Source organism: Dermochelys coriacea, chromosome 1 (genome assembly GCF_009764565.3).
Source record: "Dermochelys coriacea isolate rDerCor1 chromosome 1, rDerCor1.pri.v4, whole genome shotgun sequence".
Lineage (NCBI taxonomy): Eukaryota > Metazoa > Chordata > Testudines > Dermochelyidae > Dermochelys > Dermochelys coriacea.
In genome coordinates, this window is record NC_050068.2 from 103,941,004 (window position 1) to 104,013,092 (window position 72,089).

Consider the following 72,089-nt stretch of genomic DNA (forward strand, 5'->3'; position numbering starts at 1 on the left):
ACCCAAAAACCATCAAACAAGAAAACACCTTTGATAGTGAGTAAAAAGAAAACAACACTGATTCTTTTGTCACACTTTAAATTGATTGTATTCGACCACACTTAATTTGCATAGTTAAAATAAATTTTGTATATTACATTAATGAACAACAAAAAGCTCTATAAAAGACTTTAATTATAACACATACATGTAATTAAATCTGCTCTGATCATTTTAATTCAGGTGAAAGCTACTTGCTTTCCAAAGTAAGTATTATCTAATCTAATCTGTCTGTCTGTCTGTCTGTCTAATATTTGGCTTCGTAAAATGATTATATAAATTTCAAGCAATGCTTTCTGAGTTGTGTTTGAGATACATAATTTTCAGATGACTCATTTTTGTTTGTATCTAGTATCTGCTCAAATTATCTGGAGGTCAATAAATAAATGTGTGTATCTGTATCTTTTAGACATTAGACATGACCTACTGTTCTATATTCTCAGTGCCTGTTCAAATACAAGCCTCATGCATAGTATATAGGTATATTAAAAAAAACTTAATTCAGGTGCTTTGCAGAGTCTGGGTACTTTGCATGATATGCTAATTATTATTTTACCAGCAAATGTATGTCAAAGTCTAATTTCTGGAGATGTTACAGGAGACAGGGCCACTATCCCTTCCCCCTACATCCCTTTTGATTATAAAATATATATTTACTTTTCTTTGTGCATTGGATCTTATATTCAAATATAGAAATTCCCATGGCCTTCTTGCTCTTGGATGCTGCATTACCGAGGCAGGAAGAGGCAGAATTTTGATGTTATTTTACTGCAATTCTAATGTCAAATATTTTAATATCTACAAGCAATTGATAAATTAACTATTGTATGTGTCTACCAATGAGTGACTCCAATTTGGACATCAGTTTGCCAACCTGAAATGTCTTTTCTAAAAAATAAATAAATTGATCTTCTGGAAATGTTTGGTCATAAAGGTGAAGGGTATTGTATTTTCTAGGCATGCATGGTCAAATGAAGTTTGATGGTGTCTTCACAGTACAGAGCACAATAAAAGTGCATAGGCTGGTCAGGCTTTGTGACCACAGAAGCCAGAAATAGTCCTGTAATGGGTATCTTCAGGCTGTCCCTGTAACACGCATCCCTTCCCAGCTGTCCGGCACAGAGTCCATGCCTTCACCACACCTGTGCACTGGTATTGGAAATTGAGCATCTAGAATACTTTTCTCAGGGGAACTCTTGCAGACTGGTTGGCAGAGTAGATAAGTGAAAAGGGTGTGGCTAAAGAGTGAGCTCCTAAGTGTAGGGATTCTAATGGAACTATCAAATTAGAGAGAAGGCCCATTCTTTTCTCAGGCTTACAGCCCACTGGATACAAGAATTTCAAAAGCAGATTAGAGATTTTTCATTGTGAGGATTTTAACCATTACGCATATGGGGGCAATGATATATGCCTTTCTGAGCACATGTAACACATTACCAGAGTGTGTCATGTCCCCCTCTAGAGGCTGGCTCATGTATAGCATAAGAGCCTACAAAAGTTATGTGCTTTGTTCTAATGGTAGTTTTGTGAGAGAGGTCCTGTGTTCAGTCCTACAGGAGCATTGTGATGAAGGTTGTTGGACCTGATAAATAGAAGGCAGATTACAAAATATAGTATCACTTCTGTGCTCTGAAGTAATAGCATCAACATGGAGAATGCTTTCATTGACTGTATATTGTGTACAGTTTAAGGTATGTTGCCCACCTCCTATGATTTCTTATTAATAATCCTTGGTAAAAACAACCCTCCATTGACAGCCTACTTATGACTAGCCAGAAGCTGCTTGACTATTTCAAAAACTACTTTTCTGCTGTTGCCAAATTGCACAGCTCACAAATAGAACTGTATATTACTCTGAACTAGCTATAATCCAAGTTACTGTGACCTGTTGGAATTCAACCTCCTACATGTTACAGTGCCTGCTGAAGAACTAACAGGTTCTGATAGGAATCTGCTCTGAGGACTTAAATACCATTTTTTTCACTAAGTGCCAGTGGAACCTGGCACACACTGTCATTCAAATCCTTGACCTCTTTGAAGAGTTAACTCAGGAGTTAAAAACCAGAGATGCCACTATCCCTATCATCCTGCCAGCTGTAAGAGCACTGAGAGTTCATTTCAGGTCTGAAATTCTGCACAAAGGTATCCAATAGGTCAAAAAGAGAAAAGTATTAAATCTATCTCTTAGTAGTTTAGCTATAATACTTAGTAATTATATAGTACTTTAGATCATCAGGTATGCTGAGTCTCTGAGCACTGAATATCATGGCTGGCATACTTGATAGCCCTTTCTAACTATACTCTTTCAGATCCAACAATTATGCCCAAATTGCAACACCTACCAGTAGATTTTTCAAAAGAATGCTTGCCAAAATGAAACTGGAAAACAGAGACACTCTTAACGAATGCATCTAATTTTTTTGCTTCCATACTTAGAGCTAGAAGGTGAGGGATCCAGCCTAGATGCTCATGCGTGTCTGCAAAGACCTTCCTTAGATTACAGACTCACAGAAGACAAATAGAATACTGGTCTCTGCACTTCTTGAGCACCAAAACAGGGAGGGACACCATTAGAGACATTTAATAAAGCTGATTGGAAAATAGGACTTTGTTTCTGTGGGAAATTTTGACAAAAATGATTTTTTTAAAATTTTCATCTACATGTTCTGCATATGAAGTAGGTGAGGTAATATGTCCTATTAACCAAGTTCTGTTAGTGAGAGAGACAAGCTTTCAAGTTTACACAGAATTCTTCTTGTTTTACTATTAATATAAACTAACTCAGTGCTGTACTTACATGGAAAGGTGTATTTATCCCAGCTAATAAACTGTATCTTTAGTGGAACAAACTACCCTTATTATTTCTCTGAACTGTCCAGCAGAAGGCTCAACATTATAGAGCACATGGTTTTGGGAAGATTCAGGGCTGGGAGTGCGTTGGGGTTACCTTGCAAGTGGTAACCAAGGGTGGTGGAAGCCAGAGTGAGGCAGTGGGACTGTAGACAGGCAGCTAGGGTCAAAGCAGCTGAATTGGGGCTGTCTTAACAGATGGACACTCAGTGTAACTTGCATGCTTGTAGGCTGATTGTGAGCATCCAAGATTGGTAGCTACAGCAGCAAAGCATCCTGGATTGCGGAGCAGGTGGTGATACAATCCCTTACTTGTCTGGATAGAACCTCAAACCATGACCTGAAGAAGAGCTTGGTATGAGCTCAGGGGAAGTTTCTACTCCATTCCTTTCCTCACTGGTGGATCTCAATGCTTGCCAAGTTCTCACAGAGTAGCCTCTGTGACGTTGAGAGAGAGAGAGAGGGAGAGAGAGAGAGAGAGAGGAGTTGACTGTAGAACTATCATTTCCCTTTTCTAACTCAGATCTGCTCCAATGTGCTGCAGTCCATTTGGAGAAGCCATGGGAGCACCTATGTCTACATTGGTAGGTTTGGGGGGAATTTTGGTGTAAGAAGAATATTACCCCAAGGCACCACAAATATATATTTTTGCCACTTTTTATCTTAAAGAATGACATTACCAGTGTAAGCCAAAGTCAAGACCAAATCTTCCCAGCTCCCAGAAAATCCTGTAGAAGGGCCAGGATATTCCTTAAATTTGAACTCTGGGTTCCTGTGTAATTATTTGCTTAAGGCTCATGTGATTTCAGTCCCCTTCAAAGAGCAGGCAAGGAGCCTGATACTGCAAAGCAACAAATCACAAGACATCTGGAGCACGTTCATGGAGACTCTGGATTATTCCTCTGCTGCTTCCACAATCTACATGGCGATATGACCTCCCTCAAGGACACCCCCTCAACCTGCCCTGTGGAAGAGACAATTCAATATGCAAACATTAAAGGTGGATATAATTATGATGATTGAGTCACCATAGTTAGCTGTTCTGTGTTTGTACAGCACCAGCACAATGGATTCCTGCTCCTAAGCTCTACTACAATACAACTAATCCATCATCATCATTACCTTTCTCTTCAAAATCCATGCAAGTTTCAAGGAGTGTGATCCCCCAGAAAGTAGTTCTATGCCAGGTCTGATCCGGCATGATTTATTCCCTGGCCTTCCATGACTCCAGAACTGCAGAGATACAAATGCAGAGAAGTGGGGGTATGCTAGCACTTAGGCTCAACCTCCCTGTCCCTAACAAAATTTGGTCCATTTTCTGTGAAAATTACACAGCATTCCCACCCTCCACGGGCTTCTCTAGAGTACATAAACTGGCCCTTAGAAACTAAACTAACTCCATCTGGGCTGGAGTTGTGTGCCAATTAAAACAGCCTCATGACAAACCCATTGAGAGTGGAGCTTATAATAGAAATGCTGATAAGGCCCTTTTTCCATACTAAACGCATACTAAAATGTAGGCTTAAATAGATATGGCTGAAATTGAGGAAAGCCAGGGAGCCCAAAAGAAAAGTGAACTGTCTATTCTTGACTCATTCTCTTGTGGAGTTTTTTGTTTGTTTGTTTGTTTGTTTGTTTGTTTGTTTGTTTGTTTGTTTAAGTCTTTTATTTGGTCAGTGTAAATCAGACCTTAGAAAATAGATTTTTGTATTTCCATTCCTTTGAGGATTCTGCTAAATGGGCCTATCTAAAGGCCACTGAAGAATGGGAGTCTTTCCATTGGCTTTAATAGGGTGTGGATCAGACCCTACATGAATAAATGTAGCTGATTGAAGATACTCCCATTCCTCACCTTCTCAGTTTTAACAAGAGTGGAAACTTAGTTATGTCATTTTTCTTATTAAATCTAGTTCTATGAATTTAACAAAGGGTTTAGATAGAACTGCTTGGTAATTTAGTAACAGGATACAAATTAAGAGACTGAACCTCATGTGACCATGCTAGGAAGAGAGACATTACTCTGGTATAAAATAGCATACAAAAAATTCTATAAATACATACTCTTTACAACATATGCTTAAAATAGAGTTTGACCCTGGATACAAAAAAATATAAAGAAAAAACATCAAGGATATTGTTTCTATTTTCACACAAAAACACACACAAAAATCATCTTATAAGTAGAGGTAGGCAAATAATTCACATCAAATAACATATTTAACAAACTTAACCTCTTTTTCTGCTCACAAATTGTTAGTAAGTAGTGTACAATTTTTGCAGTCACGTTCATAATTATCTGCTGGATAATGTTGGGAAATAATTTTTGGCCTGTAAATCACTCATGAGTAGTTCACTGCAAGCAGTTGACATTCAAAACTCTAGCTCATTCAACACTCAAGCTGTGCAGGTTAGTTTTGATTGGACAGATAGATCTCTTGATGCTTCTTGTGCTTGGGAAGTATCTCTATATGCACATATCTGTATCTCCACAGGGTAGTGAAAGGATACCCAGACATCTTCCTTTAGAAATGGCATGAAGGCTCTCAGAAAAGTCCCAACCAGTGCTGCTTATAAGCTGCCTAAATGCTCTTTTAATCCTTTTTGTTTTTAGTGCTTGCTATCAGCAGCCTTTGGCTTCTGGTGATGTGGAGTTGTGTGGGGAGGAGTTTTTCTCCCTATTAGTCAATGACTGAAGAGAAAACAGAGATTCAAAGTAGAGCCTCTCTCATCCCTATGTTGAATTAGAGACCTAAGGGTTGTGACACAGTTCTTTGCCTTATGCAAAGATGCCTTCTCTTGCTCCAATAAAATGATTTTTCCAGATATTATTATCTGATCTCTTAGTGGATTCTGGATGCCTGCAGCCAAGGGAATACATATAGGGCATACACTCCTGAGGTAGCATCCCTTACCATAATCTCAGTTGCATGGAGCAAGCATCATGATGTTGGGACTGCCCTAGATCCTTATAGGTAGTTTTTTTAAGCACCTACATTTTCTTAAGGGGAAGAGAATTGTGGGTGGGGAGTGGCTTTCATCCACAGTTACTTGATCTTTGGCAATGTAGGCTTAGTAGGCCTTGTAAACACAAACTAGAAAAAGCTTCTTCTAAATGAATCCCAGCACTGCAGCTTAGCACAGTAAGGGCTGCATTCTCTTCAGCCATTGCCTTCTGTTGTAAGCCCAACTGTAAAATGTGAGTGTAAGTTTATGACATTCTATAACATGCTGATGGGAAAAGATGCAAAAATGAGACAGACTGACTGACTCACTAACTGAATTAGTCCAAACAAAAAAGGCCTACGGATATAACTCAAGAACTGTATTGAGATCATACTTGGTAAACAAAAGAAATTGAAACTGGAAATCAACTAAAAAAAATTGGTGCATTGGAAATTAGACTTAATTGGTGGATAAAATAATGAGGGTATCAACTATTGCACCCATCGCTCCCTTTTTGGGTCCTTAATGAAAGACACTTTGGAGGGAGGGGAATTACCTATAGGAGTGAACTTCACCATAATGGCTGCCACCCAGATCATCTCCTGGGACCCCAAGACTTTTTTGTCCTAATGCTGAGATTTAGACTGAGTCAGAAAGAAGGAATCAGATGACATCACCACTCTCACCAGCTCCAGCTAAATCTTGAACACCACTTCTGATATGAAACTTTGTCTCTCTCTCCTCCTCTGTCCCTGACATTTGTGTATTCTTTTGCTTCCCTGCTTTACTTCTTCTTTTTCCTACCTTTCTCCTTTTGCCCTCCGTCTAAAGTCTGGCTTAGCTGGCCGAGACTTCATATTTTTCAACACTACTGTAAATCTGTGACCAGAGAGGCAGCTAAAAACCATGTGCTATACCTGTGTTTGTCCAGCAGTGAGGTTGCAAGTGAAAGTCAGCACCAGAGACAAAAGCTGCATTTTGTCTCTTTGCTGTTCTTTTCTCTCTCCTTTTATATGTGTTTGCTTTGTTTTCTCTTTTGGGAAATGGGATCAAACTTTTACAAGAATAGAAATAACAAAAACTCCAGTTCATCTCAGCTAACTTCCTCCCCCCCCCCCCGCCCAAAAGGATGGTTATTAGCAACTTTAATATCATCTAAGAGATTGTCAGACAGAGTCCCCCCCCCACATGCCTTCTAAAATCTCTCTCCAGCTAAAGGGAAAGGGAACAAAGGATGTTATTAAAATGAAAGCTTTACTTAATACTTTACATTTCAAATGCTTTAACCATCTTTCTCTTTTCTGTATCTTTAATAATAAGTTTAAAAGAATTATTAATGGTTTGTTTGCCATGGTACTAAGCAGGCAGATATTTCTGTATATCAAACACTGAACCTTGTATGAACTGTTTAGTGCTGGACAGGGATTAGTTTATGTTATCATCTTTGACTCTTTGGGCCCATATATTCCATCTAAATTAATACAACTCTCCTCTACCATCAAACCCTAGTATGGAGAGTGGGAGATGTTGCTGGCAGCATTGACTGGGAGGATATAAATTTCTTTGACCACCTTGGAGACTTGGACAGTTGTTTGAGTGGTCAGCCACACATTCTTCATCAGTTAGTCCAATATAGGGTGTAATTTATGGCAACCCAATTGCATAAGAGTTCCTGGAAAAGGTGCCTCTCTATTCAGTTGTGAATCTAGTGGATTCCTTGGCCAGTTTCAGTTCAGAATCAGTGGTCTTGGGCACCATCTACAGAAAACTAGGCTAAAGTAGTGTTTTTCCTGTGGAGTCACTATATTAGTGCTCCTCCAAGTGGAAAAAATACCTGGTGTCAGAAAAGTCCTCTAGTTCATCTGAAACCAAATAAAAGCCTTTATCATTCTGATCCTTATTCTGCCCCAAATCCAGCAGCTGAGAGAGGCCAAAGCATCATAAATGATCCAAAAAAGCATCTATACTGTCTGTGTGTATGGGAACTGCAGTTGACTCTCAGACATTAAGGTACTCTGGTGCCCAAATCACACCCCACTATGAAGAGCCCAATGGCCCCCACATATGACATGGCCGTACACCTTTGGCACAGCAGCAAATTTCAGAGTTTAAATGGATGGCACAATCACACCTCTTAGAGTTACTGTTTTAAGTTCTCTGTATGCTCAGCCAGGCTTTGGGTACACTTAGTTTAGGTCTTCAAGCTTTACTTTGCATCCATAAGTGATAGCAACATAAAACCTAGGCCACCAAGTATGCACAAGCAGCATAAAGAGAACTTAAACTGGTAGCAAAATCCCACAGAAGAATTACTTTTGGTTAGGGGAAATCTCTGCCAGCAGAAAATGCTGTGGGGGAATGGCTTATACTAGCTGCCCAATTACCCCTAAAATAAGGGTAAGGAACATGTTAGGCTGTAAAAAGAAAAGGAGGACTTGTGGCACCTTAGAGACTAACAAATTTATTAAAGCATAAGCTTTTGTGAGCTACAGCTCAATTCATTGGATGCATAGAAGTGAGCTATAGCTCACAAAAGCTTATGCTCTCATAAATTTGTTAGTCCCTAAGGTGCCACAAGTATTCCTGTTTTTTTTGTGGATACAGACTAACATGGCTGCTACTCCGAAACATGTTGGGCTGTGTGTGGCAGAGAAGGAGTGTATTAGAGCCAAACTCCAATATATTTGACCCTCCATCTGTGGCAGACATTCGAGGAGGCTTCCTGCTGCCTGCAGGGTTGGGCAGCTCAGGATCAGGTTGCCTCAGCTGGCTCCCTAAGGCTGCTGCTCTCCACTCAGGGCCATCCTTAGGCATATGCAGCATATGTGGCTGCATAGGGCACCTGAAAATTTGGGGCACCACTGCTGGGACAGCAAGCAGGTAAGACCGCGTGCTGCGCAGTCTCCTTAGGGGTCGGAGAGAGCCAAATGAGCCGGCATAGCACATTTTGCATTGGGCGGTACGGCTGGGATCTCTGCGGGGAAGGGTTACTCACTTGTGACTCTCTCCACAACCAGGAGGGGAGGCAGGCCAGGAAGCACTGGCTCAATAGTATCCTTTTTCAGAGTAGCAGCCGTGTTTGTCTGTATTCGCAAAAAGAAAAGGAGTACTTTTGGCACCTTAGAGACTAACAAATTTATTTGAGCATAAGCTTTCATGAGCTACAGCTCACTTCATCGGGTGCATTTGGTCCACCAAATGCATCCGATGAAGTGAGCTGTAGCTCACGAAAGCTTATGCTCAAATAAATTTGTTAGTCTCTAAGGTGCCACAAGTACTCCTTTTCTTTTTGCAAATAGTATCCTTTGAGTTCTCCCCCTCCCCACTGCAAAGTGGAGCCCCCCACTGAACAATGGAATCTCCCTCCCCAGCTCTGAGGGCAGCCCCCCTTGCAGAGCATCCGGCCCAGCGGGGAAGTGACCGCACGGGGCTGGAATGCACAGCTGGCTGGGGTGTGCGTCTTGCCCGGCTGGCAGTGATCCAGCGGGAGCTGTGCGGGGTAGGAGCTGCTGCGGGTCCCCAAGATGCCGCACTTCGCTGTGGTGCTGGCAGCGGTGGTGGAGAAGCAGGCAAGAGACTACGACAGCTTGGAAGGACTGAGCAGAGGTAGAATACAGTGAGCCAGGAGGGGCGTTGGGCCCTGCAGACCCCTACGACATGGGCAGCTCCAGGGATGAGTCAGGCAAAGTTCACCCAACTTCTCCAGCTGGCCTCTCTCCTCCCACAAGGACGAGAATAACCACTTGGCTTCCGGGACCTCAGCAATGGGGGCAGAGGTTTCTTTTGGGGGTCCATAGGCGGGGGTGGTGGCTGTAACCCCTCGACTGGAATCAGTGGGGCACCAGTTTAATAATACTGTGTAGGTCCCCATAAATCATAAGAGTGGCCCTGTCTCCACTATGCTTAAGCACAGCTCAGATATTGTGGGAAATTGGGGCTATTTTTTTAAATGACCTCGTCATGCAATTCCAGTGGCTCAAGCTGTATGCACTGGCATACAGTGCCTATGTTTTAACCCATTCCTCCTTCAAGACCAGAGTTGTTTGCTCTGGATGTGCTCACTCCTGAGGGTGTGAGTATCAGTCTCAGCACAAGAAAGCCTCCAGCAGCACCAAGAGACCCTCTTCCTCCTGAAACAGGGTAAGAAGAATGCTTCAAAGTCAGTACAGAAGGCCATTTGTAGAGGATGAGAAATGATTGGCACAGATTGCTGAGCTTATACTGAGCATTCCTGCATCAGAATTCCCTCCTAATTTTCGTACATGAATGCAGGAAGGGAAATCTTGAGGCCTCAGTGTATCTTCTGATGACGCAGAGCTAAATACCACTGACTCCAAGCAAATAAGGCCTTCCTGAGTGGTTCCAAACTAGTTATTCTGTAAGCCCCATTCCCATTTATGTTTGACTTCAGTTCTACAGTGTGTTTGGAAGAAAAAGTGGCTCCCTGCCAGCACTAATATACATTTGAACAAAGCTCACAATAAAAGAGGGGTTTGGTCAAATCACTTGGGAGACATGAAGAGAAGAGTGGAATGTCGGCTTACTTGTACTTAGCAGAAAGGATAAAGCCTTGCATACATTTGCAGAGAAAGGATTTTCAGATGGAACTGTCACATTTTCTCCAGATTATTTATCTTTATTACAATATTTATTAGAGTTACAGCAGTGTTTTGAGGCTAAAGGGAGGTTCTGATGGATAATTCTTGAGGAAATGGATAATGCACATGAAAGAAAACATGTAGAGTCAGCCTTCACAACTAACTTTATTTTTATATTTATTACATTTTCTATGTGTATTTGCTATTCAAATTAAGTTACTGTACAATTCTGGCGCAAACTTGCAAAAACCAAGAAATCTGAAATGAAGGATTATAATCTATCCTTCACTTACGCTATTTAGCAAGACACAGAAAACAATTAATTATTTAGCATTTATTCAGCGTGTGCCATCAGAAAATAGATGTTTTCTATATTGCGTCATTTACATTATTTTTTCCACTTAAAATGAAAAATTCCACACATATAGCGCAAAATGTAACTACGAGTGGGTAAATCCACAGATTACATTGGCTCCCACTACATAACATTCTTTGTGTGCATAATGAGTGACAGGCATAAAATTAGTAAGAGTACAAAGGGGTTGAACAGTTGACTGGCTTAATTTGAAATGCATTTATTTTTTAAAAATAAAGAGACTGGTAATGAGTATATGCATGTATATAATATATACAATTGTACATGGATCATTTTGATTGTTTTCCTTTCTCCTGCATGCTCATCATTCTTTGGGGGGTAGGAGAAGGTAGAAATAACCAGACTTGTGCTTATCATCATCTAGTCCACTTTGCTTTTATACTGTATTCTGCTCCCCATGCCTCTGTCAGTTCCTTGTCTTTCTAGTTTGTCAGCTCTTCAAGGTAAAAAGAAAAGGAGTACTTGTGGCACCTTAGACATTTGTGTAGCTCACGAAAGCTTATGCTCAAATAAATTTGTTAGTCTCTAAGGTGCCACAAGTACTCCTTTTCTTTTTGCGAATACAGATTAACACGGCTGCTACTCTGAAACCTCTTCAAGGTAGGGATTGTTTGTGGCAACTAGCATATTGGACTCCCAAGTCCTGAATGGAGTGTCTGGATGCTACTGCAACATAAATATTAAATAACAGTGGACAATACTTACTAACTGACATACATTTAAAATACTCATAGAAAAGCATGGTACTGAAAGGAAACAGACCTATCTGTGTGTTGAGTCTTAATGCTTTAATTAGATGTTCTTCAGTTCTTTCACTACTTGCTAACATTTTCTTTTGGGAAGTACACTCATCTTGGTCAATAGCCATTGCTTTTTGCAGAGTGAAGTCTATTACTCACATTAACCTCGCTCTGACTGGTTGCCCAGGTGTATAAAAAATAATAAGGGGCCCCATCTGCTAAGTGTTCAAATTCACATGATTTAGCTTTAAAATGTAGGTCTGTAACATAATTGTCAATGGTCTCTTGGTTTCTTGTTAACTGAAAAACACATTCTTCTATGAATCTATTCTTGAAACTTCCTAATTACTTTGTTTAGCAGTTTGTAGTGCTCTTCATGCTTTCCAGTGTCTCTGAGCCTGCTCTCTTGAATTTCTCTTTAATGCCACCTGCTTCCAGGAAAATCTGGAAGCTCTGCAACTGCCTCTTCCTGTTGTCTGCCAGTTTCCATTCTAGAGGAAGGAATTCAGGTGGCTTCACTTGCTACATTTTTGCTAAAAAATTCATTTACTGCCAATGCTGTGTAATAAAACTGGGACAGAGCAGAGTGCTAGTCGTGGCCCCAGTCACTATGGTTACAAAAGGTTATTTCCCTGTTGCATGACAAGGTCAGTTTATATGGCCTCCTGGGGTTATTGTTACATTTTCAAGCAAATCTGAGCTAGTGTGTAGTATCCCTCTGAAACAATGGGAAACTCGAGCATTTGTTTGATTTTGAGTCCATGCAAAAGAAGGAATTTGGGGTTCATTTAAACCTGAAGCTCAAAGTAAAACTCAGGGGATGCAAAGCCACACAAATTGAAACCGAAATAAAAATGTTGTTTATGAAGCCCTGTGGAGCTGCATGAAACGCTGCTGGGTGTCACACCCCAGTATCATAGCTCTCGTTTTGACTCACAACTTTGAAAACGGCCAAGGAGATTGCCTCCTCCCCTAATTTTATGGAAAAAGAAATTCACTCCCCAGCTGTTGTCTATTACCTCAGAAAGAATGTTAACAGTTGGGTTATAACCAACCCCTGATGATAAAGGGTATAAGTGTTATCACAACTAACTATGATAGCATAAATGGTCCAGCGATTGTACAGCATATGACCTGGCAGCTTCTGGTCACTGAGCACCACTGTCCATCACCACTTCACTAGCCGTAGAACAAGGGACAGAAAATGCTAGTTCTGCATATAATGCCCCTTGGGAAAAGCACAGTTCTGTTAATTTATTGGTGGCAGTCAGAGAACAGTTGTCAAAGTGCCTGGAAGCAGACCAGCAGCCTGTTGACTTAATTACCAGACAACAGAGCCAACATTTTAAAGCTGTGAAAGATGGCAATTTTTCACACTCCTCCCTCCCCCATCTCCTCCCAATGCCAGAATCCACTCATATAAGTCATTCAAAACATTAAATATAGCAATCAGCATTACACCCTGTCTCAAAAACAAAACAAAAAACCCACAAAACAACCCCCCCTCCAAAAAAAAACAAAAACTCATCTTTATAATTACTTCACCAAATAGTATCTTTTCTGGTAGAATTTAGGGCTAAAAACCAAAATCCTACCAGGTCAGCAGCTAATTCACAGCCAATTAAAAAACAGACATGCTTCACTGTGCTACCTTTTGGAGCTCACATCCTGGCCATTTCAGTAATACAGGGGTGGGGTGGTAAACACCATCTACCAAATAAAATAGAAAACATAGCACACATATTCCTGTCCAGTCCTAAAATGTTGTTTAAGATTCTTTTTATCTAGCCAAATCTGTATAATAAAATTCCAGGATTGTCATTTTGTCTATGTGTCACTCTGAAGCCCAGAATGTCTGTTGAGTCTGTGTGAAGCAATGGAAACAGCCACAAGTATGACTGAGAGCTCTTTTTGTTCAGAATGTCAACAGGTTGAATCCTCATTGGGATTCAGAGCATGTTACCATCCAATTTTTAAGTTCTCAGACATGTTGACTTTATGAATTACATCCAGCTACTGCACAGACTTTCAGCTACAGCTGAAAAGGATCTGGGGATTACAGTGGATGAGAAGCTGGATGTGAGTCAGCAGTATGCCCTTGTTGCCAAGAAGGCTAACAGCATATTGGGCTGCATTAGTAGGAGCATTGCCAGCAGATCGAGGGAGGTGATTATTCCCTTCTATTCAGCACTGGTGAGGCCACATCTGGAGTATTGCGTCCAGTTTTGGGGCCCCCACGACAGAAAGGATGTGGAAAAATTGGAGAGAGTCCAGCGGAGGGCAATGAAAATGATATGGGGGCTGGGGCACATGACTTACCAGGAGAGGCTGAGGTAACTGGGCTTGTTTAGTCTGCAGAAGAGAAGAGTGAGGGGAGATTTGATAGCAGCCTTCAGCTACCTGAAGGGGGATTCCAAAGAGGATGGAGCTCAGCTGTTCTCAGTGGTGGCAGATGACAGAACAAGGAGCAATGATCTCAAGTTGCAGTGGAAGAGGTCTAGGCTGGATATTAGGGAACACTATTTCACTAGGAGGGTGGTGAAGGTGGGTTACCTAGAGAGGTGGTGGAATCTCCATCCTAAGAGGTTTTTTAAGGCCCAGCTTGACAAATCCCATGCTGGGATGATTTAGTTGGTGTTCGTCCTGCTTTGAGCAGGGGGTTGGACTAGATGACCTCCTGAGGTCTCTTCCAACCCTAATCTTCTCTAATTCTATGATTCTAAGACATGTATCTATTCCATGCCAAGAGTCCTAGCCCATTGTGATATCACAGGTAACTCAATCAATCATCACCTTTACTCTACAGCTGTATGTAACAATTCCATTACTTGTATAAGGGAAACTTCACAGATGGAGCTAGACTCACAAATGGACTTAGGCACCTAACTGCTACTTTATTCATCTATATCCCAGAATTAAGCCCTACTGGGATTCACAAAACCCACACCAACGTCCTTGAGCCCTGTAGGTGCCTAAAATTGCAAGGTGCTTAAATTCTTGCAGAGAAAATTCCCTAGCTGTCTATCTTCTGCCTCTGAGCATGCACACTCTAACCCAAGGAGAGGTGTATGGATGTCTAATCCCCAGAGAGATTGGTGAGCTAGGGAAGATAGGCATTCCTGTGCCTAACTCACCTGTGGAACCCAAACTGATAAGCATGTTCGGACATTGTCTACCAGATTACCAGATCGGTCCCCTATAGGTCAGCTTACACTAAATGGCCAGATGTGATGGGAGGAGGCCATCCCTCATAACTTTTTGCTCAATTGTTAGATTGTGGGAAACCACCAGTTTAAGTCCCCCCTCCACCAGAGTCGGAGAAGGGTTTTAAATGGGGCATTGCTACCTCACAGGTGAGTGACCTAACCACTGAGCTATGGGATATTGCAATGTGGGACTCATACAGTTTCATCTGTTGAAGCTGTTGCTCCCTCAGCATCGCCATACCTAAATTTCCCCACATTGGATTACTTGGCCCAATGGCAACAGTTCTCCAAGGTCAGTCATCACTTGGATTTGCAGTCTGTTACTATCCATTTTTTAAAAGTTCTCATCCGTTTTGGCTTTTTTTTCTGCACAACTTCATGACAGCATGGCATTTCAGCTACTAGTTTTTAATAATGGCTTCTAAATATTTATCCACAAGTTTGCATGGACAACCCTTTGCACATGGAAAAGACAAAGGTCCTGATCCTGGAGCCTTTATGTGAGTGGACTCACAGAGTTAATAAGAATGCTGATGTGTATATAGCTGCAGGATCAAGTGGATAAGGCTTAAGTGGAATTAAGTTGTGTGTAAACCTGTACAGGTCTTCTCTGAAGAGCGCTGTTTCCCCTTAACTGATTTGCAGATGCAAATATCATTTGTATGCATATTATATTTTTCAGGATAACTGACAAAATATAGAGAATCGTGTGTACAAAATGAAACACCATTTTCTGAAAATGTGGCCCTTAGAATCTGATCTTGCATTCTTTGGTTCACTGGCTTCAAGATCGTTTTATTTGTTTTTATTGTTGATTCTTTCAATGATATGGGTGTATGTTAGAATCCTATTCTTCTTAGAAATTCCAGAATTTTCTACACATCTTTAAGGTATTATTCTTCAGACACTATATATAAAATGGATACTCTGAACATGGCTTCTAGAAAGAGTATTCTACTTCATGTATTTTAACATGGAATTTAAATATAGTTAAGTGAAAAATCCAAATATAAAAGTAAATTTACTATTTGATCAAAAATAATAATTTTATTATATTTCTAAATATGGCTCCATCAAGTTACTCATGGTTCTGTTCTGAGCTAAATACATAAAACATTAATAAAACTATATAAAATAAGCAATAATATGCTCTTATATAGTGCTTTTCATCTGTACATCACAAAGCACTTTACAAAGATAGGTATAAGAACCTAATGACTACTTAAAAGGCTAATCCCATTTTAGGATGTATCAGGCAAGGTATTTCCAGTAGAGACAGGTAAGTGTTAATAACATTATACAAGGGACTGGTGAGGCTTCATGTGGAATATTGTGTGCAGTTCTGATTTCCCATGTTTAAGAAAGATGAATTCAAATGGGAAAAGGCGAAGAGAAGGGCAACTAGGATGATTCAAGGAATTAAGAGTTTGGCTTGTTTAGCCTAACTAAAAGAAGGCTGAGGGAAGATATGATTGCTCTCTATAAATGTGTCAGATAGATAAATATCAGAGAGGAAGAGAAGTTATTTAAGCTAAGCGCCAATGTGGACACAAGAACAAATGGATGTTAACTGGCCATCAACAAATAAGGTTTAATATTAGGGAAAGATTTCTAAGCATCAGAAGAGTGAAGTTCTGGAACAACCTTCCAAGGGGAGCGGTGGGGACAAAAAACCTAAGTGGGTTCAAGGTTGAGCTTGATAAGTTTATGGAGGGGATGGTTTCATGAGACTGCCTACATGGAATGTGGCCCATCTGCAACTGCTAGCAGCAAATATCGCCAATGGCTGGAGATGGAATAGTAGATGGGGATGGCTCTGAGTTACTACAGATAATTCTTTCCCAGATGTCTGGCTGTGGGATCTTGTCCACATGCTCAGGATCTAAGTGATCACCATATTTGCGGTTACAAAGGAATTTTCCTCCAGGTCAGATTGGCACACACCCCGTAAGGGTTTCACCTTCCTCTGCAGCATGGGATATGGGTCACTTTCAGGTTTAAACTAGTGTAAATGGTGGAGTCTCTGTAACTTGAAATTTTTAAATCATGATTTGAGGACTTCAGTAACTCAGCCAGAGGTTATGGATCTATTACAGGAATGGGTGGATGAGATTTGATGGCCTGCAATGTGCAGGATGTCAGACTAGATAATCATGATGGTCCCTTCTGACCTTAAAGTCTATATGAATGGCCATACTGAATCTGACCAATGGTCCATCTAGCCCAGTATGCTTCATAGGAAATGAAGAGAACAGGCAATCATTGAGTGATCTAGCCGCTGTCATCCACTCTCAGCTTCTGGCAAATAGAGGCTGGGGACAGGAGGAGGATGATGTGCCATTGATGGACCTATCCTCCATTAACTTATCTAGTTCTTTTTTTTTTGAACACTAGCAATAAGCTTTACAGGTATCACTATCTCCATTTTGCAGATGGGAAAATTTGACACAGAGAGGTTAAATAGCTTACCCAGTATTTATGGTATGTATATGGCCCCCATTGTAGTTGTATCTCGGCACTCCAACATCTTTAATGTATTTATCTTCTCAATACCCCTTCAAGGTAGGGAGTAGTAGTATCCTGATTTTACAGATGGGTAACTGAGGCAATGAGAAATAAAAGCTCCAAATTTTAAAAGGTATCTAGGCATTGCTCTGTTCAGCGTTACAAGGCTTGTGATTTAGGTAGCTAAGTCCCATTTACAAAAGTGACTTAAGTGCCTATGGGCATGTCTACACTGCAATTAAATACCCATGGCTGGCCTGTGTCAGCTTACTTGGTTTGGGCTATGGGAGTGTTTAATTGATGTGTCGATGTTTAGGCTTGGGGAGGAATCCAGGCACTGAGATTCTTTCCTTTTATGGGGCACTAGAGCTCAGGCTCCAGCCCAAGCCTGAATGTCTACACTGCAATTAAACAGCCCAGCAGCCTGAGCCCTGCGAGCCCAAGTCAGCTGACACAGGTCAGCCATGGGTGTTTAACTGTAGTGTAGACATATCCTGAGTCACTTTTGGAAATGGGACTCCGACATCTAAGTCACTGAGGCTGTGCAGTGCTGAGCAAAAACTCTGGACCTAAGTCACTAGCTCTCATGCAGAAAGTTTGTTTTGGAACAATGAATTTAACTCAGGTCTCCCATGTCCCAGGCTAATACCCGAACCATTGTATGACAGGATCTCCAGGGTACAGCCTGGGACTGTGGGACCGCTGTGTCATCTTAACTTTCTGAAGCCTGGGATGTCCCTACAATGCCTTGCTAGTGACAAGCAGTAAGCCCCTCCAGGTGCTATCACTCAGCACAACCTCATGTGGAGCCCCAAATCCAGCTAGATTGCATGAATGCTCCCAGAGCCACTTATACAAACTCACTGTAAAGATAAACAGTAAAACAAATTTATTGACTACAAAAGATAGATTTTAAGTGATTATAAGTGATAGGCAAAAAGTCAGAGTTTGTTACCAAAATAAAATAAAATATAAGCATGCAGTCTAAACTCTCAACCCTATTAGACCGGGAAACATTTAAATGAAGCAGTTTTTCTCACCCCACTGGATATTGCAGTCCTAATATAAAGGTTTGTCCCTTCAACCTGGGCCAGTTTCCTCTGGAGTCTTCAGTCTTCTTCTGACTGTCTTTGTTATTTGCAGCATAGGTAGGGGCAGGAGAAAGGCCAAGCATGGGGCCCCGTGTTCTGTTTTATATCCTCAGTCCCATGTGCTTTGAGAACACAAGTCCAGGCATGTCTGTTGGGCATTGTTGAGTCCCCAGGAAAGGTTAAGCAATTTCCCTGGTGTGGCCTTATGCAGGTGAGTCATTGAATTGTAGCTCACATGCTGGAAATGGATTAACCACCCAGGAGTTGGTTACTTTCCTTGGCATTGTCTCTGGAGAGCTAGTATCTGGGCGCTTCCAAAACCCACAACATGTTTTAGTGACAATCATACAACACAAGTCTCATAATTTCATATGCATTAATGATATACATATTTTGTTAGGACAGTGACTTTCAGCAGATCATAACCTTTCCCCTGATACCTCACATGTTCTGCTTTGTGTGCAATATCACAATTATATATAAATAAGGAATATGGGGGTTACAGGATGCTCCACCGAGGTATAGAGTGTCATTCATTGGACCACCCTTCCTTTTCAGCTTGCCCAAGATCATACAGTAGGTTAGTAGTAGAGCCAAAAATGCAACTCAGGTCTCCTGATTTCCAGTCCTATGCAGTATTTTAAATAAGAACAATGTTAGTTTGAAAATACAGCCAGAAAAGATGTTGATGGAATGAAGTGGATGCTAGGAGGAGCAACCTTGACACTATCATAACAAAACCTCAGGCACTGGGTCAGCCTAAGGTTCAACCAGGGACGGATTTAGGTGATTTCATATTTTTCTTTTCTTCTCTTTCTTTTTTATTTTTAAATTATGAAATGTAAGCATTATGAGTGGTTTTCCTAAATTAATTATTTATGGAATATTTCTACAAACAATTCTGGACCTGCATATCTTGTTGCATTGCAAGTGCTCAATATGCAACATTTCAAATGTTTTGATTTTACATTTATAATATACAATATTTGAGCTGTTTTGATTTGTTTTGAGGTATATTACCTCATACCTTCCTGTTCTCTGATAGGCTGAACATCTCTCTTCAAATCCGGCTTTGGTGCAAAAACTCAGATTTATTAATCTGATTAATTTCTATGCTAATAGTCACCAATATTTGTATAAAAGTCCTGTTTCTAAAAACATTTATCTCAGTAAACTCATTGCTAGAATTCAGCGAAAGGGAAAAGTTGATGAAAACTTGTTAAAAAATTCAAACAAATATTTGTATTGTTATTTGCAGGATTCGCTCAGCTCTAGTTAACATTCTACCATGCTTGGATCTACCAAAATGTTGGCCACCTGTCCCCCTTTGTAAATACAAAGGCACCTCTGGACAGCTGGCCTCATGTGCTGTGAATATGAACTGGATCAGAATGATGGGGCTCCATGCTGCTATTTCTCTTTTTCTCTCCTTTATTGCACTATTTTGTGACACCATTTGGGGGGTAGCATGAGATACCATGGATGCAGGTATTCTCTCTTCCTCTCTGGATCCTGCACAGGCAACAAGGGGCTGATCAGCAGCACTCAGATTTTCACGACACTGTCTGCAGTCCATTGACTCAGTGCTGTATTCGTGCATCCTGTTACTTTATTTTCTTTATTGCTTTAATCATCCCTTGGGTTCAGTAGTGAACCCCTTAACAAGGGAAAGTGTTTAAGCACAGATTCTATTGGTAGAATGCTCACTGAATTGGTGATCTATATAGACAAGCCCCTTTTGGCATTGGTGTTACGGTGGTGTGGTCTGGAGAGGTGAATGGGGCTTAAGGCAAATTACCAGACCTAATTCCTTATTTTCATAGCTGCAATTAGAGAGGGAAAAGTACAAACTTCTCATTCGGAAAAGTTATACTGGACTTCCCATGGATCCCTAACTTTTGTTGTAATCACATTTCCTTTTGGAATGTGTGGGAATCTGATTTAAACATACTTTAAATACTGAAATGTGCAGGGCATAAATGAAAAAAGACAAGGGGAAAACTAAAAATGAGTGGAACACTCTTACTGGTCAGTACTTTTTATGAGTTCTCTTTGCTGATGAAGATGTTTGAATAGGTAGTTTTGATTCCTCTCAGCCCAGTGTCATCTTCTTCTTGAGCCTGTAGTGAAATCTACATCATGTGTGCATGACACCAGTGTCTGTTGCCATGCACATTACTCCACTGAAGGATCAAATAGGAGAAAAAGCCTAATTATACAATTAGTTCTGATAACTAGAAAAATAAGCAGCGTTTATGGAAAACACATGATACATGAATGAATTTATGGTTTGTCTGCTCTATAGAGAACATTTTCTCCAGTACAAAACAAAAAAAAACAATCTTCCAAAGCCTGATTCCACAAACCCCTGAACACATCCTGGGAAAGCGCTCAATGCTCTCCATTTCAATTGACTTCACTGGGAGTTGAGAGAGCTCAGTTATTTGCCGGATTGGGCCTTGAGTGTTGACAAGACCTTAATCTAGATGTAAAGTTTCCATCGCCTCCCTCCAGATGATAAAAGGGGAAAGGCTGTGATTAACATTAACATGTCATTCTTTTAATGAAAGCCAAATCAAAAAAGGCTTATGTCATAAGTAATACAACAAAATGCACTACATAATTTACTCCCACTGATGTCCTGAAAACAGATGACTAACTGTAACTGGTAGCAGTCAAAGGCATTTGCAAATATTTCCATTTAAAAAAAATCTTGGATTTGAAAATATGAACAAGAATTTTTCTATATGTCCATTTTTCTAAATCTACTCATGTATGAAAAACCTATACAGGGCAATCCCTGGATATTAAACTCTTTAAAAATAAAAATGGTTTCAATCTAGACAATTCAGATCTTCATCAGAATTTTGAAGCTTCTGAAGTTACAGGGACTTCAAACAAAACACCTAGTTCTGCTACATCTGTGAGACTGAGATAGGCCAGTAGAGAAATAGCATGTCACTAAAGAAAAGGGTTGAGTTGCAGTGAATAGGCAAAACAAAGGAGGACAGAATTCAACAAAACCCACAAATACCATGTCATAGAGGTGAGGAAGCTGCTAGGATTTCTCTCCTAGACTAGGTTCTGGTGGGTACAGGCTGGAGGAAAAGTTACTAATGGATTTGTAGAATTGAGGCTAAGGGGTAATGTAAAGTATTAGTGTGATTTGGGGACAGTGGTAGTGACTTTGAAGGCTAGCTGCTGCTGGCAGCTGGGGGCTTTTGTAATCTACAAGAAACAGCAGCAGACACTGGATAAAACAAAGGTAAAACTCCAAGAAAAAAAAAAAGGTGGAAAAGTTTATAATCACCCTCCTTGACTGAGAGGGTTTGCCTGCCATTTATTACTTGGGTTCACAATCTGGAGGTCATTGGGGATACTCTTTTGCTTCTGGAGGCCAGGTAGAAGGAGACCAAGAACACACTCCCTCCCTCCACCGCCCCATCTGCACTTGTCAAGGAGGCGTTTTTTTGTCTTCAGTATCTATAGCTTTGTTACCTCAAGACTAGATTATTACAATGCCCTTATACTGGAGCTACACTTGAAGATCACTCACATTCTAGTAGACACATCCTGCAACAGCTGATTACTTAATGCTTTTCACATGTTTTGAAATTCGGTCCTGTGCAGAGGACCACCACAGACTATGAAATACTTAAGCTTTACACTGAGGAATTAAATGGGACTTAAGTATCGCATAGGACTTGTGCAGTCCTCTGCCCAGAGATGAGTATCACCTAGGAACAATATTATATTTGTGCTGCAAAGATTATGCTAGCATTATTCAGAGCATTAAAAGCATGCTATGGTTTGAGTACTGCACATCTGATTCTGCATCTGTCCTTGTGTCTTACCTCAATAGCTGAGAACTAGGACATTTAAGATGACAGTCCTTAATATATCCCTTAGTTCTGGGCATTGCTAGTAGGTGGACATCAACTGTGGAATTTGTTTCTCCCTTTGGTCTTATTGAAGCTGAGGGGGTTTGGTTGTTGCTTTTACCTTCAGGGGACTCCCGAAGACCTATCTATTTTCCTAGGCTGTCTCTAAGGGAAGGAGTGATTGGAGGTGAAATGATGTGCCACTCCATCCATATTTCATTACTTGAAACCTTATTCAGTTCACTTCTTGGTGCCTCTGGCAGTCTTTGAAAATACTATATCTTTATCACTTGTAATTTCGTGTCTCTTTTCCTCCATGTTTGGTTTACTATACTATATAATGTGGCTGAGATGCTTAAAAGAAGAAAATGGGCAAGGGAGCTTCCCCCCCGCCCAAACCGCTACATAATTTAAAAAGCTCAGACAGTGGACTTTTTTCTCTAGATGTGCTACACTATAGCTACAGTTCACGCTCTATTGAGGTATCTCTGATGTGTCATATGACGCTATCTCAGCCAATGGCCAGCTAGACAATAGTTCTCTACTATAGGTGGGCCAGAGTACTAAACTATTTTATATTACTTGATTATCTCTTACAATTAGATTATATTTGTTCTGAACAGTTGATTCAAACTGGACAATAATATTGATTTGGTTTGAACTTGAACTCACACAAACTAGTTTGAAATATAAACTGATGAGTGATATTAGTGGTATAAAATGGTTATAGAATTATTTCAGTATGATCCATAAAGTTTTCTAAGTTGTGACGACAAATGCATTCAAACCTGCCAACTTCCTGATGCCTCAATTTATCCGACTAAGTAATTTCTCTAACATGCCAGTAAAGCCTTCAAATCACAGCTTATTGGTACTTCACTTGATAAGATACAGGAATGAATTACAGCAATATTTGACTGAACATCACTGGTTAAATTCATCCCTGATTTCAGAGCTCTACTAGGGATGGATTTGGAACCACGTGATTTAAATTTACCTACGCCATTAGGAATTTAGATTTTTTTTAAAAAAACATGACTAATGTTTCATTGCCAGTGTCCCCTTTGATAATATAATTTGTATAGCGGTAGTACCCAAGGATCCCACTCATGGGTCAGGCCCTCAGTGTGGTAGACACTATACAAACACCTAACTCCAGAAAACGTACCTACCCCAAAGGGCTTACAATTTAAGCAAGCATAATATCAGCAAGCCACAAAAAAGAAGCATACAAACATCTTTAAAGCAATGGGCTGAGCACACTAGAATATACGTCTCCCTCAGGTGACTGGAGTGATAGGAAGACAGGTGATGAGGGCTCAGAGAATGGCAGAAGATGTAAGAGAAAGAGAGAGAAGGACCATGATGGAAAGATGGAAAACCACTTGAAAATGTGTATTGAGCATTGATACCTGCTTCTTTATAAACACTGAGAACATACTATAAGAACATTCAGAAAATAAGTCATACATTTAATCCCATGCATTCTGGATCCAGGATACATAGAGTGAGTAATCATATGGTAATCACAAACGTGATTTTCATAAACCTCCATTTAATTATGCAAAACCACATTTTAATAGATCTTGTTGTGTTATATTCCTTTCACTAAACTGCAGTACAGAAGTTCTTGTTAATTTTCAATAAAATAGCAAAAAGGTTTACTAATTTGTTGCTGTAATATTCTTTTTTTTCCCCCAGATACAGCCCAAAATTATTGCTTCAGTGTGTAGATGAAATGCTCATTCTCATCACTTGTGGATAGCTGATCTGAAACAAATATAATGAGCTTTCGTCTCATTAAATCTCTAGCTGTCTATCCTGCAATGTCCCTGAGGCTTCACAATGTGAACCTAGTGTTTGAAGTAGCAAGTGGATGCACAACAAGCTATACTAATAATTCCAGGTTTTTTGAGACCCAGTGATAACAGATGGGTGTGCCAGATGTGTAGTGAGCAAAGGTTAATTGTGTTTAACAAAAAGTAGATGACTATATGAAAGGGTCAGCAAGCACCAAACACACCACAGTACTGATGCTGAAGTCTGATGTTGGGATCCAGATAAAGTTTCAGTTACAAGAGAGTCTTTTCTCAGAGGGTTCTTTGAACTGAAGTTCAAATGTCTTTCCATGGACATCCCTTGGGGCCTAATAAGAGCACAGAGATAGATTTTCATTTGATCTTATTAAGAGTAATTTTTATTGATGTTTTTAGTAATAACGCCCCCCCCACATAGCAATGCTGCTAACTCATTCTTTTTCACAAGTGTCTCAATATGTGGTAAAAAGAAAGAGTACTTGTGGCACCTTAGAGACTAATAAATGTATTTAAGCACAAGCTTTTGTGAGCTACAGCTGTGTTGTTCTTAAAGCCCTAGTTCCCGGAATCATTTGTTTATGTAGGAACCTCAAGTTCTCATTTTTAACAAGGACATTTCTGTCCTTTAAGGTTGAAAAGAAAAGCCTAAAATAAGACTCTTAAAGGCTCCAAAACCAGAAGACAAATGAAAAGAAACCCAATTTTTTTATTTTAAACATTCCATGTTTTGTGGGGCTTAATTCATTATTTTTTAACACTTGGGGCTGGCAGTACAGCACTAGTAAAAACAAAGGGATCTAAGGAATGAGTTTAGGGAATTGGTAAGGGGGATGGAGAGGAGCATGGAACTTGCTAGCCTAACTGGGCATTGGGTCCAGGACTGTGCAATAGGGACAAGTAAGTCCCACTTCCAAGCCCTGCTCACAGTTAAACTATACCTCAGCCATGTAATTCTCCATATCCTCTTCTCTTCATGTCCACCTATAGGTCTTACTGTGTTCAGTTTGGAGTCTGGTTCTGTGGTCAGGTGGGGGTCTGCAGCTGCATAATTGCAAAATATACTGACCCCTTTGTATAGATACATGCTTACTAGTAAAGCACTAAGTGGGAAACTATGAGGCCAGAGCTAAAGCTGAATGTGAGGAATTGGATGTGTGCCATGTAATCAATTACATGTTAGAAGCTGTGCTGTGATGCCAGGGGGTCCATGGGTATGTCTATACAGCAGCTGGTAGGTGTAATTCTCAGCTTGGGTAGATATACATGCACTAGCTCTTGCCTAAAATAGCAGTGTGGCCATGGAAGTACAGGTGGCAGCTTGGGTGAGCCACTGAACCAAGTATCCTGGGATGAGGAGGTATTGTATTTAGGCAGCTAGTCCATGCCATCATCTTGTAGATGCCACTAATTTTATCACTGTTAATTTTAGCACAAGAGCTCAAGCAGAGTTAGTAAGTATAGGTCTAGGCAAGTTGGGAATTAAATGTTCTAGCTGCTGTGTAGATGTACCTTTAGAGTATTTGGCTCTTAGGATGTTTGGCTAGTAAGGGATATGAGCTGAGGTTGCTTTGACTATGACTGCTTGCTTAACTGGTGATTTCCTGGATTTTTAGTGATTATTAATATGAAATGCATTTGAGCAACCTAATTCTAAGGGCATGTCTTGATGGCCCTGCAGTTCAGACTACCGGGATATAAATTTGCAGACTTCAACTGTGTGTTGCACTGTAACTGCCCTGTGCAAACCCTGCGAGTGTAAACTAAAAAGGTACCTAATTCCTATTAGACTACATTAGCATGAGTTAGGTACTTTGTTTGTGCTTGCAGGGTTTACCTGAGAGCAGTTACAGAGCAGCACACTAGTGTCTGCTGCAATTTACATCCCCATACACTTTGGAGACAAGCTGTAACTTAACAGTTTTAAAGCAGAAACATATTGAAAATTTAATCTCATATGCTGTCATTCTAGTAATATAGATGATTATTTAATTCCTTTATTTTAAAAAGAAAAAAGATTTCCTACTTCTGTGGTGATCAGTTTCATGAGTTTAAGATACATTTTTTACATTTTTTCGTGTATTTATTTGTATTAAGATAGTGCCTAGAGCAAAGTTTGATTAGCTAAATTATCTGTCTTCTCTACCAATGAGAAGATGTTTGAATATCATAGCTTACTCCAATTAATTGATGGTGGGAACACATATGAAATTAGCAAACAAACAATGATAAAGTCATAACTAAGGACAGTTATTCTCATTAACAGAAATAGAACCAAATCAAATAGAAACATCTTTAATTCCTCACTCCTAAACTTTATTTGGAATCTAAATACATACCTGTGAGGTGTGAATTGATGACAGCATGGAAGGAGCATTTCCTGTGATGGAATAAGCCTGGCAAATATAGAAAATTCCATTGCCTGCATTTATCTTTGTAGTCATTGCTTCCCAGATAGCATAAAGGAAATAGCCTGCTGTAAGAAATACACAGAATAGTTAAAATATAAGTAAGGTCATTGAAGTGACTAGCAACTGCTGAACAAATATCACTTTAAAAAAATCCCACAAGACACAGTCCAAGAATTCTTTGTTGTGTATCTGACTACACTGTAAATACCACCATCACATTCTTTGGATAGGTGCAAATTTCTCAGTTACATGGATAAACTGAATGGCTGGCCTTACTCTGTGGTTAGTGCACTATACGACCCCAACAAACAACTGGGTTCTCTTTTCTGGTTGCACAGGCAGGAGCACAACAGAAGCTGGGAGCACAACAGTCCTGTTCTGAGCAACATAAACCCCTGGGCAAACTATTCACAACTGTCCATTTAAAAAAAAAAAGCCCAATTTTCTCTTAAATATCCACATTTATGAATGTGCTCATTATTTCAAATGATTTGATGGCTGATTTGTGTGAGCATATTTTAGCTGATGGGTGGCTTATAACTTCAAGGTTAAAAAATGATGAGAACAGGGACCATACATAGGGCAAGCTGATCCTGAATTAATGAAATTGCTGTTGTGATGCCAGTTATTTTTGACTAGTAGCAGGAGGGAGAACAGAGAGGGGAGCAGTCAGATAAGCACCTTATTTGCATGTTGAAGATCCCACTTGAACCCTTGTCTCCCGAGATGTGCCCTCTGCTCTCATGCCCCCCACCTTTTTATTTTCCTTGCACTAAATAATGGACTAGGAATGCTGGTCCTTGAGACTTGATTTCACTCAGAGGATTATGCCTAGTGATGAAATGTGCATTAGCACTGTGCTTCGTGCTGTACAGCATGTAAGGAAGAGCAGGATCAAGAGCTTAATGTTAGCTACAATGTCCATTTATAATAGAAAGCTAGTCCTAATAAAAGATACTGAAATACTGAAAAAACCAACCAAAACATAACATTGGCATCTCTGGGTAATATACACTGAGCTCACTTGCTGCTTCCTCTCAAACACAGCTACACACCCACTGATTCTGGGAAGCTTTCCAGCTATGGTGATCTCAGAGTATGGTGTATTCACTGTTGGGCTGTTACTACAATGGGTTGATAAAGATTAGGAAAGAAGGAAAGAAGATTGAAGGTGGGGACAGCAATGAGTGAGGTTTGCAAGGAGAGAGACAATACTAATGGGGAGGGAGCAGGGAGAGGAGAATGAAGGAATCTGGTACAGAGCGATATAGGATCTCCTTTTCCTCTCACTTATACCAATGTAACACAACTGGTTTATTTGGAGATACTCTGTTTAAATGCTGATTTGACTCACAGGAAGACTCACCCAAAACCAATAGACATATTCAGTCACTGTTCAGCATCCTTCCTTTCTGGCTGCCACTTCCTGCTCCTAGATCATCCTTTCAGCTTTCCATCTAGAATATTCTTCTTCCCAAATGCGTATCTTTCCTTACCCGATCTCCAAGCCATTTCTGCTCAATACGTCTTCCAACTCAATATGTACCAAAGTTCCCTCCCCAAACATAAGTTTCCTTTCCTTTCTCCCTCCTTCTTCCCAGCTGTCTTTGCTTCATCCAGAATTCACTGCCCGAGAGGCAGATAGTCCCAGGATGCCCACCAAATGGCCTGGCCCCTTCTAAAGTAGTCTCTGTTAAACTTGAGAGAGAGAGGTCTTTTTGTTGTTCTCTGGAGCTCCCTTTCTCCTAGGCTTTTCCAGCAGGCTGACAGTCTCATTTAAGTGCTGGCAAAAAAAACCCAGAACTCACAATGATCATCAACACTTCAAAGGAAGATACCCCAGCCTGTTCCTGGGGCGTGTCAAGATTTAACCCAGGGTTTCCATCAGTCCTCCCTTTCCTTCCCACTCTCCTTCCCCTCCTTGTTTCCACCCCATTTTTATTCCCATTGCAATGGCAGACCCAACCCCTTTCACTTGCTCTCCTTCCCTGCACAAGTATCTATGTGAGACTCAAACAAGGACATGGGGATGCCGACACACTGCCATTAATTTTATTTATTGTATTGTGGTAGCACCTAGAAGCCCCAGAGGTCAGGTTGTCCTTGTACTAGGCACTGTACACCCAGAGATAAAAAAGATGGTTCCTACCCCAAAGAGTCTAATGCTATATCTACACTACTTATGTCAGCAAAACTTATTCCAACCCCCTGGGCGACAAATTACGCCAGCATAAGTGATATTGTGCACAGCACTATGTCAGCAGGAGAGCTCTCCTGTTGGAAGAGAGCAGATATATGAGTGATCTTACAGAGGTGCAGCTGCATTGGTACAGCTGCACCACTGTAAGCTCTCTAGTGAGCACATGGCCATATGCAGTGACTTAGGCTAATATATGCCTGGTCTGAGAACCACCCAATCCATCATTATCTTTAAACAAAAGTTCCCTTATCTAATACCTCTCCTCCCTTCACACCCATTTGTGCCTTTATCCACACCTCCACTTAATAGAGATTGATTGTTTTAATTAACCTTCCACTAAGGTGTGTTCCAGCATGCACCAAGAGTGCTGTTTGAGGCTTGCTTCCATTCTGTGTGGAGGACTAGACCTAGCTCTTAACTTATACACAGACTCTGCTCACACTGGAACTGCTTGCAATAGTATCGAGCTCCCTGCTGTACTCCATGCAGGGATGGGAATTCTACACTTTTCTAAGTGCCTATGGATTTATGGCATCACCCTCCAGAAGAGAAGTGTTGCTCTATGAATACTTATGGTGACCTGGTTATTGGGATGTTTACTGTATGAACATATTGGTTTAGTTTAACAGTGTGGGGCAAACACTTGAGGGTTGTTAAGAGACTATGCCAGGACAGGAAAAGGCATGGGAACACAGGAGATAAAACCCTGGTAAACTGAAAAAAAAAAAAAAAAAAAAAAACACTCACAAGTGTGGACAGGGGGAAGCCACACTGAGACACAGGTATGGAGGTGTCTGAAGTTAGGCATGCCTAGGTTACCTTCAGGGGAAGGTGAGCCTTTAGATAAGACAGACATGTTGGTTTACAATCCTTTTTCCCTAAAAGCTTTGCTTCTACTGCTAAAACCACCACTTTGACTTTAAATATTCTGGACACCAATGGTCAGACTCCTGAAGGGAAGAACCCCAAGTGTCCAAACTCAGTCAGACCTGGAGATTAAGTACAACAGATACTCATGGCATTGTAGCCCAGAGCCTAGTCTAGTAAAGGGATCACTGTGAAATTCCACCCTGGGATAGGTAAAGTCATGAGGCCTAACATCTGTTGAGTGCACTCAGAGACCAGAAAGGGCTCAGAGGGCCCCTAGCTCTGGAGTCATGACAGCTTCCATTCCTATCTTCCACCCCAGCAGTCCTGCCCTCTCAGAGAACCACCACCCCACTCCTTTCAGTCTGTACAGACTGCTACAGTTGTTAGGTGCTTTACAGCTGCTGCAACTATTATGACCACATGGTCCCTTTTTCAGCATCCTGTTGCTTTTTCTCCTTAATTCAGCCAAAACGTTGTATTATTTTTTTTTCCTTTCTTTTTCTTGGGCCTGAGATCCAGTGGGATTGCAAAATCATTTCTTCTTTTGTCTTTTCTGCTCAGAGTGTGCTGCTTTCTAAATTGTTAATGACTGCACAACTGTAGTAATTACAGGCACTCTTGCAAATACTTCACAACTCTTCACATGCCTTGCTGAACTTCCACGGGAAAAAAGTTTAGTCCCCACTGCACTCCCATATTACACAAGTTAGAACAGCGACATAGCAAAAGGAGTCTTCTACCTGGTTAACATGCCAATGTGAGGAGAGGACAGACTTGATTTTTTTGCAGCAGCAGGGACTCACTGTAGAAACAGGTTGCTTTTAAAACACAAGGGCTGACCTAGGTCGATAAAGAATCTTTTCAGGTCACTTGCTTTGGCAATAGACTAGCATGGGAGAGGAAACTTGTTCAGAGAAATGAGCATTGCATGGTCACACTCAAGTGAATGCACAGATTAAGATTTTGTCCAGCTCTGGACAAAGCACCTTGTGGACCTGGACAAATGCAGAGCACAATCTATCCTCAAGGAATGGCACTGTGGCCACACTTCCCCTTTGGCCAGGGAGCTCCAAGAGGCATGGTGTCTTCATTAGGAAAAATACATCCTGAAACTCTGCACATGAGGTGAAACTCTAAAATAAACTCCAACCCATTATAAAATTCATCTGGCATTTTACAATTGTCTTTCAAACTCTGTGGGCTTTCCTGACTCCACAAATTGCTATGAATTTATTGGACCCCCAAGAAAGAGGAGCAGCAATGTCTTGCAGGGCACGGCAACCAAAGGTCAATGTGAGCTACCTCCATGTCTGGAGAAATTTGATTACAATTCAGTTAAACTCTTTAGAGTATTTGACGTTCGTCTGTTTGAGATTTGTGGATCAAAGTTCAGTCTCAGATGAGCAGTCTGGACTGCCATGGTGGTCAGTATGATGTGCTAGTATATTTGCATATGCATATGTACTAGCAGATTTATTGAGGTATGCTGGTTTTCAAGTGCATCTTAGATAGAATTCAATATCTCACTTTCACCATATTGGATGCTATGATTCTCATTCTTCAGGAATTATATTTTCCAAGGTATTTAGACTCTTTAGGATACAGGCAGGTGCCTAGTGGGATTTTGATATGTGTCTAGGCAGGATGGGCATCTAACTTAGTTGCTTTTGAAAATCCCATACACACTTATCTGCATCTTTAGATGCCAAAATAGCTTTTAACATCTGGCCTCTTACCCTTAGATTTTCTCTATGTCTAGAAGTTAACATCATTAATACAGTAATTTTCTTCTATGCTGGATGCATAGTTGACAAGTGGGGTGAAATATGCTATTTATATGCTCTATAACCTACCTGTACATCTTAAATCTGGACCCTAAAAGGGTCAAAAACTCAGACTGCTAGAAGGTGGGGAGGGGAAGAGAGGATGGATCACTCCAATTCCTCTGTGCTGAACACTCCCCGTGAAGCTCTGGTACAGGCCACTGTCAGAAGCAGACTATTGGTCTAAATGGATCATTGGTCTGATCCAGTATGTCAGCTATCTTCTTATGTTAAAGAAAGACTTGTTTGCTTTTTTAAAATGTATTTTGTATATGTATGTTATTCTTCAGACATGCTGTATTGCATGAAATATATAGTAGGTTGTAATACATAGAGATAACAACAAAACATGTTTAGATTGTATTCTCTTATTAGTTTCCCCCCCCCACACACACACACTTTTCCCTGCAGAAATTGTCCATATCAGTTTTAATTTCTACTGCCCAAAAGGGATAAAGTGACAAGTGAGAACTAACCAGATGGCTGTCACAAATATACCACAACTGAGAATTAATGTACAGTTTGGCAGTGCATCTTAGAAAATTTAACAGCCCTGAGTGAAAGCTATAAAATGCGATTCAGGAATTTAAGAAATACAATTCAATTCATTTAGGGATAAATACTGTTATGGACCAAGCAATTGTAGCACTCATTGGCTTTATGGGGAGTTACAGAAGCTCAGCACTCAGCAGAATTTGACCCTTGTCTTTTCTTGCAGGAAGACAAATTATCTACAGTAGGAAAAGAAAAAAGTACCAAGAGACAGACATCAAGTACCTTAAAATCTTCGTTCAGATGCTTAGACAATACAGAAGTAAATTTAATAAAAGAATACTGGATAGAACCTTTATTTGGAATGGTTATTTCCTTCTCACCATTTCCGATAGCCTTCACTACTTCTGCTCTGGTGACTAAATTGCAATTGGCTTTTTGCAAGTTGAGAATTAGAATGGATTGCAAGTCCTGGTACCTGTGCAACTCCAGCTGGTTTTCAGTGTGAGTGTAAAACAGAAGGGTACATGTCTATTTGGAAAAGAGACTATTAAAGAGCTGAAGATTGGGAGGTGGATCTATTACTTGTTTTCCCCCCCCAAAAAATACTAAAGGCCTTGCTTTCAAAGGCATATACAATACAGTACATGCCAAAAAGAATTCAGTACAATTTGACTTGTCTGAAAGAACTGATTTTTTAACCCACCATGATAACAGAGGTGCCTTACCATTGAGTGACATTCACAAAGGGCTAGATTCTAGCTTACACATGCATGTGTGTGCATAGGTATGCACACAAAGCATTAGGGATACAAAAAACTCCTCCTCCAACTTTGCACCACTTCAGTTCAGGTGTCTCAGTGACAGGCATATTCACTGCTCCCTTCTAAGGTCCCATGCCAGTGGTAGCTGCCAGAGAGGTCATGGGAGGCTAAGATTAAATCAGGTGCCAGGCTCTGCCCCACCCTGACTTGCTTTTGCATGCTGAGCATGGAAAATGGAGAGTAGTTGTATTGCACTCATTTTCAAATGTGGTACCCTGGGACAACTATGTGGACTATATGGGAGATCCCAGCAGGATTCTCATGGACTCACCCTTCCGATATGCCTTATAGCATAAGGAAGAGGGCTAGCCCTAAGACAGGCAGTTTCATCCTCTCTCTCTCCACATCTATAAAGGAGTTACTACTGATGATAAATACCAAAGGCAAAATTCTACTTTTGCTCAAACCTCATGGTATCCCTATAGCACCTTGCTGGTTCTCAGGAGATGGCTATGGAAAAGTTCTGCATGAGTTTTATATACACATTACAAGGAAATAGCTCACTCACTATCACACAAGTGTATTTATTGAACTTTACTAAAATGGGGCCAGATTCTGGTACCCTTGCTCACAATGAGCTCTCTCTCAAAGAGTCATCTCACTGAAATCAATTGGATTGCTTGCTTTCAGAGAAAATAGCTTCTAAATAAAAATATTTTAAATTAAATTCTGGAATTTACTGACAAAATGTATTTACTAAGGACTGATGAATTTAACTATGAGCCAAGTAAGGACTAGCAAGGAATGAGAAATTTAGAATATGTAAGGCAAAATCTGTTTCATAGCAACTTTTAAAACTGCCTGGCCATGATAGGATTTAATGACCTCAATGACGAGCCACAGCACTTCACCCAGAGGGGAGACTGTGGAATGTCATGGGAAATGTAGTTTGGTCAGTGAATACAGCCCAGAGGGGAGAATGGGGGCAAGAGGCACCTGAACTACAACTCTAGTTAGGCACCATGGCAGCTCAAAGACAAAGTTATGTCTACCTGGCCAGAAACAAAATGTGTCAGTTCAGTTACACAAAATGAAATATTTTGATCTAGATTACCCAATCCAAATAAAAATATTTCATTTAGAGTTTCCTTACTGAAAATTGATTTTTTTCTGCAAAATCAAATTTTTCTGCCCAAAAGTCAATATTGCAGAAACTACATTTTCCATCTAAACCCTTCCAAATATTTGAGGTGAAATTCCCAACCAGCTGTATTTGTGGCACATTTGCACTTTTCTGGAAACAGCTTGGTATCAATGAAAGGTGCTTTGCAAATTACTATATGAAATGCTAGTCTTATCAGTCCCTATCAGAACTAGGGAGTGTAATTAAGATTTTAGGCCAAGATTGTGTAATGAACCACAGTGATAGATATTTTGAAATTTGCATAGTGAGTGAAAAGGGAGGAACTGTGGGCAGAGAATTCTGTGAAGCTTCAGTTCTATCAGGCTTATCCTGCCAATGAAATTTCTGGAAAGATAGAGAGTTTCACAATGTGTGCATGTCTATGTGTGTGGGAGGGGAGGAGTTGGGGGCAGGAGGGAACGAGAACTTGTTTACACTGGGTAAAAAAAACCCTGCTAATACAGCCTCGATCTTCCAGTGAACTCTGAGTAGGCATGTGCCCAACAGAAAGATCATTTCAGGATCAGTGAGTAACATTGTATATTGAAGTCTGGATTCTCAATTTTTAGGTTAAGCGTTCCTCACAATATGAGAAATGGAATATCTGTTACACTGTAGAACTGTCTGAAGGAACATGGTGCAAGACTGATCATGTGGAAGAGCTTAAAGATTACACAAAATATCAGGAGAAATACCGCAAGGAATGGACTTGGTTAGGCAGCAGGATAGACTAGGTAACCTAAGATTCTGCCCCCCCCCCATCTTTTATATTTCTGTTCTTATGTAAATATTAAGAGGTCTCTGGGAAACAGCAAAATAGGAAGTTGGCTGCCAAAATCTGATTGAGTGACCAATACAATTATTCTATCATGAATAAAACTGAACACCTATAAAAAGGGATGGTATTTACATAAGAGTTGAGGGGCTTTGAAAGCTTTCAGGAAGTGCTAGGATGACCATAAAATACACAATCAGCACAGTCATTTGCACAACTTCATGGTGAGCAGGAGCCAAATACCAACCAACCATCTCTTACTTATGTAAATACCACACATTCTCAAAGAAGCAGTGATTTTTCAAACTTTTATAAGTCTCCTTTAACCACTTCATTACACAAATTTTAGCACTTTACTTAAAAGCAAATGTTCTGGGTGCTGAAGTTTGTGGATGACCAATGTATATAAACATACATGCCCCCACAAAAAAAGCAAATATCAGTGGGTTTGAATTAGCACATATTTATATAATTTGATAATTGGAATTAGGCGGTAAAGTGTCAAATTCAGCTGTCCACAAACTCATACATGAAAACAAGCTCTTCAGCTAAAAAAATAAAGCAGTGAAAGACAAGCAGCATAGAAAGGTTTCCATGTACAGAAGAGAAAGAGGTGAGGAATTGTTCCAACCAATTCAACTGTTTATCAGTGTAAAGAATGACATGAATTTCTGTGATTGTTAACTTTGTTCCACTCCATTCAGGTACATAAATTACAACACAATTTGTAGGATTTGATGATCTGTAACAAATGTCATGTGCTATTGAAACATTTATTGGTAATGGTTTATTACTATGATGCTCATCTTACTCATTTGTCATCTTTTCAATCTTTCCTGCCAGTTTCTGTCACAAAACAGGTATTTATGAGTCAATAAAATTAGGCATCTCTTATCCTATTATACTGAGAAATGTTTAGACAGTGGAATATATGCTGAGGCAAAATGTTTATGTCTTCAGTTTTCATGGTTATCTGAGCCACTCATTATCTATATAAAAATACCTCAGTTGTGATTTCCATTTTATAAATAATTGTAATCGCCACCTAAAACTGCTTTGGTAGTTATTTTCTGCAGGGGCATAGGAAATGAGTACAAAAAATATTACCAACAGACATTATTAAATCAATCATTTGAGTGTTTGAAATTCAAATAAAGTGTAATATTTTTCCTATCTATCATATCTATTCTACATGACTGATGCTGCAGGTAGAGAAAAATTCTAGGTAACAAAAGACAGACATTAAAATATTGTCTGAGGTTTTAACTTGCAAATAGCAAGTCCTCCACAGGGTACAGCTCAGCAGCAACACATCTGGTTTTCAAATCCATGCTATTTCCTTGGTATAATTATATTTAATTCAGGTTCTTATACTACCCTCATCACTATGGTATCTGAGAGACTTCCAGGTGGGCACTGAGTGATGAGGCTAACATCTATAGGTGGTTCATTTTCTCTCTCAATGAAAAGATATGAGAGAATTTCACATTTTTAGCCTTGTATAGCAATTCATAAAATCATGAAAATTTACTACTATTTTTGTAATTTTGCAACCATTTAGCCAAATTGAATGAAAAAATTAATGGTAAAAGGTCTATAATAAAGGAATTGTTGTATTGTTTCATAATAAGAAATGATTATCTTCATTGTTCCAATACTGCAGAGCCCTAGGCAATAATTCTTATAAGGGTGCACCCTAGCAATTAGACAGGAGAACTCAGCATTTGTCCATTACCTTTCTCCATAATAGACTGTTCATACACAAGTTTTAGGCAGCTGAAGTGGTGGTCAACTTACTGATGAAAAGTGTTGTATACTATGGCCAAGATATTGCTAAGATTTGGGTACACACTTAACTTCTTGTACTGTGTGGTGTCCCATTAAAGCCAATGAAACTTCTTGCAGTGCGTAAAGTAAAGCACCAGCCTATGCAGGACTGGTTGCCTAGAATTTTTTTTACTTAAAAGGGAAAATCAGAAGTCTTTCTGAAGGCTACCAAAGCAACATCATTTATGATGATGAACCATAGGCCAAGGAGATCAGCTACAGACAATTCTGATGTCCAAATTTTAAAAAGTGTCAAAAAATTGGAGGGGCTGCAGACAAGAGCCAGAAAAATGATCTGAAAAGCTGGAGAAAATGCCCTATGAGAGACAAAGAGGTTGATCTGTATAGCTTATCAAAAAGAAGGTGGAGAGGTGACTTGATTGCAGTTTATAATTACCTTCAAGAAGAGAAAATACTGGATATGTGACAAGATAGCCAATGTTCATATGGTGGGTTCTGCGCTTTTCTTGCAAGGGGGCTAAGATAACATCTTTTGCCCCTGCTCTTGGGGGCCAAAGAGCCCACTAGTAGGCCAGGGAGGTGGTAGAGAAGGGAAGCAGGGGAAGGGTCTGGGTTTGCTCCTCACTCTGAATCTCAACCCCTGTGGGTTCCTTACCCTCTTCAGTAGGGGGTCCTTAGATGCTGGGGGAGGGAGTCTCCCTGCTCTGCCAGGACAGGGTCTTCCTTACTTCAGTTCTCTGGTCTTTCACCTCTAACAACACATCTCCAAACTCCAATCCTTCCTCCTCTCTCCCTTACTGCCTGAATCAGTATTGAATCAGATGTCTTTCTGGAAGACATGTGTTATCCATGCACAAGTTATTGGATTAAACTAAGGGGCAACTGGGTGAAATTTAAGGGCCTGTGGTATAAAGGTGAAAGTAGATGATCTGATGGTCTTTTCTGGCCTTGAATTGGGTTACTCTTCCCTTGATCTTAATATTGGACATTTTTGCACACAAGAGTGGAATGACTCTTTTTATACTACAGTTCAACCTTTGTTAACCAGACCATTCTTTAAATGGCATGCAGGGGTGAGGGAGGGAGGACAAATCAATGGCAGCTGAGAGGCAGGCAAGGAAGGATTGGTGGGGGTGAGAAGTAGCAGTCAAGGTTAGAAGAAAGAGGGACATTGTGATAATTACATAAGAATAGTGACAGGTTTCAGAATAGCAGCCGTGTTAGTCTGTATTCGCAAAAAGAAAAGGAGTACTTGTGGCATCTTAGAGACTAACAAATTTATTAGAGCATAAGCTTTCGTGAGCTACGGCTCACTAGTGGTAAGAACTGAGAAGTGGTGCTGTGATAATTTGTGGAGAGGATCAATAGCTGCTATAAAGACAACTGGTGGGTAGTTTTCAGAGTAGCAGCCGTGTTAGTCTGTATTCGCAAAAAAAGAAAAGGAGTACTTGTGGCACCTTAGAGACTAACAAATTTATTAGAGCATAAGCTTTCGTGAGCTGTAGCTCACGAAAGCTTATGCTCTAATAAATTTGTTAGTCTCTAAGGTGCCACAAGTACTCCTTTTCTTTTTTTGGAGGGTAGTTCTTTCCTTGCTGACCTTAGGAACTCTATAGGAGAGCAACACTTCTCTAGACAGAATGTGCTCTTGTAGCTAAGCTGAGGACCACAGGAACATAGAAGGGAAGCTTAGCTAATGTGGGGGATTGTGCTGTCTGAACCAACACAGCTTTGTATGCCTGGGTTCCTCCTGTGGCCAACTGCTTTGGGGATTTCACTGGAACAAGGAAGGAATCCAAGTGGGTTTCAAGGAGCCTCAGATTGCTTTACCCCAAAACATATTTCACTGGGGAGGCAGTAGTAGAAGGATTGGGGGTAATGAGGCTTTCTCTCATTCCACTCTTCCTTTGCACTACTCTGTTCCCTATCACGACAGCTACCACCTGCTCCCTCACTGTATGACATGCCTGTTCTGCAGTCTGGTGGGGTGCTGCTGGGGTCATGCCCACAGTGCCTCTTTATCCCTTTGGGCAACAGAGCTGTCTTTGTGCTCTCTAACTGAAATTGTGCCTGGGCTTTATGGGTATGTCCACGTGGCAAAGAAAAACCTGTGGCTAGCCTGTGCTAGCCAACTTGGGCTTGAGGGGCTCATGCGGTGGGGCTGTTTTATTGCTGTGTAGACTTCTAGGCTTGGGTTGGAGACCAGGATTTAGGGCTCTGAGAGATGGGAGGGGCACGGAGCTCAAGCTCTAGCCCAGAAGGCTCTAGCCCCCTTTCCACATAAGGGCTAGATATACTTTGGCCTTAATTTAAGACATGGGTGTAAAAAAAATGGAAGGAATGGGGGAAGGGAAAATCTGACAGATTAAACAATTGCAATAGCTATTGTTATGCTGTAGAACAGTAAATCACACAAAACAAAGATGTGGATATGACAAAACAATTGTACTACATATCTGTTAAGAGCACATGGCAATAAATATCTGTGCACAGTCATTTTCTTATTACCTTTTGCTGTATTGTTATCGGCATAACAATAAAAAAATCAATAAGTAAAGCATGAAAAAAAAACAATTTTGCATTGTACCTTTTCAATTATGTCAACAGGTGCCTTGTGGCCAGGATAGGCACTGCCCGCCTTTTAGTTATAAATCTAAATAAAAATAATATAATAAAACATTTCGTTGCTAGTGTCTGGCTGTTTTGTTGTTGTTGTTTTTTTACCCACCCTGAATAATGGGGAAGGCTTCTGTTAAACTTAGACTTGCCTTTGGATATTTTATGAGAATATCTTTCAAATATTTAGGAGCTCTTTTCTTTTCTGCAAAAGCTACATACAGGGGTGTATTTCATCTGGACACAAGGAGATTTACACAGAGTACTCTCATTAACACTAATGGAAACATAAATCGCTGTGCACCAGGACTCCCATAACATGTTTTAAACAGGTGCAGAATAAACACCATGCCAAATACACTCCAGGCCTTGCATCTAAATTCAGTAAAGAGGAAAGTAAATGTTTCCCAGGGCCATATTTTGATTTAGTAGGACAGTGAGTGCTAAGAGTAAGCCGTGCTGCATAAGCTTAAGCAGGAACTATGTCAAAGGGCAAAATACCTTGATGCTAGCAACACGTATGTTCCCAAGTCAGACATACAACAGATCATATATAATGCCTTCCTAGGTTTTATATTTTTATCACATTAGCTGAAACATTTACTATATCACTCTTTTTACTTAGAATCAGTCCTGACCTCTAAATTCATCCAGGCAGCTATTCTCTGCTTTATCTACTGAAGGAACAGTTAAAAGAGTAAAATATAGTAAAGGTGGATCTATTTTTAGTAAGTAGAAGAGTTCAACCTTTTCCTCAATGGAAAAGAGTGTCATTTCCAATAAGACAAAATGATTGATATTGAGCAAAGAAGGAACAGTGATTGCAATATTGTCCAAAGCTAGCTTCTCTGATAATGAGAATCCTTTCCTTCCACTTAACACTTCCCATCCTGTATGTATTGTTTCACTAACAGAGAAAAAGATTAAATCCCAGCTGCTGTCAGTGTTCTTACTGTGTTCTGTGGAAGGATCTTGCTTTTGAAAAGTTCTATCAATACTTTTTTTTCATTATTACCAAAAGAAGGCTTAGCAGTCTTTGATGTCTTCTTATTGGTATCATTACAGATTTCTAAAACCAGTTAACAGTTCTGTAAGTTTTATTTAGGATCATATTGAAATGTTGAGTTTGAAGTGAGATGTGTCAGGGATAGGTTTGTTCAGGCCAGAAATGATATGGTCCTCATTACTTTATTTATAATACCTCCTTTCTGTGGTCAGTGTCTAAAGCAAGTGAAAGAATGGCTTACATTTTATTTTCCAAATGTAGGCCAAGTTTTTAACCTGGATATAAGATTCCACAGGGTAAAACTCAACACATCTATCTTGTGCTTTTCTATAGACTCAGTTCTGTTTGGAGAAAAAAGTAATTCTTGTAAACATAAATCACTTATTACTGGTGATGCTTTGGCAAATGGTTGACTCACAGCATTTTATCAAGGAATTTTCTTCTCATCAACAATGAGCAAGAGGCCACAGATTTCAGATTCTATTTATAACCTAATGTTAACAATGGAAGGCAACACAAAATCAATCTAAAGAACATGTGTGCAAGGGCATGTGGGTTTGCATGCGTGCTTGTGCATACGCATGGGGGAAATCTGTCTAACACAAAGTATATACTTAATCATTCGTTTCTGATACAATGTTCCCACGCTGCTATAAATCAAGCACATTGCTTCTGCTGCTCTAGGAACATTTTTTAAAATATCCTTTAGGACAGGCTGTTCCAGGTGTTCAAATCTTGGTTATCTTGCTGTGACACTTTGGGGAATCTGTCTATGTACCATTTATGAATTCTGATTCATTTTAGGAATTTGATGTATAACTAACCCTCATTGCCATTTGCTGATAGGCATCATGTCATATATCACACATCTAACACTTTGTCTGGAAGCACATTCAGGACTTTCAAAAGGGAGTAGACTGAATGACTTTTCCCTGGTAGAACAAAGAATATGCCTAAGAGACTGACCAAGCTAAGGAGGAGGAGTGGTTTAGAGCAATGAAATCCCCTGCAGTAAAGAAGAATAAAGGAAAAGGTGTTAGAACAGTGGTCCACATATTTTTTCTGTTGTGCCCGCCCCATTAATCGTAATGGAAAGTATCCTCACCCTCACCAAGAGCCATGGTTAGGAGCTGGGGCAAGAAATGGAGCCGGGGCCCGGAGCTGGAGCCATAGTTGGGAGCTGGGGCCAGAGCACCGCTGGGGGCAGAGCAGGGCTGGGTGGCACTTCCTCCCTGCCTCCCATGGGGGCTGGCCTGAGCCCAGCCATGCTTCCCCCCTCCCCCTGTTCTACTGTGCCCTCCTAAGGTGGCATGCCCCACAGTTTGGGGACCATTGTGTTAGGAGCGACTGTTAAAAGCAAACAAACAAACAAACAAACAACCCCCCACTTCCCTAAACGTGTGCTCTCTGAGTTAGGGAGTACCTGTTGAACTCCAGACCTGAACAAGCAAAGGAGAGCTTGTTGCGGGGGCAGGGAGAAGTGAACCTGACAGCAGAGTAGGTGGAAAGCAGGGTCTTGGGACCCTGGAAGGACTGACAAAACCCAAAGGGCTCTGGGAGTGTTGAGGGTTCTGGAGGGAGATATTTTGCATACAGTTTTTGTTGTTTTTGCTTGGAACTGTAAGTCTCTAGGCTTTCTCTGTGAATAAGTGTGTGTACTTACAAAGTTACTGTTCCAGGCCTCTGAGTTCCTTTCTGTAATTGTCACATGCCCCTGAAGGAGTAAACTGGAGTACCCACAAAAATGGAGCTCTGGGAAAGGGTGCGATTTATTTATTGGAGAGACCCGGGAGGAGGGGCTCAATTGTGGTCATGGGGCCTTGGGCAGCTAGACGACAGGGTCCCACTTCCAAGAAAGGGCATGAGATAGTGATTCTCAGGGGTGAAAGTAAGTTAAAGGATTTACTGGTACGTCAGAGTCCTGAGCAGGGGCGTGGCCTCAACCGGAAAAGGCAGGGCCTTAAATCCCCGGGCCCTTTAAATCTTGATTTAAAGGGCCCGGAACTCCAGCTGCAGTAGTAGCATCTGGGAGCCCCAGGACCTTGAAATCACCTCTGAGCTGCCAGCTGCAGAGGCAGCTGGGAGCCCCGGGGCTCGGGAGCGATTTAAAGGGCCCAGGGCTCCAGCTGCCGCTACTGCAGCAAAGCCCTGGGCCCTTTAAATCACTGAGGAGCCCTTGGGACTCCTGGCTGCCACCGCTACCCTGGGGCTCTGGCAGAGCTTTAAAGGGCCTGGGGCTCTGCTGTGGTAGTGGCTGTTGGAGCCCCGAGCCTTTTAAATCCCCGCCTAAGCCCTGCTGTCTGAGCCCTGGGGTAGTACCGGCTGGGCTCCATAAGGTAGCCCTGCCACTGCTACCCTAGGGTTTTGGCAGCAGGTCTCCTGAGGGGATTTAAAGGGCCGGGGAGGTAGTGGTGGCTGGAGCTCCAGGGCCCTTTAAATTCCCACCGGAGCCCCGCTGCCGCTACCCCAGGGCTTCAACAGCAGGGCTCAGGCAGAGATTTAAAGGGCTTGGGGCTCCAGCAGCCGCTACCACCCCGGCCCTTTAAATTCCCTCCAGAGCCCCACTGCCGCTACCTTAGGGATTTAAATTGCCGTCTGGGAAAGCCGGGGCATACCGGCTTACTTTCACCTCTGGTGATTCTGAACCCCAGCAGTAAGCTTAAGAGGCCAGTGACAGTACCTGGATGCTACTCAGACTGACTCAGTGTACTTAGAATCACATTTGGATCAAACTCAGCAGCCAGTTGAGAGTCCAGCTGGGGATGCTCATACTTGCTATGAGCTTCAAAGTGTGATTAAAATGTTTGTTACTGAAATGGAACCTACTTTGCTAACTCTTTTTTTGAAGTGTTGTATACCTGATCTCCTTTTTGTTATCATCTCATTTATGTTTGTCTTTCATGTACAGATCTTTAAATAGACAGCACTGTGCTCAGAAACTATTTAAAAGAAAAGCTGGAGGAAGCACAGTGCTGTAGATCTACCATAGGCATGCCATTTTTCAATGATTCTTTAATATATTTGGGCAGTACTTCCTGGAAAGTCCTGGTATCCACAAATCCCAAAGCATATTACTGTACTTTACTAGGGTGCTTATATTAAAAGCTGCTCAGCTCTATACTTTGATAATGAAACAAAAGGCCAAGTTGCCAACTATATCACACACAGAATCTCTGCTGCTATTAAACTAAAGCAGGCCTGTGTGATAAAGTGGGAGAATATTTATTTGTCCGTCATGACTGTGTCAGTCAGATTTCTAAAATGATGACACTATTGTGCCTGTTTTTCTTCTATATCACAGATTCTCCTTCTACTATAAACAAGAAGCTGAGGACTCTGAATGGGAAGTGATTATAGCTGAGTTAGTAATTTTTTTTTTTAAAACAAAGATGAGAGGCTATAGTGAAAGAATTTGCTTCAGTTGCTCCTGTTCCTCTTCCACCGCAGCTTTAGGCTCACCTTCTTGTATACTCATTTCTGCAGTCTGTTTGTCTGTCCTTTTTCTACTTCCAGGTATGCTCACGAAAGGGTCAGAGGAGGCTCGCTATCCACCTACTACCTTTGACATCTGTACAAGTTACAGGTGCTCAGCACCTAACAAAAGATGCTCGGCACATCACAGGATCAGACTCTAAAGATTAAATCCCAAACTTTGTTGTGCTAGTATTCAGAGGGAAGGGAATAGAAGACATTTTTGCCACCATGGTAGCAGCAAAGTCTGTTTAATTTGTTGATCCACTGACCACAACCCCTTTGTGGTGGTGAGGTAAGTTTATGGTTTAGTGCAATGGCTCTCAATCTTTCCAAGCTACTGTAACCCTTTCACAGGGCTCTGATTTGTCTTGCATACCCCCAGATTTCACCTCACTTACAATCTACTTGCTTACAAAATCAGACAAAAGTGATACAGCACACTATTAATGAAAAAATGCTTACTGTCTCATTTTTACCATGTAATTATAAAATAAATCAATTGGAATATAAATATTGTACTTACATTTCAGTCTATAGTATATAAAGCAAGATAAACAAGTTATTTTCTGTATGAAATTTAATTTGTCCTGACTTCACTAGAGCTTTCTATGTAGCCTGTTGTAAAGCTAGTGAGATATCTATATGAGTAGATGTAACCCCTGGATGACCTGTGTGTACCCCCAGGAGTACAAGTACCCTGGTTGTGAACACTGGTTTAGCGGAGAGGTTATACCTTCTATTTGGATACTGTACATCCAACAAGTGTTAGCTAAGGTTAATAAGTGTTAACTAAGGTGTTAGCTAAGGTATTTACTGTTGCTCAGAGAAACCACAAAGTGCATAACACATTTTCCTCCTCATCTCTGAGTGCTTTTAGGATACAATAGACAGCTGTTTAACCATGATGGAAAGGCCAGGCAGGATGTGGCTCTAGTTAACTCTTTATTGCTCATGATTTAAAGAAGGCTACACCCTTTCCAAGAACTCCCCTGCAGAGGGAAGAAACCAGGTACAGTATATTTAAAAAACCCTTTATACATTCCTCACATTTTTAATTCCTTTCGATATACATGGTATAGTCAATAAATGGAAGGCAGAGGAGTTGCCTGAATCTTTCCTTGACAAGCTACTCACTATTTTTGACTTTGTAACAACTTTGGTGGATGATTTATTAAATGTAAGCATTTTGGAGCATGCATTGTTTCTCTATTATATTTTGTTGTTACTGTTTGAGAACAATAGTGTTTCCTACTGTCAGAAAAAAACTGAACAATGACTTAAAGCAAATAACCTTAGCTCACAATTTGATTCATATTTTATAATATATTTATTCACTTTTTTTAAAATTATAACCACACAAAACAAGTTAGAATTCCATGCTGCCTACTAAAAACTTCTCCACACTGGGGAAGGTGTTGAGTTGCACTTACTCTGTGGACATTTTAGGTAATTTTATGCCTCAAGGAGAATGAACAAGACTACTTTAAAGACTGACTGCTTACCAGGTGTGAGTGAAAGGTTCACAATCTGGCCCTGTGGAGACAGAAGCAGTGACCGTTCCTCACAAGCAACTGCCACTTGAGTTTAAGGAATCTTTAGCAGCCTTTTACGGTATGTCTACACTGGAATAAAAGACCATCAGCACTGGTCCCTTCCTGGCTGGATCAGGTCGGGTGACTCGGGCTTGTGGCGATGGGCTGTGGGGCTAAAAATTGTTTTGGCTTGGCCTGGGCTCTGCAACCTCTCCCGGCTTGCATGGTCCCAGAGTTTGGGCTCCAGTCTGAGCCTGAATGTCTACACAGTAATTTTATACCCTGCAGCCCAAGCCTCACAAGCCCAAGTGAGCTGACCAGGCCAGTGATGGGTATTTAATTGCTATGTACACATACCCTGAGTCCAGAAAGCCAGATAACTTCATATACACTAAACTAGTATATATATATATATATATATATATATATATATATATATATATATATATAATGCCCCTCTGCCATGTACATTGGCCAAACTGGACAGTCTCTACGTAAAAGAATGAATGGACACAAATCAGACGTCAAGAATTATAACATTCAAAAACCAGTTGGAGAACACTTCAATCTCTCTGGTCACTCGATCACAGACCTAAGAGTGGCTATACTTCAACAAAAAAGCTTCAAAAACAGACTCCAACGAGAGACTGCTGAATTGGAATTAATTTGCAAACTGGATACAATTAACTTAGGCTTGAATAGAGACTGGGAATGGATGAGTCATTACACAAAGTAAAACTATTTCCCCATGGTATTTCTCCCTCCCACCCCACCCCCCACTGTTCCTCTGATATTCTTGTTAACTGCTGGAATTAGCCTACCTGGTTGTCACCATGAAAGGTTTTCCTCCTTCCCCCCCCCTGCTGTTGGTGATGGCTTATCTTAAGTGATCACTCTCCTTACAGTGTGTATGATAAACCCATTGTTTCATGTTCTCTGTGTGTGTGTATATAAATCTCTCCTCTGTTTTTTTCCACCAAATGCATCCGATGAAGTGAGCTGTAGCTCACGAAAGCTTATGCTCTAATAAATTTGTTAGTCTCTAAGGTGCCACAAGTACTCCTTTTCTTTTTGCGAATACAGACTAACACGGCTGCTACTCTGAAAACTAAACTAGTATATTACACATATGTTCACACTATTGTTGCCTTATATCCTGGGGGAACATCTTTATAGTTATAGTCTGTACTACTAAAAATACTATTAGTAAGGTAACTATAAAGACCTAGAAACAGGATCATATTCAGGATTAGTGGGAGTTTAAGGCAGTTTAATCTCTATTACTGTGGCAATTGTTCTTCTTTACCATTTACCCCATAATTTAAAAAGAACAAATACAAACAGTATTTAGGAAAGATTACACTGACACACATAAGTGTCTTCTGCAATGAGGTCACAGAGGGAGTCTGAGGACCTGGTTTAGCCTAAGTTTCCAAAGGTGTGACTGAAGTAGGGGTATAAAGGCATAATACTTACTAAAAGTTAATACCCCTACAGTTTTATGAAGCAAAGAAAGCCAACCTCATGTAGGCTATCTTTTGGGAAGGGTTTTTGATATTTTTGTAATTATTGTCTCTCCACTGCTAATCAGTACCATCACCATCATATGATAATATTGATACACTAAAATTCACTATAGGATAGGATATTGGACAGGACCAACTTTACTTCCAGGAATAAGTGAGAATGTTCTCTGAACTATCTCCTCATTATCAGAGAGAGACACACACATAAGGAAGGAAAATGAATCACACTCTCATACGCACTGTTAAACTGTCTTATACAAGTTCATTTGCAAGGCAAGTGGGTTTCAAAGCTGAGAACAATGTTTGTGCTCCAACAGACATTTACTGTATATCTATCCAATTACTTTAAGCTTTATAGGAACTTCATGAAATTATTAATAAATTTATTTTCTTCCTATTAATGATTCAATTATCCACTCCTTTGACCTTACATGCCTTGGAATTGGTCTGTATAAAGACATTATGACAGTCACAGATAGGTCATTTCAAAGTGAAGTACGGCATACTTACAGTGTTTGTCTAAAGACACGGATAACACTTTTTGTTACATATGTGTTGTTATGAATAGCAGATTTACTTAGGCCTAGGAAGACTCAGAGTTAAAAGCCAAACATGTTCTTATTTTTTCTTTAGCACCTGACTAGTAATGTTACAAATTATTGCATTTAAAATGGATGAGCCCAAACCTGCTCCCATTGAAATTAAGGGGATTTTTTTGAGCACAATCCAGCTGAAGATAAGAACATAAAAATGGCTATACTGGGTTAGATCAATGATCCATTTAGCCCAGTATTCTGTCTTCTGACAGTGGCCAGTGCCAGATATTTCAGAGGGAATGAAGAGAATAGGGCAATTATCAAATGATCCATCTGCTGTTTTCCAATCCCAGCTTCTGGCAGTCAGACATGTAGGTGACACCCAGAACATGGGATTACACCTCTGACTATTTTACTTAATAGCCATTGATGGACCTATCCTCCCTGAACTTATCTAATTCTTTCTGATGAAAAATAAACATGGGTTTTAAATATCTCATGTATTCTTTGCTGCTGTTTTTATTCTCATAGATAGAGATGTGCATTTTCTTTGACTATGAATAAAGGAGTTCTTTTTCAAATATTTTGAGACAAAAAACAAGATTTCATAGATACAGAGGGCAGTTTGAGGTGAAGAGTAGGGTAGGTGTCACATTAAAATAATTCACAAAGACTTTTGTATTCTCTAAATTCAAAAGACAATGCAAATTATGCATCAGGATGTGAGAATGTTATTTTTTCTAATGTCCCATCTGCACTCCCATTATAACCATGATTTGCTACCCATTTACAACATAAAGGTGTCCCAACAATGCTTTTACATGGTTTAGTTCTGTCTAAACAGGGCATACCAAACTGTATTATAACACATTTGGGCATAACTGTGTTATAATGATTATAAGACTGGTAATGTAGTGTAGATGGGGCCCAGATGTGTTATATTTCCTAAACATGAATTGCTTATAAGCCTTTCTATGTTCTTTTGTTATAATGGAGGTATGATCTGAAGAAGATTTTGGATGTCTTGATTGGAGCTCAGAACATTTGGGTTTTCAGTTGAAGGGATAAAGATCTAGAGAGTATAGCTGGTCAGGAATTTTTCAATGGAATATTTTTTGCTGAAAAAATGCCAATTTATTGAAACCAAATGGGTTGCAAAATAGGGTCTGTTTTGATTATTTTCCTGACTAGAAAAAATGTTAAGAAAAATGTTTTGAAATTGTCAAAAATACTTTATGTTGATATTTTCAAAAACAAATTCTAGTTTCCCAGTTTCAAATGGCATTTAGTTTAGAAGTCTAAGCTAATTAGGTGGAAAAGAAAAAGAAAACAGGTCAAAATTGAAATGAATTATTACAAAATCATATAAGCAAAATGTTTTAGTTGACCCAAACTGAAAGCAATTTAGGGTTTTTTTCAATTTGTGAAAATTTTCAAGATATTGGCTTTTTCTCTCAGTTCAGAACAGGAATTTTCAAACTCTGCCAGATGGAGTCAGCAGTAGTAAGGTCCGGATTCAATATCTAAGGAGTCCACTTAACAATAGAAAACATAACCGGCTTGATCTCCCACCCAGTAGGGAACACCTAACACCACCTCTGGGTGATTCGAAGAGGAAATATTTCCCCTTTCACGAGCAATGAGGCTTTGTCTACACTGGCACTTTTTCCCCTAAAACTTTTGTTGCTCAGAGGTGTGAAAAAAGACACCCCCTTCCCCGAAGGACAAAAGTTTTAGTGATGGAAAGCACCAGTGTGGACAGTGCATTATTGGAGGGAACAACAGTCCTGGAGACGAAGCTACCGCCCCTCATTGGAGGTGATTTTATTTTGTCACTGGGAGAGCTCTTTCCCTGCAACAAATAGTGGCTACACTGCATACCTTACAATGGCTACACTGCATACCTTACAGTGGTGTGGCACAGTCCATGCCATTGTAAGACGCACAGTATAGACACAGCCTGAGTCTGTGTGTGACAAAAAAACAACAACCTTATATTAAAAGGGAAAGGGAAGCAAGAAGTAATTTGGGAAAACACCACAACCACATTCAAAAGCATGTGACCATTAGCAAACTGGGTCCCACAGTGCAATGGGCACTGTTCTTTGCCTCAGTTTCCCACCTTGTGGTGGGAAAGTCCAATGAATGACTGTCCCTTTAAGATATCACTCCTCTCTCCATCTGTTGCACCTCACTCACAGTTGGCTGTCCTTGGTTAGTGAAGACTCAGTGTTCAGAAGTGTGCTCATGGGGTTCACCTCCAAACCTTGGAGGGGTGGGACATGAAGCAATGCCTCTGCGGCTGTCTCTGCAACTAGCTCACAACTGCTGCTGTTTGTCTGCTGCTGCTGCCCACCTCTTCCAAGATATCACACTCTCTGAACTGTTTTTCACAGTCCCACACAACACCGAAGGCTTAGCTCTAGGGATCACTAACCAGAAACAAGGATGCGCAATTGAGTCTAAACAGCTCAATCATTAAACACTGGAGAGAAGCTGATAAAAGGGTGTCCAGGACTCTTTGAACAGCAACTACCACAGCAAATACAAATACCTCCGCCTCTACCTCCCCCTTTCAACATCCAACTCTCATTTTCACTGGGATTTGGCATCCTTCTCCCCTGCTTAGCAAGTGAGGTTCAGTTTAGGGTGACCTCCTCACTTAGGTGCATGCTAAGCATAGTTCTGCTGCCCTTTACAGTAAGGATAACAAGGTTTCATTACCTCTTCATACTAGAATGATTTGTCATCCAAAACTGCCAAAATTGATCATTTTGGCAAAGCAGCTCCATCACGCTGCGTACCTAGGCAGAATAGATGTGTCTATGCAAATACTGCTTCTGAAGTCTTTTTCCCCAGTGCATCACGAGATATCAAGGGGAGAGCTCATTCAGACCCTCCTTACATTCAGAAATTTTCATCGGATGGGAAAACCATTTCCCATCCAGCTCTACTAGTATTTGATTTTAAACAATCTGCGAGTCTGAACAAAACAAGGAGATTTGTGAGCAGAGTTTTGGAAAAAAAGCAGTTATGAAGGAAACAGAACAGATTTTAAAACATAGGTGTATATTTAACATTAATTATTGACAAAGCCTTTCAAAAATTTACCTCATTACTTTCTTAAACACTTTTCAGTGACACTGACTATGAATGCAAGTGGTACAGATGATTGCTTCTCATTCTGTACAATGCTATTATTTCTTATTAATATGATTATTAAAAGTGTAATGCTGAGGAGTATTGGTTTGTTTACAAACCTCTTTGAGATTGAAGGGAAACACACCTTTCAATTAACATAATTGTCAGGATAAATTAATCACAAGCCCCACCCTGCCTAAGACAAAAGGCGGCCATGGTCCCATCCAGGACATTGTGTCTACACTTCAGTGGCTACAATGGCACAGCTACATCAATGGAAGGGTTTTTTTTCCCTTAAATGTAGAAAACCCACTTCTCCAAGAGGCAGTATCTAAGTCAACAGAAGAATTCTTCCATTGACCTAGAGCAGGTGAAGACCAGGCTCGAATAGGTGGAACGCTTTTGCTGAGTATTGTTTGTGTTTTGTGTGTGCATGCATGTGTGAAGGAAGATAAAACACGCTGAAGCTGTGAACACACAGAACAGAGAGAGAGAGGGGCAGAGGCAAAAAGCAACAAAGCCAAGCATCAACCTCTAAGCATTGTGTGACCCTTGAAAGAGCTAGAAAGAGGGTTCTTGGGTCAAATGTTGGGTAGAGGCTTGGGGGTCATAAGCTAAGAAATTACTTTTTTTTTCTTGATTCCGCCTGCGTTTGGAGAAGAATAAACAAGATTGCTGCAAAGAAAATACTAGACTCCATCAATTTCTACTTCCAAATGGAACATCCCCAGGGCCCCAAACTTTGACTTCCTGATCAGGTCAAAAAGGGGCAAAAATAATAAATAAGCATTCATTTGGGGAGTGTGATGGGGCAGAGAGTCCCCATACCAGCAGAGAAGTGATTAAAGAAAGTCTATGGGCCCAACTATGTCTATTGGCCCGCACCCTGCTATATCTGAAGCTAATGCCAAGACTAGAGGGAGGATAAAAGGAGAACGCCTGTCTCAGTTGTGGATTGGCTAGCCAGGAAGGAGGAAGGAGTTCATGCCTGAAGGGAGCTTTGCATGCAGAGTTATGGAGAGATAAATCTGCAAGCTGGAGCAGATCCTGGGGATAACCAGTGCTGACTGCCAGGAGTGAGCAATGACCCAAGGGAGACAAACCTGAAGGAAAGGCAGGGAGCACCCCACTGGAAAACTGGGGAACTGTCCAGTATGGAGTTGGGTTTGATTTTTTTTTAAGAACGTTTCAGGGCTGAGCCCTTCTAACTCATCCATCTGGAGGGAGATAAGACTAAAGGGACAATTATCTAGTGAGCCAGAACCCTACTACAATGGGCACCAGAGGTGGAGACTTCTTCCCAGGAAGACTCATGGATGCAACAGGGCTTCTGGAAGGTCCATAAGGGGATGCAGCTCCCCCGTGATGCTACAGAGAGTTTTCAGTTAGAGAATTTTGTTTTGTTCCCATTGTTGATTTTTTTAGTGTTTTAGATTTTCAAAGCATAGTACTAATTAACCAATCAATTTCCTGCTTCATGTTCTTTGCCAAGCTCTATTTCTCATCAGTAGTTAATCACATTTGAAATATTTTAGCTTAGTTGAATATTGTATCTCAGCCTCTTTGTGCCCAAATGAAAATGATATCTTCTCAACATTTTACCCTAGGTTTGCTATTGGGCAATGGCAAATTTCAAGTTCAAGAATCAAATTATAAGACACCAAACCTGTTGTAAGATTGGAAGATTAACCAGACTATTTCCGGTGTTGTATGCATGGTCTTACTGCAAGATTTAAATTTCAACTTGCACATCAATACAACTGGGCTGAAAATGTGTTGTAGCAAATTTACTTTAAAGTCTCTGGAAGATGGGCATTTTAGAATGATTGAAACATCACCAGAGTAATTCTACTCACATTACCTCTTACAAATTTTTTGCTCCCTTTGCACTACTCCTATTTCACAAGATTTTTCAAACTAGACAAAAGCCAAAGGCAGGATAGTTTAATGTGCATTTTTGGCAATTTCATTTTAATTCTACTCATTAAAGGTCACAGGGACCGAGCATATGTTTACTTGACTTTGTGAAGGTGATAAAGCTGCAGCTATACACAACCTGAAGGAGCTCCACATTTCTTTATTTAAGCTTGATGCAGAAATCATTCATCTCTTTTCTCTAGGCAGCCCTGGTTCAATATTACAGAGTAAAGGCATTATGCTTCACAACCTTTAGCTGGTTTCTCATTGATCAGTGACATTAATATTTCTATAAATGACACAACACAGCAAATTAATATAAATTTGAGCCTGAGCAAATTTATCTACTGCAGAGAACTAAAAAAACAGCAAATACCTATGCTATGAGGTAATGTCAGGTGAGATTGCAATCCTAATTCATTTTAGCTAAATCTACTTTTTAACTTGCATTTCCCTCTTCTTGTAATATAAAATACATAAAGATACAGTAGAAGCTTCTTATTAGGGCAAACCCAGGCAAAAATAGATATATACCAGTTAACAGTCTTGATTTTGAAATTGAAATGGCAGGAAACATTGTGGCAACAGACAATCACTTTTATTTCATAAATTGATTTTAAAAAATAGATGGAAAAGTATTACAACACAAGAAAAGAACCTTTCCTAAAGTTAAATTTAGGATACCTTTACACAGACATTAAAATCAATTGCAAGTATAATTTAAGTTTTATCATGGCTCAACTCTTTTCCAAGGGTTGAGATCTATTCTATATTAGGTATTTCTATGTCCCCCATTACCATAGAATCTGAGCACTTCAAAATCTTTAGTGTCTTTACCCTTACAATGCTGTCAACTTGATAGGGAAGTACTGTCATCTCTAAGTTACAGACAGAGAACTGAGGTACAGAGAGCCTAAATGATTTGCCCATGATCACACTGGAAACCTGTAGTAGAGTAGGGAACTGAATTTAGGTCTGAGATGAGCGTCTGACACACTGAACCTATCTCCTTTTCCTAAAAGGTTGCCATCTTCAACTCCCACTGATTTTGGTGGCTTGACATCTCACAGAATTGGACACACAGTTTGGCTGATCAGTGAGGACTGAACTAAGTGAAGTTAGTACCATTGGGACCAATCTTTTTGTGTCAGTACTACTTCAGATGAGATGAGGGGCAGGAAGGTGGCTTTAAACCATCTTTATGTTGTCCTGATTCTAATTGTTTTGGTGCTGAAACATAACTTAGAGCAGTCTATCAGCTACCTAAATTACACGGCTAGTAACAGCTCTGGAACACAATGAAACATATAGGAAACAGCATGGATGGAGGCGAGACAAAAACAAAATGAAGATATAGACCAAGAGAAGTCAACTGATAAAGGTTATTGTTAAGTGAATTAACCAAGTAGTTTTCAGAGTAGCAGCCATGTTAGTCTGTATTCGCAAAAAAGAAAAGGAGTACTTGTGGCACCTTAGAGACTAACAAATTTATTTGAGCATAAGCTTTCGTGAGCTACAGCTCACTTCATCGGATGCATTCAGTGGAAAATACAGTGGGGAGATTTATACACACACAGAGAACATGAAACAATGGGTTTTTTCATACTCACTGTAAGGAGAGAGAGCACTTAAGATGAGCTATTACCAGCGGGGTGGGGGGGGAGGAGGAAAACCTTTTGTGGTGATAATCAAGGTGGGCCATTTCCAGCAGTTAACAAGAACATCTGAGGAACAGTGGGGGGTGGGGTGGGGGGAGAGAAATAACATGGGGAAATAGTTTTACTTTATGTAATGACCCATCCACTCCCAGTCTCTATTCAAGTTTAAATTAATTGTATCCAGTTTGCAAATTAATTCCAATTCAGCAGTCTCTCGTTGGAGTTTGTTTTTGAAGTTTTTTTTGTTGAAGGATAGCCGCTCTCAGGTCTGTAATCAAGTGACCAGAGAGATTGAAGTGTTCTCCAACTGGTTTTTGAATGTTATAATTCTTGATGTATGATTTGTGTCCATTTATTCTTTTACATAGAGACTATCCAGTTTGACCAATGTACATGGCAGAGGGGCATTGCTGGCACATGATGGCATATATCACATTGGTAGATGTGCAGGTGAACAAGCCTCTGATAGTATGGCTGATGTGATTAGGCCCTATGATGGTGTCCCCGGAATAGATATGTGGACAGAGTTGGCAACGGGCTTTGTTGCAAGGATAGGTTCCTGGGTTAGTGGTTCCGTTGTATGGCGTGTGGTTGCTAGTGAGTATTTGCTTCAGGTTGGGGGGCTGTCTGTAAGCAAGGACTGGCCTGTCTCCCAAGATCTGTGAGAGTGATGGGTCGTCCTTCAGGATAGGTTGTAGATCCTTGATGAAGCCTTGGAGAGGTTTTATTTGGGGGCTGAAGGTGATGGCTAATAGCGTTCTGTTATTTTCTTTGTTGGGCCTGTCCTGTAGTAGGTGACTTCTGGGTACTCTTCTGGCTCTGTCAATCTGTTTCTTCACTTCAGCAGGTGGGTATTGTAATTGTAAGAATGAATGATAGAGATCTTGTAGGTGTTTGCTCTGTCTGAGTGTTTGGAGCAAATGTGGTTGTATCTTAGAGCTTGGCTGTAGACAATGGATTGTATGGTGTGGTCTAGATGAAAGCTAGAGGCATATAGGTAGGAATAGCGGTCAGTAGGTTTCCGATATAGGGTGGTGTTTATGTGACCATCGCTTATTAGCACCGTAGTGTCCAGGAAGTGGGTCTCTTGTGTGGACTGGTCCAGGCTGAGGTTGATGGTGGGATGGAAATTGTTGAAATCATGGTGGAATTCCTCAAGAGCTTCTTTTCCATGGGTCCAGATGATGAAGATGTCATCAATGTAGCGCAAGTAGAGTAGGGGCATTAGGGGACGAGAGCTGAGGAAGCGTTGTTCTAAGTCAGCCATAAAAATGTTGGCATACTGTGGGGCTATGCGGGTACCCATCACAGTGCTGCTGATTTGAAGGTATACATTGTCCCCAAATGTGAAATAGTTATGGGTGAGGACAAAGTTACAAAGCTCAGCAACCAGGTTAGCCATGACATTATTGGGGATACTGTTCCCGACGGCTTGTAGTCCATCTTTGTGTGGAATGTTGGTGTAGGGGGCTTCTACATCTATAGTGGCTAGGATGGTGTTTTTAGGAAGATCACCAATGGATTGTAGTTTCCTCAGGAACTCAGTGGTGTCTCAAGGATAGCTGGGAGTGGTGGTAGCTTAGGGCCTGAGGAGGGAGTCTACATAGCCAGACAATCCTGCTGTCAGGGTGCCAATGCCTGAGATGATGGGGCATCCAGGATTTCCAGGTTTATGGATCTTGGGTAGCAGATAGAATACCCCTGGTTGGGGTCCTAGGGGTGTGTCTGTGCGGATTTGTTCTTGTGCTTTTTCAGGGAGTTTCTTGATCAAATGATGTAGTTTCTTTTGGTAGCCCTCAGTGGGATAAGAGGGTAATGGCTACAATCCATCACAATCCATTGGTGATCTTCCTAAAAACACCATCCTTTATTATCACCACATCGTCCTTCCCCCACCCCTTCCTGCTGGTAATAGCTCATCTTAAGTGCTCACTCTCCTTACAGTGAGTATGATAAAACCCATATTTCATGTTCTCTGTGTGTGTATATAAATCTCCCCACTGTATTTTCCTCCGAATGCATCCGATGAAGTGAGCTGTAGCTCACGAAAGCTTATGCTCAAATGAATTTGTTAGTCTCTAAGGTGCCACAAGTACTCCTTTTCTTTTAACTAGGTAGTGGCAATGAGGTGACAGTAAAAATGAATTGGCAATCAAATAGCATAGCTACGTTAAGAGGGTAACGTTAATGAATTATAGCAAAAGAGACACTTAAATGGAGCTAGTGGATTAAAAAACCTGTGAAGACTAGTTAGATGGCACACACAACAACAAGCTCCCAAACACTAGGAATGACACAACCTGGCACACTTCATTAGAAGGCAGAACAAATGAAAACCATTAAAATGTGCAAGATCCAGCTGTGACATAGTGGTGCAAGAAGGCACTCTCTTCAAGCCAAGTCCACTAGAGGCAGCTGAGGCACTGTACTTGAGGTTAGTGGTTTTTACAGCCTGCTCAGGTAGAGCCTGGGGGCATAAGAGGTAGGACTTGTAGCCCTCTAGGATCCCTGTGGGACAGGGGAATAAATAACAGGCCTGGTCTTCTGTGACGTCTGGAAAATGGAAATTAATGGAAAATGCTAATTAATAATACTAATGACATATAATGAATTACTGAGGATGCTGAATCAGTGTTATTATATAAATAGCCCTGTTGAAGCAGTTCTTATATATTTTTTCAGTGTTTTTTAGTAACTTAGAGGCAAAAATGGAGCATCATTCCTAACTTCTAAGGGATTTACTATTTGTAACCCATCCTAACATTTCCAAGGTGCAGAAAAAAGCCATTAATCTATGTGATACCAGATGGACCATGAAATAGGGAAAGTATGAGGGTCTAAGTGAAGTCCTGTCAAAATTCCCCCAGAGATGCACTGCCCAGCACTGCAAACAAAGTTGAGAGCAATATGGGGGTACAAAAAGAACAGGCACATAAATTAAAAGTTAGAACTCATTTGTCACTATCCAGAGTCCACTATGGTTTGGGGCTTCTATCAGATTTCACCCTTCAGAGCATTACAGTCTCTTCACCAATTTTATAAGGCCACTGGCACTTTTCCAACTATTATTTAACCTCTCACCTCTTGCTCTCTTGGTAGTACACTATGCAAGAGGCCTGCATGATGAGTGCCTGCAGCAATGTGTTCTGGAGCTAAATAGCATTTGTAAAACTTTCTCAAATAAAAGAATCAGAGGAATCTTTTTCATTCTCAACTATAACAGAATAAATATTTTATCATCTCTTCTTAAAATGCTCATCTATAATTCTATAGGCTTACAGAAAGATTTAAAGATGGAATGCATTTAAGTCATATTTTAGTTTCGATCACATTACAACCATTTATTGTACATTTTATATTGAGATCTTGAAGTGATTCATGACAACAATGTGCTTAAAATACTCTATAGGATTTCAGACTTTTAGTTATTCTCTTCAAGTAAATTGCCACATTTTTCAAATGCCACGAAACAGTACATAAACAAAAGAAAGCTCCATGTGAATGAATTCTCATCACGAGTAGGCTTACAGAATTTTGTGGAGGGTCTTCTTTTTTTCTTTTTTAGAATCTCTCCAAAGCAGCTGAATTCAGTAAGCAAGCAATAAAACATTAATGAAAAGGCATGCTGAAGCATTTGAAACGGGGAAAACAATCACTTCACTTCTCATCAGACGTGCAGAGAGATTAATCTGAAGCCTTTCAATAAATATAGGCAAGAATTTTATCTAATTACAGATGTCCCTCCCAAGTCATTAGGGAGTCCCTCACTGAAGGTCAAGATTCAAGAAGCAGAGCTTAAGGCCACATCTGTTACTGACCTTGTGCATTACAGGTAATCAAGAGCACTATTGCTTCATAGGACTTTGATTTGTGGTTTCCTATTCCCAGGAGAACTGCTGGAGCCAGGCAAGAATATGTGACCTGCTGAAGATAAGTAAGGGGGGAAGAGGCATAGATGGTGGAAGGTACAAATACAAAAACAAAATAAGAATGAGGTAAGGCAACTGTCTTGCTTTATGTTGTTTCAGATGATGCAGGTGTATCAGGAAGGACTATTTTGTAATGAGAAAAGCAGTACTTGTGGCACCTTAGAGACTAACAAATTTATTAGAGCATAAGCTTTCGTGAGCTACAGCTCACTTCATCGGATGCATTTGGTGGAAAAAACAGAGGAGATATTTATATACACACACAGAGAACATGAAACAATGGGTTTATCATACACACTGTAAGGAGAGTGATCACTTAAGATAAGCCATCACCAGCAGCAGGGGTGGGAAAGGAGGAAAACCTTTCATGGTGACAAGCAAGGTAGGCTAATTCCAGCAGTTAACAAGAATATCAGAGGAACAGTGGGGGGTGGGGTGGGGGGGGAGAAATAACATGGGGAAATAGTTTTACTTTGTGTAATGCTTCATCCATTCCCAGTCTCTATTCAAGCCTAAGTTAATTGTATCCAGTTTTCAAATTAATTCCAATTCAGCAGTCTCTCATTGGAGTCTGTTTTTGAAGCTTTTTTGTTGAAGGATAGCCACTCTTAGGTCTGTAATCGAGTGACCAGAGAGATTGAAGTGTTCTCCAACTGGTTTTTGAATGTTATAATTCTTGACATCTGATTTGTGTCCATTCATTCTTTTACGTAGAGACTGTCCAGTTTGGCCTTGCAGACAGCCCCCCAATCTGAAGCAAATACTCACCAGCAACCACACACCACACAACAGAACCACTAACCCAGGAACCTATCCTTGCAACAAAGCCCGTTGCCAACTCTGTCCACATATCTATTCAGGGGATACCATCATAGGGCCTAATCACATCAGCCACACTATCAGAGGCTTGTTCACCTGCGCATCTACCAATATGATATATGCCATCATGTGCCAGCAATGCCCCTCTGCCATGTACATTGGCCAAACTGGACAGTCTCTACGTAAAAGAATGAATGGACACAAATCAGACGTCAAGAATTATAACATTCAAAAACCAGTTGGAGAACACTTCAATCTCTCTGGTCACTCTATTACAGACCTAAGAGTGGCTATCCTTCAACAAAAAAGCTTCAAAAACAGACTCCAACGAGAAACTGCTGAATTGGAATTAATTTGCAAACTGGATACAATTAACTTAGGCTTGAATAGAGACTGGGAATGGATGAGTCATTACACAAAGTAAAACTATTTCCCCATGGTATTTCTCCCCCCCACCCCACCCCTCACTGTTCCTCTGATATTCTTGTTAACTGCTGGAATTAGCCTACCTTGCTTGTCACCATGAAAGGTTTTTCTCCTTTCCCCCCCCCCCTGCTGCTGGTGATGGCTTATCTTAAGTGATCACTCTCCTTACAGTGTGTATGATAAACCCATTGTTTCATGTTCTCTGTGTGTGTATATAAATCTCTCCTCTGTTTTTTCCACCAAATGCATCCAATGAAGTGAGCTGTAGCTCACAAAAGCTTATGCTCTAATAAATTTGTTAGTCTCTAAGGTGCGACAAGTACTGCTTTTCTTTTTGCGAATACAGACTAACACGGCTGCTACTCTGAAACCTATTTTGTAATGGAAGAAGTAAAAAGAAAAGTTAATTTTTATTTTGTAATATCTTTTCATGCAGGTTTTCTTTCATCCCAGAAAAATCATTTGAAAAGGACGATGTGTGAATAACTGTTTTCCCTGTCAGACTACTTTGTATCACTCACAACCATCATTTTACTTGAATAATTCTGATGGCTGATAGCTTCTTGTGCTACATCTATCCTACACACCAGTATTGGCAGCATGTAGCATACATATAGCTACACGTCGCAGTGAAAAGCAGGCTGCATCCTCACTGAGGTGCATTGTGCACGTGGCAGTGAAAGACTTCAGCTGCTGCAAGAAAAGGGTCTGGCAGTGGGTAAACCCTCTGCCAAAATCTTTCCCTGAAGCGAGAAAGGGCTCCAGCAGTAGCAAGCTACCCAAGCCTTTCCCCACTGTCTCCTCTCTGCCTGACTCTGCTCACTGCTGGAATCTTTCCCTGCTGTGAGGATTGTCTTCAGCAGCAGAGTGCTGTGGGACACTACACTGCTACAATTAGCAGTGGGAAAGCATGGTTTGAGCAAGAAAAGAGATGTGTAGGGTATGTGGTTGGGTACACACCCATGCCGTTCAGGCATGTCTTTACTCTACTTGCTAATCCATGCCTTATCAGCTACACTGCTATTTGTACCTGTGCTAGGGGTCCATATAGGTATGTGCATCACACACCACTGAAAGAAGCATGCAGTGTAGATGTTTACTTGTACAAACAGAAATTTAAAAATCTGAAAAGAGAACTATCCAAAATAAGAGCTCTGCACATAAAGATGATAAAGAAATTCTAATTCCTGAAAATAAGAGGATTTAATACCATGCAGAGTTCTGTACATCTTCCTCCATTCTCTGATGAGATTTTAAGTCTTTTCCTTTTAAAAAAAGTACTCTATTTGCACTGCGGCATGACTGAGCTTTTACCTCTGGTGCATTTAATATTTGGGTTCAATCTCATGTACATTGAACTTTACAGCACTTTAGATTTAAAAATCCTAACAGGCATATATTTTCAGGGTCAGCACCATAATTTCTGAATCCTCCTAGGTGTGTGTCATAAACATACAGCTAAGGGTAGCATAAAATCCCTCCTTTACCTGTAAGGGGTTAAGAATTTCAAATAACCTGGTTGGCACCTGACCAAAAGGACCAATAAGTAAAGAAGTTCCTTTCAAATCTGTGTGGGGAGATTTTGTTTGTGTGGTCTTTTGTTGTTCTCTCCAGGACAGAGAGGGACCAGGAAAGGAACAACCATCGCCTAAAACCCTACCTAAAAATAAACATCCACGAATACAAAAATTGTAAGTAATAGCAAGGAAATGTTTTAGCTTATCTTTGTTTTAGTTTGTGAATTTTCCCTATGCTAAGAGGGAGGTTTATTCCTGTTTTTGTAACTTTGAAGTTTTGCCTCGAGGGGAATTCTCTGTGTTTTTAAATCTTATTAGCCTATAAAATTACCTTCCATCCTGATTTTAAAGAGGTGTTTTTTTACTTTTTCTTTATAATAAAGTTCTGTTTTTAAGAAACTGATTGTTTTTTAGTGTCCTGAAACCCCAAGGGTCTGGTCTGTGCTCACCTTGTTTACCTATTTGGTTGGTATATTATTCTCAAGCCTCCCCAGGAAAGGGGGTGAAGAGGCTTGTGGGGGGATATTTTGGGGGAAACAGGAACTCCAAGTGGTCCTTTTCCTGAATCTTTATCTAACTCATTTGGTGGTGGCAGCGATACCCTCCAAGGACAAGGAAGAATTTGTGCCTTGGGGAAGTTTTTAACCTAAGCTGGTAGAATTAAGTTTAGGGGGTCTTTCATGCGGGTCCCCACATTTGTACCCCAAAGTTCAGAGTGGGGAGGGAACCCATACAGTGTGTAAGTGCACTATTTATCCTGTCTGTCTTTTTATCCAACTACCTTTCAAAAGCAATTTGGAAAATGAAAAGAAACCCCAATATTCTTTCCCACATAGCAGTTAAAACTCCACATGTCTATCTGTGCCCTCTAATCCACCAATGTTCATGACTTCTCTGTCACTCTCAGCCCCATGGCTGACCTTGGGGGTTAGTGGGCCAGTCTTATCCCAGGAGTAGCAGGGGGCAGTAGGTTGAGGGGTGTGTGTGTGTGTCTTACTGATGGCCATACCCAAGCAGGGATCAGGACCCAGCTTGCTCCATGCTCAACTCCAGCCCAGGCTGTCACTGCTGCTTCCTGGCTGGCTGGCAGGAAGAGAGGGAGGGCATTGACCACCTGGTGATTAGGAGCCTTGGCCCAGCCTGCCCTTCAATACCTTTGCAGGTTTAGGGGAAACACTACAGTGCCGGCTGACGAGCCATGAAAAGTCTAGGCAGGGGGAGGAGGGAACAAGCCAAGGTTGTGGGGGCAATTGCCCCCTGCTCCATAGAAAATTATGCCCTGCTAAACCCTCTCCTCATTGACCTCTCTTTCTCTCTTCTGTGTTTCATTCATCAACTGCCTCTAGTGTAGGCTCTCTGCCAATCCGAATTCCTTGATTAACCTCTCTATATCGCTGCAAAGTCCATCCCATCAACCTCTAACCTTGGGTCACCTATCAATTGCTTCCCACACTCCTTCTTCCAGGGACTCTGGAGAAAGTTCCATGGTCAAAAACACTTCCACCACTGTAAATTTATCCTCTGCTCCTTCTGTTCTGATATCTTTCTGGTGCCAAGGAACACTGTTTCTCCACTCTGATACACACACACACACACACACACACACTCCCCATTCCAACTGCATACTCATGCTCCTCCAGACTACCACCTTTGACACTCTCCTAACCCTCTATCCTCCTTCTGTCCTGTGCTCCCTCTCTGCATAGGACCTTGCTGATTTTACCAAGAGAAAATCAACATGACTTCCCCTCTTAGCTCCCTGACCATCACTTTCTTCTCTTTCTCCCTTCTTATGGACACTGAAGCTTATTTCCTGCTCTCTTCTAACTACACCACCTGTCCCAGTAACTATAGCTCTTTCTACTTCATGACCTCTTTGAAGGAGTGCTGGAACAATTTGTATAATGGGGGTGATGAGAGTCATTGAACCAAAGTGTAAGCCCTGTATATAATGGAAACCACTTCATGCAAGGGGTGCAGAAGCACCCTCAGGACCCCTAGTTCCAGAATCTATGCTCCCTTGCTCACATTTCAGCCTCTCCTTAATTTCTCACTCTCCTCTGCTTCCTTCGCCTTACTAAACTGGTATGCTTATGTCTCCCCCATCTTAAATACCCATCCTTTGTCCCTACCTGACTCTCCGACATGTGCTTTCTCCCCTTCACACACACACTCAAAACTCCATTCAAAAGCAAAACCATTGCCCCAGCTCCATCATTGTTCCCTCCATTGTGTTCTCTTCACTCCACTGGAACTATCCTTCTCTAAAATGCTTTTCATGGCTAAATCTCACGGCCTCTATATACAGTCGTCCTGACCTCTCACAACAGCTTTTGACACCATGAAACAGTTCACTCCATCTTGAAATTTTTAAATCCCGTGGGTTTTGATACTGAATTCTTGCCTCGTTCTCCTCCTTGTTCTCTGGACATTCATTCCTTCAGCATACACTATGTGGGTTGCACATGACATTATGTACCCTTTTCCTAGGGTATATTATACATTCACATAGCTTCATTTCTGTTATGCTTGTTATCTTCTTTCTTTGGTGAATATCATTATGTCTTCGTAGTAAAGCACACATTTTCCATTGAAAACATTTTTTGATGGAAAATGGCTTTTTGATCAACAGAAATTTTCACATTAAAATAATTGTTTTCATAGAACTTTTCAGTGTTCAGTGAAAACTAAACAAATCTGGGTTTTTAGTTTTTCCACTAAAATCTAGAAAATTTGACAAATTTTTAAAAAATAGTTTGTTGAAAATTTTCACGAGAAAAATGCATTTCCTGACCCTCTTTACTCAAGAGTAGGATTTTTCTCTTCTTCTAAAGAGACACTGGGTTTTTTTTCAGTCTTGATTTGGGAAAACACCTGAACACTTGAGCTTCACCCCTAATGCGAACTGATTCTGGCTCTTCCGTCAAAGAACTGGATATGTGCTATTACAGTTGATATGCGGACTTCATCACTGTACAGATTTACTTTAATTTTTAGGAAGAAAGACTGAATGTCAGTTTAGTGTGCATGATTTCAGTGGGGTTGAGTGGTGTGGTATGCTTTTAAGCATGTGTATCTCACGGTATGTCTACACTACAAAATTAGGTCTATTTTATTTAAGTTGACATTGAACCTCCAATTTAAGCAAGTTGATTTTGCATGTCCCGATTATGCTCATTGTGTCAGCAGAGTGAATCCTTACTAGCAGGGCTTGCATTGACTCAAAGAGCCCTGCACTGTGGGTAGCTATCCCACGGTGCATGGAGCAAAGTGGAATGTTGGGTTGGGCTTGCAATGCAGTGGGACTCTAGCATCCAGCTGCCTTTTTTGAACCTCAACCAGATGCCTCAACATGTCTGTTTGCTCCTTCATAATCCACACCATCTCATCCTGCCTGTCACACTCATGTTCTCTGCATGCTCTTCTGGACTCATGGTTATTGTGCAGACTGTCAGACAGTGCAATCCTCCATGCGCTGAGCTCTGTCTTGTCACTCTCAGAGGCACGCATTAACTCATCGAACATGTCCTCCTGTGTCTTTTTTCCACCTTCTAATCTGGGACAGTCTCTGTCCTGGTGTGGAGGATGCGTTGTTGGACAAGGTTTCAGCTGCAAAGAATACAAAGCACAAGGGGAGCATTGCCGGTGCATACCTTGCAAGCATCTGGGTACAAACCTGGTCCTTAGGCTGCAGTGCTGTGTGCCGCAGTGATGCCAGAAGAGTTAATGCTGGAGCGGTGCGGGAAAGTGTCCTACCGGGATGGACGAAATAAGGTAGCCCTTCCCAGAAACCTTCTGCAAAGGATTGCAGAGTACTCCATGAAAACTTCCTAGAGATCTCTCTGGAGGATTCCAGGGCCATCCCCAGGTACATAAACAGTCTTTTTCGGAGAGCCATCCATAACCACTATACCAATTTTTTTTTGTTCAGATTCAACGTTAAAAATAATAGCATGTAATCCCTAGAGTTTGATTGGAAATGTTTACTCACCAGAGGTGCCTTCCCCAGCATCACGCTCCACCAACAATTGGTCCTGTGAGGGGACGGGCTCCAGAGTTAAAAGAAGGTGTTGGTTGTTGGGGAGAATGGATCCTCCACTTGCCTGTCTTACATTCTCCTTCTCCTCCTCTTCTTCTTCCTTGTCAGCAATGTCCTCTTCGTTGTAGCCTGGGGTTACCCAGGGCTCCTTGGAGGTATCCATGAAGTGTTTTGGTGTAGTGGTGGGGTAGTTGCCAAGAATCGCATGCAGCTTCTCATAGAAGTGGCTTGCCTGTGGCTCAGAATCAGAGGGACTGTTCGCCGCCCCTTGTCTTCTGGTATGCTTGCCAAAGTGCCTTTATTTTCACATGGCACTGCTCTGTGTCCCTGGTGTACCCTTTTCCCCCATGCCCTGTGTGATTTTGGCATAGATGTTAGTGTTTCTTCTGCTAGATCAGATCTCTGCCTGCACAGACTCTTCTCCCCACACAGGAATAAAATCCATCACCTCCTGTGTACTCCATGATGGAGCATGTTTGAAACCTTGAGCATCCATGGTCAGTGTGCTGAGGAGCTCTCCATGCTGATCAAACAGGAATTTGAAATTCAAAAGTTTCCAGGGCTTTAACAGGGGGGCAGCTGTTTCCTGTATACCTGGCTGAAGTGCAGTAGAATTGAAAGTGCTCTCCAGAGCGGTCACAGCAGAGCATCATGGGACACCTCCTGGAGGCCAATTCATTCGAATTACACAACTCAGTGTCTACACTATCCCCATGTTGATGCATGAATGCTGACTCAAGTGCTACACCCCTTGTGGAGGTGGAGTACAGAGTTGACTTTACAAGCCCTTTAGATCAGTGGAAGGGACTTGATAGCATAGACACATACATTATTAACTCGACCTAACCTGTCATATGTTGACCTAACTTTGTAGTGTAGACCAGGCCTCAGACAGAGCATTTCAGCTGGGCACTATGAAATTTTTGTTATACACAGCCAGTTGGAACCAGAGACAGAATAAAATAGATCTCTTGCAAGTCCTAAGCACTGAATGATCACTAAACACAAGCCCTGGGTGTAACTGAAGGAAAATTTAGCCCACGTTCTATTTGGCAAGAAGTGTTGCCCTTGTACTGTCAATCAAGATCTCTCAGAATAGGTTTCATGGGACTGATGAAACTGTATATCTATTTCAGCCATTATTTACACTTGTGCAATTAAGATCAGAACCTGGCTCCCTAGCTCTAGTAAGTATGAGGTGTGGAATTGAGCGTGAACCACAAACAATATGAAATAATAGTGCAGAGACCACAGATACAGAATGAAACATACTATAATATTAGTCTTATCTTGCTATACAAAAGGGATTGACAATTTTTAAAAGGCAAAATAACCTGCATATTATATAAACTTTAAATATAATTACTTTTATTTTATTCCATTCCATCTCCTTCTTAGTCTTTCTCTCTTTTTCAGTTTGAAATATTATATCTATCTATCTGTATTTTTACTTTGCAATGGCTAATTCACATTGCCTTATTTATGGCTTTGTCTTTGGGTCTCAAGGTGATCTTCTGTTCTGTTCTCAAGTACAAGAGAACACTGATTTGAATCCTATTGTGTCTTTTGCAATTGCAAAATCACCCCATGAGTTCAATCTGTGGTGTACCATGTTAGTTGAAGATAAATGTATTAACATTCTTGCAGTAATACTTGCTAATAGCCGTTTAGGGTTTCAAGAGTCTATCTTAAATTGCTGAATCCCAAAAGGAAAGGATAGGGATTCCTGAAAGCTTGTGAATTCTGTTGAACTCTGCAATATTGTGTACCTACAGCAAATCTGGTAAAATGAGTTTTTCTTTTGCCATTTTCAATACTGGAAGTAAAATTCATTTTTCCCTGTGGCACTTTTATCAATTTCATCACATTTTAAAAGCAATTTTTGTTAGTGCATAACTGTATATTCACTTCCCAAAAATGTAATGTGTGAATCATTTAATGGAGATGGGAGCTGAAGGGCTGAGTGGAAAGTGACTGTATCTCTTGGTTTTCAATCGATCTGAATATAACCAATGTGGTCGCTGGCATTCAAACTTAATTGGGAGCCCTTCAAAAAGAATTAAGGTCAAGTATGTCTAAAAAGAAATTGTTGTGATGACTAAATACAAAAATGGTTAAAATCACAAATCTGTGCTATCTGAGTTTCTTATACTTCTGAACATCATAAAGAGGACACTAAATGAACTATGAAGCTGTGTTTTGGAAATGAGAGAGGAAAAATATACAGAAAAAGAAAAACAGGAAATACAGAATAGGAACAAATAAATCAGTTAAAAGTTCTGTACAAAAACATGGTAAGAGACAATCTCTGCTCCATAGAAATTACAATCTAAATAGATAAATATTACTATTCCTGTTTTACTGATAGGTAACTGAAATAAAGAGAGAATATGGCCTGAATTCAGAAAAGCATTTGAATGTGCACTTACCTTTAAGCATGGGACATAATGCAAAATCAATGAGATTAAATGTGTTGAAAGTTAACAATGTAAGTGAATTGCAGAATTAGGCATAAGTGAGTTGAACATGGTCCTCCTTAAATTCATGGCAGAGCCAGGATCTAACCCCAGAGTTCCTGAGTCCCAGTTCATTGTCTTAGCAAGAACAATGTACTTTCTCCTTTTAAAAGTTTTACTATTTTTGTCATACCTTTTTTACCCTATTTCTTTGAATTCTGGTTCCTCTTACAATACAACTCTCTCAGCTCTTCTTGCCCATTAGCTTTTATGTAAGTTAGCCACATTTCTTGGACTTTTCCATCCAGATGAGAATGTTGATTTGTCTTTGCAATTTCATAATTGTTATAAAATTTTGCTGCAAACATTTTGGAATGCAATATTGGCATTAGTATGCAGAGTTAATATTACTTCTTATATAAAGCGATAATTAAAAACAATTACCCTTTACCCAATACAGTAGAATAAGTGTCCTGATTTTGTCTGTATTGTGATAAACAAAAAGTATTCCACATACATTCTGTTTTGTTAGAGTGTTGATAAATCTCAAGTTAATTTTTACTGCAGTCTTTTGCTTTACACTTACAAAAGACTGACTATGATGAGCTGAATGTATGGTATTTTATTCATTTGCCCTTGCTGTTTACGGAATATTTGTAACAATCTTTTCCGGTCTCCTTGCAATGGTAAAATAATTTGTTTTCTGAGCTAATTTGTGGAATGGAAAATGTTCCCAGTTTGCTTTCTAAGCTACAATGAAGTGACAGAATCCAGAAATGTCCTTGAAAACCTGCCTGTATACAGCCAGCACCACATTTATCTGTAAAGTGCCAAGCAAACTGCTAACATTCAATACATAAATAAACACTATTATCTTAAAACAATTGCCAGTTTGACACACCTTTCCTAATTTTCGCTTCCTTTTCTCATTGTGTGATATATCTTGTGACTCAGAGGCAGTTCTTCACAGTGGCCTTCATCCACCAGAGCTTTCAGCCACAGGCTGAACTTTCATCATGTTGAGTAAATTCGTTGACTTCATGGTTTGCTGGGTTGGGCCCTGTTGAAGTGCTGCTCTGCTGAGGCATTTAATAATTCCTAGGCAGATCCTGTACTTTTCTGTTTCTTTAATTCAGTCTATTAATGCTGATTTCTGAGAGCTCTAGTTTTAGCTTATGGGTTCTAAGTAATCACTGAAAGATACAACTAGTGGTGATATGAATGTATCTAAAGATATAAGGTTTGATCCTACATTTAAAGTACTACTTATCACCTTCAACTCCTTAAATTCAGAGAAATTGCAGGTCCTCCATTTCTCTCAAGATTTATCCATTTGAACATTGTGGTATTTATTTTCCTTCAGATGGAGAGTCCATTTTCCCTTTACCTCATTTATTCACCGTACTAATATCCCAAATTCATAGTTTAAGGTAATATATACATATTCATATATATCACTTTCCATTTACATGGAAGTTTGTTGTGTATATTAGAGATCTGAAAACCCAATCTTTACTTTTCAAATAATAATTATCTATTATGAACTAAATAATGACAGATTTCAGAGTAGCAGCCGTGTTAGTCTGTATCTGCAAAAGGAAATAATGATATACCTGTAGGTATCTAGTGATATACTTGATCAACTTTTCTATCTATTTAGAAATTTAGGCAAAGGATAATACATTAATTCTGTTTAAAAAGTCTTGAACTCTTAGGAAAGTAGCTTCATATCCTCCTGGGCTCACATGTGAAAATGAGATTAGTGGTTTTCTCTTGTCCCTAATGCACAAACTAGGGCAAAACTACTGCCCAGTTTAACTCAATTTGCCACAATTTACTTTCATGAAGATATTTTTAAAGAAAAAATATCTTCAACATCAATAAAATTGTCATCAAAGATGTGCAGAGAAAAAAGGCACCAGTCAAGACAATATATATAATTAAGGATGAATTGAGTTTTGCACTCAAAACAGTTATGTATAACATATGGTACTTGAATGTCTGTGAACCCACAAACTGAAAAACCATAGACAAAACAGTGATACAATACTGTCTTTCTCTCCCTCATTATCTGTAATAGTGTAATAGATTTTCACACTTCATGTCCAAAACATAAAAAAAAGAGTTCATGGCTAGAATATTGTTCATTCTACAATGAGCTCTTCTTTCTAAGTTGACATTGGTGTAGAGATAGGAATGTGTATATATCTCTCAGGTATTTGATCCTGTGACAGGAGGACTCGTGAACCTCAGTAGCCAATATCACACTCTAAGGAGTGTGAAATGTCTCACTTCTGGACAATAGATCCCACAGTTTAATTGTCACCATTTCTGCTTCAAGATATTTGTGCTCAGTATTTCTCATGCTAATAATTTTACATACAGTGAGATTACCACATATATTAGGGTATGTCTGTAGCATCCCTTGGATTTCAGTCCAAAGGGGAAAAACTAAGCCCCAAGGCTATTCTTTGATGTTTATATCAAAGTAACACTGTGATTTATGACAAGAACAAAATATAAAATATACACCAACAAAAAGGATTGTTTTGAAAATAGTTTGTGTTGAATTCTCATGTGTTTTTTGTGATCTGCTGGCAGCTTTGCATTTGGGCTGGGGCTTGGTATATCTTGTTTTTGGTATTTGCACATAGAGGAGGATAGAAAGTTATCTGTATTTGACTGGATTCACACCCCTACTGACAATTACAGCTATTTTATTGATATTATTTTTCTTAGCAACAACTATAATTTCTTAGTAGGCTATCAAAATTTCTGTAATTCAGTTAGGCCTTGAAAATACAATAACTGGATCAGAAAAACAAGAAAATATAGGAATAGGATCATTAAGTTACCACAGTGAAACAGTCCCTTTTTTGATAAGCTGCATGTTGCCCCACTTCACTCGTTTCAGTCTCCAATCAACCCCAGCTCCAACTAGTTCCATCTGACAAAGCACTTTCAATGGAATATTCCAGGTTTTAAAGGTGAAGTAACCACACACAGTTCTTAAACCTCTACGCCACAATTCTGTGCAGTTGCCAATAGGTAATTTCTTAATTTAAAAGTAGTATGATAAGCAAATACCGTTAGATGTCATGATGATCCATGAACTCTTGGACCTGGATCCATAGATTCATAGATTCCAAAGCCACTGTGATGCTCTAATAAATGTGTTAGTCTGTAAGGTACCACAAGTACTCCTTTTCTTTTTGCGAATACAGACTAACACGGCTGCTGCTCTGAAACCTGTGATCATTTAGTCTGACCTGCTGTATAATGCAGGCCAGAGAACTTCCCCAGAACAATTCCTAGAACAGAGCTTTAAGAAAGACATCCAGTCTTGATTTAAAAGTTGTCACTGATGGAGAATCCATGACCCTTGGTAAATTGTTCCAATGGTTAATTACTCTCACTGTTTAAAAAAATTATGCCTTATTTCCAGTCTAGCTTTAGTCTAAATTTGTCTAGCTTTAACTTCCAGCCATTGAACTATGTGATACCTTCCTCTGTTAGCCTGAAGAGCCTGTTAGTAAATATTTGTTCCCATGTAGATACTTATGGACTCTAATGAAGTCACCCTTTAACCTTCTCTTTGTTAAATTAAATAGATAGGACTCTTTGAGTCTCTCACTGAGGCATGTTTTCTAATCCTTTAATCATTTGTGTGACTCTTCTCTAACCTTCTCCAATTTATCAACATCCTTTCTGAATTGTATACACCAGAAGTGGACTTGTATACCACCAGTGGCCACACCAATGCCAAATATAGACATAAAGTAACCTCTCTACTCAAGATTCCCCTTTTTATGCATTCCAGGATCACATTAGTTCTTTTGGCCACAGCATCACACCATGAGCTCACATTCAGCTATCCCTGCCCTCCCCCGAAAAAAGTATTTTTCAGAGCCACTGCTTCCCTAGGATAGGGTTCCCCATCCTGTAAGTATGGCCTACATTCTTTGTTCCTAGATGTATATATTTACATTTAGCCATATTAAAATGCATATTGTTTGCTTGCACCCAGTTTTCCAAGTGTGATACAGATCTCTTTGAATCAGTAATTTGTCCTCTTCATTATTTACCAATCACCTTATTTTGGTGTCATATGCAACCTTTACCAGTAATGACTTTATGTTTTATTCCAGGTCATTGATAAAATTGTTAAATAGTATAAGGCCAAGAATCCTACACTGGAATCATAACAACTCTGTATTGATTCCCCATTTACAATTTTAGACCTATCAGTTAGCCAGTCTTTAATCCATTTAATATGTGGCATGGTAATTTTATATTATTCTAGTATTTTAATCAAAATTTTGTATTATATCAAGTCAAAAGCCTTACAGAAATCTAAGTATATTATGTCACCACTTTTATTTATCAACCAAATTTGTAAGTGTGACAGAATCTATTTTCCATAAATCCATGATGATCTGCATTAATTATTACCCTCCTTTAATTCTTTATTAATGAAGTCCCATCTCTACAAAGGAACTTAAGTGTTGCAACAACAAGGATTTCAAAGCCTAACTTTTAGGCACCTAGAAAATCACAGGAATAATAGTTTTCAGAGTAGCAGCCATGTTAGTCTGTATCCACAAAAAGAACAGGAGTACTTGTGACACCTTAGTGACTTACACATTTATGCTCAAATAAATTTGTTAGTCTCTAAGGTGCCACAAGTACTCCTGTTCTTTTTGAGGAATAATGGTGTGATCCACAAAGCCTGAATTAGGTGTCTAAGCTTCCCATACAGTGACTGTGAAAATCTTGGCACTTTAGACTGCAATCCACAAAAACCAGCATATTAGAATGGGAGCTGCCACCTTTATAATCACTAGTCCAGTGGCTAAGGTAGTCACCCGGGATGTTGGAGATGCCTGATTCAAGTCCCTCCTTTGCCTACTGAAGAGAAGGGATTTTAACATGTATCTGCCTCTGTAACATGCTGCTGGGGATACCCAAAGCTATGAGTCATCGTGCTACCTCAGGAAGAGTGAGTTTTGCTGGTAATTAGACTGTGCATCAGATCCCTGCCACACCAGTCTGTCTTCCCCACCAGCAAACTCCTCAAGGCTCTCCCAGCCCAAACCTCACCTAGCAGGTAACAATCAGTGAACTTCAGCCCCCTAGCTCCTAAGAGAT

The 72,089-nt window shown here is 40.3% G+C and overlaps 1 long non-coding RNA gene across 1 annotated transcript; it reads right to left on the bottom strand.

The window, feature by feature from the left end:
- Positions 1-23,680: 23,680 nt before the first annotated feature.
- Positions 23,681-37,143, bottom strand: LOC119842828. Its single transcript, XR_005288816.1, has 3 exons — positions 37,005-37,143; positions 26,383-26,519; positions 23,681-24,375 (listed from the first exon to the last, which is right to left on the bottom strand). It is a non-coding gene; the product is annotated as an uncharacterized LOC119842828 (long non-coding RNA).
- Positions 37,144-72,089: the final 34,946 nt, after the last annotated feature.